Consider the following 70,884-nt stretch of genomic DNA (forward strand, 5'->3'; position numbering starts at 1 on the left):
GCTCTAGATGGCATAGTGGTCAGAGGAAGTAGCCCAGATGCTATAGGACTTTCTGTTACAACACTGTGTTTATAAATCTCTTTGTGACTCGATATAATTATTAATACAGTTCCTTGTCTGCCCAAAGCTTATCTGACCAGGACAGCTCCTGGCAGAGTGACCTAAGAGGAGCATGAGGTACAATTTGGAACACAGTTACCAACCATCACCAATACTTCTGAGTCCCTCCTCATTGAAGTGTTTGTCCAAAGGGACTGTGACATTGTGCTGTGTTGGGTATGTTGATGTGCCACCTGGAGGAGGTTCTGTGACACTGTCTGGAATGTGACTCTCCATTCCCACATCCCTCAAGTCTGGACCAGAGGGTACGGACTGATCTCTTGGAAGAGTTAGTTATGAGTCATGTGCTGTGCTATGAGTCAAGTCCTGTTGTGAGGAAATGCTAGAGGTCAGAGGTCATCTGTAAGACAGATCTGTGTTAGCCACTGTTCAGCCACGACATGAAGTGCCCTTGTGCCCCTTGGTTCAGATCAGTATTGAGAATTCCCCCAATGTCTGACTGTTCCCTTCCTCAGGCAGAGATACCCTAGGACTGAGGGTGCCTCCTCTAGGGAAGCATGGAGAAGTTGGAGTTAGTTCTGACTAATGCCTCGTCCCCTCTGGCCCTGACACACTCTTCCCAGGCCCATGACATTTTGACCTGGTTCAAATATGAAAACAATTACAAGTCCTAAACAAACCATTTGACCCTTTTGTTAAGCCTTGTGCTTCCTACAGTTAGATCTCACCTGCTGGTGCAAAGGGAGCCTTCAACCAATGACCTATCTGCTTTGAGCCTGCAGGGCGCTGCGCCATGATGAATTTTACAGGACCAAAACCCCTGAGAGTCTAACCATTTACCAGATGCCTGCAGGCATAGGCATGGTGTTTCTTGCTGGGTGCAGCCCTGGCATTAGTCTTCTTCCTCCTTGGTTCTTCTTGAGGCAGCAGAGGAGGAAGAGCATCAGTGGAGGGTAGGACTTTTTCGTATGAGATAAGGGGGTAAGACTTTGTCTTACAAGAGATGTGAGGTTGCTGTATAATAATAAGTTTCCTTATCTAAGTCTAAGTTACTATGTCACTGTAGTTGATTTACCTATCTATGTCTAAGTCACTGTGCTCTGCTAGTGTAACTGACCTGTCTTCTGTGTTCCTCTGAGGCCAGAAACTGCAGTCTCTGGCATTTAGCACCTCATTCTAAACCATCAGGAGATAAAGTAGAGGATTAATTCCTAGAGCCTTTTCCCTTTAGTCCCTATGCCTCTTGCTTGTCAGGCTAGGGGGAAATTTAGAGCAAGAAACTTCTATTGAACCAAGAGAAATGAATAACACTTGCAGAAGAAAAAACTTTTACATAGGCAAAAATGCATAAACTTATATAAGTTCATATACAGATTCACAAATGTACATTTATACATTTCCTCTCACATCAGTTGGGACCACCTCACAACATTCTCACAATTACATTCTTACACACACATGCATACATTCTCACAATTACATACTTACATACACATCCATAACTTACATATGCATATGGAGCAAAAGAAGAAGCACCGGTGCAGAAAGAATTCACTCATTCTGGATGAAACATGAGCTCCAATCTTTATTGCATAGAGAAAGAAATAGCTTCAACCCTTTTAAAGCTAAATGAATTAAACCCAAGTTTGTGAAGGAAAGGCTCGTTCCTGTTAATAAGATTAAGTCTGCCTTGCTGTTAAGAAACGACCTGTTCTGTCTCATGGTGAGGAGAAACCTGCCAGCTTCTTCTGCTCTCTCCAGCTTCTTTTTTCCTCTTTTCCTCCGCATTCTGCACATTGCTCTCTCATGTTACCTATAGTCTCTAAGTTATTCCACTCTGCATTTCTCCTCAGCCCAGATCCTCTTAGCTCAGTTTTCCTTAGCTCACTTCAGCTCAGTTCTCCTTCAGTCAGTCCTGACTCTTCAGCTCAGTCCTTGCTCTTCAGCTCAGTCCTGACTCTTCTCTTTGACCTCAGCACTTAAACATCTTTCAGAATACATGATCACATGTTACAAAGTTCATCACAAGTTCCTACAAAAAATCAAATCATAAGTTGAAATAGAAGTTTACAACAGAGAATGTTTGCATGCATAACCGTTAGGAGTAATTATCTGGCTAGCCTCCATCACCTGTCTCAGCTCCACAGGTTCACCGAAGGTTTAAAACCATAACTAAGTTATTGGTGAAGTTTTATATAGATAAATGCAGTCAATATTTTATCCTTTATCCTAGCACCTATAATAAATCATTAGTTCCCTTTTTATGACCCTTGGTTAATTATTTTACAATCTCTTGGAATGTGCTCTGAGTAGGAGAAAGTCTGGTTACTATCAAAGAGCAATTAACTAGTGACACTTGGAAGACTGGCAAAGTTCTCATTGCAGCTTTGACTATTAGAAAAAGACTTAATAGTAGCCCCGCTATAAAGAGATCAATAATCACTTATCATTTTAGGTATTCTTATAGGATCATCATTAAGACTTAAGAAGTCATCTACTTGTCCATATAGCATCACTATAAGACAGTACATCTTCATAGATCTGCAGAGATCTGCTCCAAAGGGGTGTGCTATTACTTAATGATTGTTATATGTGTTTAATAATAATAACAACAAAAGCATTTTAATAACAGGAATCTTTCCTGAAATGAATCCCTTACATCCTTGCATAATAAGTGCGAACCAGTCACAGATTGTATAATAATCCGAGGCTGGCCATCTCAGGATGAACACCTGTTAGGTATTAGCTTGTCCCCTTATGGCTTCCTACAGATTCTGAATCCCCCGCCCTCCTATGCTATTAGGACACAGTGAGAATTCATTGGATACTATGGTGGTTTCCTACAAACCAGCCCTTCAAAACACTTAAGGTACCATTTAGACTAAGAACTTATCATCCAAATAGTAACAGTAATGACAGGATTTGCTTTGACATTCTAAGATCAGAGTGGCCTCCTGCTTTAACTATTTCTAAAGTCTTTTTATCCATTTGTTCACTGCTATGTGATCCAAACCCAGAGGAACTCCTGGTGCCAGAGATTGCATGTGTCTATAAAACAGACAGAGAGAAGCACTGCAGAACATCTCAGGAATGGACTCAGAAGTGTGCCATGTGATGCTACCGTAAAGTCAGAATAATCTAAATTATAACTAGAATAAACTTTAAATTACTGCTTTGGAAAAAAGAATGACCCCAAACACCCCACCTTCCCCACCTCCCCAGCCCCACTCATATATCCAAATGCTTTGTTACCAGGAAGTGGAACTCTTTGACAGGGTTTGAAGGACTAGGGCTGTGGGCTTGTTGGAGGAAGTGCATTAGTGGTGGTGGGCTTAGACGTTTCACAAAGCTCACACCAGGCCCAGCATCACTTGTGAGCTCTCTCTCTCTCTCTCTCTCTCTCTCTCTCTCTCTCTCTCTCTCTCCCCTTCCCCCTCTCTCTCCTCTCTCATATCTACAATCTCCTCTCTCCTCTCTCATTCTCATCCATCCTCTTTGTCCTCTGTCTCTACCTTTCTCTCTCTACCTAAACATCATGAAATAGTACTCTGCTGTGTCTCAGGGAACACACATGACTTGCTTGCTTTCCGCCATGATAGAAATGGACTAAGCCTCTGAAATTGTAAGCCAGCCCTGGGTACATTCTTTCTGTAATACTAGCTGTTGTGGTCATGGTGTCTCTTCACAGGAAAAGAACAGTGTGACTATGACAGAATACCAAGCAGTGACCTTGAATTAGAGTCCTGAAGTGAATGCACAAAGTTCCTTTGCTCTTGTTGATCTGATATTCTGTAGAGCATAAAGAAAGAGTGGACACAGACAGAGTGCAGGCAGAAACCCTGAAGATAAATCAGTGAGAGGCAAGAAAATGATACAGTGGAAGAACATCTGCATTTTATGTTAATAGGAAAAACATCTGCATTCTGGGTTACTAGGAGAACTGCATTCTGTGTTAGTAGGGAGGCCATCTGCATTCTAGGTTGGTAGTGACTAGAAGTGAGTGGAATAACAGTGGATACCCAGAGTAGAGTCCCAAACTGAGGCAGTGTAAGTGTAAATGTCCCCTGCAAATGTCACCACAGCCTGCAGATATTTCTATAGATCAGAGGGGTGTGTCTCTATGGTCAGGCTGGTGAGTGGACTTCAGTACTCACTCTCATCCCTTCTTCCCCAACAAGAAAGAGAAGTTGACGGCCAGCACTGGGAAACTGAGGCATCAGAAAGTAGTATCTGAGGTCATTCTTACATTTTTTTTCACACAACACCTAAACTACATCATGTCCAGGTCTAGACATGGGGCCAGGAGACACAGAAAGACAGAGCTGTCATGCATAGTGACACCCATGTACTTCCAGTACTGAAGGGAAGGGAGATTTCTGTGAGTTCAAGGTTAGCTCGAGCTAAATAGTGCATTGCAGCCCAGCTGGGGTGGCAGTGTGAGACACTTTCACAAATCATCAGGGCCGCAGATGCATCTTAGTTGGCACAGTACTTGCCTGGCCTGAGCGAATCCCTGGGCTCCATCTCAAGCACACCATGACTGGGCTGTGGTGACAGACACCTAAAATCTCTGGACTCAGGATGTGAGGACGGGAAGATGAGTTCAAGGACAGCTTAGCTACACAGAGGCCAGCCTGGGCTAGAGATGCTGCCACAGACTAACTGCAAACCAAACAGAATAAGATGGAGGGGATGATGGGAGAGGAGATAGCTGTGGCTTACAGGTCTGTACACTGTGTGAGGACTCACATGCCCAGATAATCTCGGAGGGGTCGGGTCATAGCATGAGCTTGAGTAGCAGTGTGAACCCAGAAATAGTGCTAAAGACCCCATAGACTAAGAGCAACCTATAATCTGAATTTTGAGAGGAGGTGGTTCCTCTGTGATCACAGAGCTAGAGTGAAAAAGGGCAGCTTTCAAACCCAGTCAGGAAGTGTCTTGTCAGAGAGGGTGGGCCACCTGACCTAAAAAGAAAATGTTCCCCAGGCCTCTGGGATGGGAAGGAAAAGGCATCGGAGACAGATAGCATCCTCAATCCACAGCCACATGTGTCCCTACTTGCTGGGTGTGGTAGGAACCAGAGCCTCTGAGGCCTGGAACATCGATAGAGCCCTCCCTGCACCTTTTCATCTGGTGCCTCACATGGGAGCAAGGAACCAGGAAGCTAAAGACAGAAAGGAGAACTAGGCAGAAGGACATACTACTGTCTAGAAGGAGACTGCTCCTTTGTCCCTCTGGGCTCTGGCATGGATGCAGGTTACAACTGAGCTGAAGAATGATCCCCAGAGGAATAGGATTGTGGCTGCCTTCAGCTCTGCTCCTTTCTTGGGTGCCAGGTGAGGACGGGACTAGTGTGTCAGGTCCATTGTCAAAAATGGAAGCTCCTGCTGTAAGCCTGACAGGGCCAAAGGAGGTGAAAGGAACAGCCAGCCCAAGCAGACTGGTCTAGAGAAAAGGCAGGTGGGTGGGTTTAGGGGTTGGGTGGCAGTGGTCAGCATCTGCTTCAACAGGGCTGCCAGGATTCTGTGCACAATATGGTCATGTCTACCACATGTGAGACAGAATCAGGACCCCCTGAGAGGGTCACCTGTGACCGTCACTGCCATAAACAAGATCTCTATTTATTTTACAATGTCTCTATAACCTCAGTGCTGACTCCTGCTCTGACAAAGCCTCTCTCCTTTCTCACTCTTGCCTCAAGACCTGAGGGTTTTCTAAGACTGGACTCAAGAGAGGCCTTTCTTCTCATACAGCTATGAGGTATAGAATGGAGGTTTGTGTTTTCTAGGCTCTGTCCCTTTGCATGGCCCCTGCAGTGTGACAGTTACTGTGGGAGATTCCCTGAGCATGACTTGTCAGTATGAGGAGAGATTCAAGATGAACAAGAAACTCTGGTGTAGAGTTTCACCCTTTCTACTATGTGAAGAAATTGTCAAGACCGGAGGCTCAGAAGAAGCTAGGAATGGTCGAGTGTCCATCAGGGACGATCGAGACAACCTCACCTTCACAGTGACCTTGCAGAGCCTCACCCTGGAAGATGCAGACACCTACATGTGTGTTGTGGATATACCATTGATCGATCACTCCTTGGGGATTGATAAGTCCTTCAAGGTTGAGTTGTCTTTGCTCCCTGGTAAGCCTCCTTCATGGCAAGGCAACCTGAGTCCAGGCCTATCATTCCCTCATGGAAGAAGGAAGCCATGATCATTAGCGTGATGAACTGGGAGAGTGAGTGATCCAGGACAGGGAGTGTGTGTCCACACATGCTTCTGTTAGAACATGTGTTGGTACATGTGACGGTGTGTGTGTATACCAGTACACGTGTTTAAATGCACACAGGCACATTGGGGAACCTGTCTTCTTGGATACCATTTTTTATTTTATTTATTTGTTTCCTTGTTTGTATATTTATCTCTTTATTTGTTGTGTATACAAGCTGGCCCCTGCTCTGTGTGAGTTAATGGGGAACTTCTGGGTGTTAGTTTTTGCTTTCCACCTTATGGGTCAAACTCAAGGCATCAGATTTAGCAAACAAGGACCCACTGAGTCCTCTCATCAGCCTCTCTTGGGGATTCTCTCTGTGCACTGTTGGACAGTTTCAGGTGTGAAAATTTCTAGAGACAGGCTCTGAATCTATGGCTCTTTGTGACTTCCTGTCCTGATAAGACACAATTCCTCTCTCCCAGAACTCATATGATCCTGTCCCCAATCTCCATATGGAAACAGAACCTCTGCACATCAGCTCCCCTCTCTCAAAGACACCTCTGTTCTGGGACTGAGTGGATAGTTCCCTTCCATGGAGTTTCTTGGGGTACCAGCTTCATCACTGGTTCTGGGACTTCTGGGAGACAACCAGAGACAGACAGAGAGGCCTACAGAGTATATGGGGCATCTCAGCTCCCTGAAGAATCCCCTTAACCCCTCTATGCTCCCCTGTGTCCCCTTTCCCCGACAACAATATACTGCTGCAAGAAACTCAGAGGATTCCTCTAAGGTTCGCCTTGCAAGATGAAAAACAGGCTTTCAGCTACTTTGGTCCCCAATATACTTCATGTCTATAGCTCATTCTCAGATGATGGGGCCTCCCTTGTTCTTAGAACCTAATTCGAGCATCACTTTAAGGGCAGGGACGGTGACAGGGGCTGAAGGAAGGGTTCAATCCCCTCTGAAAATTCCAAGTTCTTTCTCCTTCTTCTCCTTCTTCTCCTTCTTCTTCTTCTTCTTCTTCTTCTTCTTCTTCTTCTTCTTCTTCTTCTTCTTCTTCTTCTTCTTCTTCTTCTTCTTCTTCTTCTTTGTCTCCTTTGTATTCTTCGTATTCTTCTTCATATTCTTTATATTCTTCATATTATTGTTCTTGTTCTTCTTGTTCTTCTTCTTCAACATCTTTCTCCTTTTTTTCCTTCTTCTCCTTCTCCATCTTCATCATCATCATAGTTATTTGAGAGAGGATCTCCAGTAGCCCAGGTAAACCACAAACTCACTGTGTTCTCAGGACTCATCTTGAATGCCTGCTCTTCCTGTCTCTGCCACTCCAGCGCTCAGATTGCAAGCATACATCACCACACCCAGCTCCTGGCTCTCGATTTTGATTTTCCCCTTATGTTTCCCTGCAACCTCCTCTGTGGATCCACACTGAAGTCTGGGAATGAAAATCCCACTGACATAACTGTCTCTCTGCAGTAGAAGCCACTCTCCCCAGGGCCCTGCAAGCATCTGCATTTCCAGAACTTTCCATCTGCTCATTCCTCAGAGAAGACTGCCCAGCGGTCTTTCTGACTGACCCTGGGAATGAGTGGGCCAGGCAGATAAGGAGTCCCACTACCCTGTTTGTCCCCAGAAGGATGACAGACAAGGAGGCAAGCAGTATGGTTGTGGTTGGTTGGGACCCGGCACTCACCAAGTATCTTGTCACTGACACTTACACTGGCTTCATGTTTACAAGTGCAGGCCAGACACTGTGCACCCTGAGATGGGCTGGGAAGAAAATCCCTGACCAGGCATTGGTGTGGCCATGAGACTGATAGGCTGTCAGACAGCTGTCCACATGCCCCAGGGAGCTATGTGAAGCAGAGTGACAGAGCTTCCTGTGGGTAGGAGACAGTGTGGAGGTCATGGGAATTGTCTTATGTCCCCATCCTTTGCTGCAATTACAGGTTCAAGCCTTTGGAGGAGTACAAATTTCCCGGAGCCCACCATATCCTCACGTGTTTACACTCAGCCCAGCGTGACCACAGAAGAGAGTTTCAGGATCACACATTTCCAACCAAGGGGTAGGAAGAATCTAAGCCTGACCTCTTTATCCCTCCATGTCCTGATAAAGGCCACATCCTCTCTGAAGGGGCCTGAGTCCTTCCGGGACCTCTTGCCATCCTCTTTGAGAGAAGAGGACGCAGAGCATCTGCTTCCTTCCGTGAAGGATTTCCTAGGCCGGGGACTGAGTGTTCACCTTCTGCCATGAAGGGTTGGGGTATTTTTGTTGTTGTTCTGTTCTCTTTTGTTCTTTCTGTTGTTCTGTTTTGTTTCATCCTTCTGTGCTTAAGGGGGCAAGGAGAACCTCCTGGGAGAACCCTCCTGGGGGCGCACATGTGCCATGAGACATGCTCATGGCACTGACACACAGAGGGAAGCCTCTCATGCCCCTCCTCACCTCTCATCTCATTTGAAACTGGGCCTCTCTTTTTCTCTACTGCAGACATCAGGCTAAATGTCTCAGGAGCTTCCCCAATTCCCCCATCTTTGCATCCTGTCTCACCTAGGAGGGCAGAGATGACAGAAGGTTGTGGCAGCATTCAGCTTTCTGTGACTTCTGCGGATCTGAACTCAAGTCATCACTTTGCAGTGCAAGCACCTTACGTACTAAGCCCTTTCCCCACCCCCATGGACCTCCCTGAGATGTCAACTCCCTGCAGGAGTCTTGGGGCTCTAGATGGCATACTTGGTCACAGGAAGTATCCCAGATGCTGTAGCACTTTCTGTTACAACGCTGTATTTATAAATCTCTTTATGACTCTATATAACTTTTAATGCAGTTCCTTGTCTTTCCAAAGCTTATCTGACCAGGCAGATCCTGGCAGAACGACCTAACATGAGCATGAGGTACAATGGGAGCACAGCTACTGACCATCACCAATACCTCTGAGTCCCTTGTCCTCACTGAAGTGTTCATCCAAAGGGACTGTAGCATTGTGCTGTGTTAGGTATGTTGATGTGGCACCTGGAGCAGGTTCTGTGACACTGTCTGGAATGTGAATCTCCATTCCCATGTCCCTCAAGTCTGGACCAGAGGGTACGGACTGATTTCTTGACTGAGTTATTTATGAGTCATGTGCTGTGCATGAGTCACTTCCTCTTCTGAGGAAATGCTAGAGGTCAGAGGTCATCTGTAGGACAGGTCTGTGTATGAACCCCACATTAGCTGATCTCCATTAGCCTCTGTTCAGCCATGAGAAGAAGTGCCCTTGTACCCCTTGGATCAGATCAGTATTGAGAATCCCCCAATGTCTTACTCATCCCTTCCTCAGGCAGAGATACCCTAGGACTGAGGGTGCCTCCTCTGGGGAAGCAAGGAGGACTTGGTGTTAGTTCTAACCAATGCCTCTTATACCTCTGGCCCTGACACACTTCCCAGGCCCATGACATTTTGACCTGGTTCAAATATGAAAACAATTACAAGTCCTAAACAAACCATTTTGCCCTTTTGTTAAGCCTTGTGCTTCCTACAGTTAGATCTCACCTGCTGGTGCAAAGGCGGCCTTCAACCCAATGACCATCTGCTTTGAGCCTGCAGGGCACCATGATGAATTTTCCAGGACCAGAACCTCTGAGAGTCTAACCATTTACCAGATGCCTGCAGGCATAGGCAAGGTGTTTCTTGCTGGGTGCAGCCCAGGCATTAGTCTTCTTTCTTGTTGGTTCTTTGTGAGGCTGCAGAGGGGGAAGAGCGTTGGCAGAGCGTAATGCTTTTTCTTATGATATAGGCGGGTAAGACTTTGTCTTACAAAAGATTTAGGTTTGTTGCATAATAATAAGTTTCCTTATCTAAGTCTAAGTTACTACGTTACTGTAGATGTTTTACTTATCTATGTCTAGGTCACTATGCTCTGGTACTGTAACTGCCCGGCCTTCTGTGTTCCTCTGAGGCCAGAAACTGCAGTCTCTGGCATTTAGCACCTCATTCTAAAACAGCAAGAGAAAAAGTAGAGGATTAATTTCTAGAGCCTTTTCTCTTTTGTCTCTATGCCTCTTGCTTGTCAGGCTAGGGGGAAGTTTGGAGCAAGAAGCTTCTATTGAACCAAGAGAAGTGAATAGCCCTTGCAGAAGGAAAAACTTTTATATAGGCAAAAATGCATAAACTTATATAAGTTCATATACAGATTCGTGAATACATATTAATACATTTTCTCTCAAACCACTTAGGCCCAGGTTACATGCACTCTCAAAATTACATTCTTACACACACACATGTATACATTCTCACAATTACATAGTTTCATTATTCTGAATGAAAGATGAAGAAATAGCTTCTACTCTTTTTATGCTAAATTAATTAAACACAAGTTTTAAGAAAAAAGGCTTGTTCCTTTCAATAAGACTAAGCCTACCTTAAGAAATGACCTGTTCTGTCCCATGTTGAGGAGAAACCTGCTTTCTCCTTCTGCTCTCTCCAGCTTCTTCATTTTTCCTCTTTCCCTCTGCATTTCTCACATTGCTCTCTTATGTTACCTATAGTCTCTAAGTTATTCCACTCTGCATTTCTCCTCAGCCCAGATCCTTTTAGCTCAGTTCTCCTTAGCTCAGTTCAGCTCAGTTCTCCTTCAGTCAGTCCTTGCTCTTCAGTTCAGTCCCCTCCAGCTCAGTCCTTGCTCTTCAGCTCAGTCCTTCACTCTTTTCCTTGACCTCAGCACTTAAACATCTTTCAGAATACATGATCACATGTACAAAGTTCATCACAAGTTCCTACAAAAAATCAAATCATAAGTTGAAATAGAAGTTCACAACAGGGAATGTTTGCATGCATAGCCATTAGGAGTAATTATCTGGCTAAACACCCATTACCTGTCTCAGCTCCACAGGTTCACTGAAGGTTTAAAACCACAACTAAGTTATTAGTGAAATTTTATATAGATAAACCCAGTCAATATTTTATCCTCTGTCCTAGCACCTATAATAAATCGTTAGTTTTCTTTTAATGACCTTTGGTTAATTGTTTTACAACCTCTTGGAATGTGCTCTGAGTAGGAGAATCTGGTTACTATCTAGGAGCAATTAACTATTAACACTTGGGAGACTGGCAGCGTTCTCACTGCAGTTTTGACTTTCAGAAAAGGACTTAATAGCAGTCCAACTGTAAAAGAGCTTAATAATCACTGATATAATTTTAGGAATTCTTGCAGGATCATCATTAGGACTAAGAAGTCATCTACTTGTCTATATAGCATCACTACGAGACAGTACATCTTTGTAGATCTGCAGAGATCTGCTCCAAGGGGGTGTGCTATTACTTAGTGATTGTCGTATGTGTTTAATAACAATAACAGGAAAAGGATTTTAATAGCAGGAATCTTTCCTAAAATGAATCCCTTGCAGCCTTGATTAATAAGGGTGAACTGGTCACAGATTATATAGATTTTCCGAGGTTGGCCATCTCAGGATGAACACCTGCTAGTTATTAGCTTGTCTCGTTATGGCTTCTGACAAATTCTGAGTCCCCTACCCTCCTATGCTATTAGGATGCAGTGAAAATTCATTGATACTGTGGTGGTTTCCTACAGATTACCCCTTCCAACCACCTAAGGTACCATTTAGACCAAGAACTTATCATTCAAATAGTAACAGTAATAGCAGGATTTGTCTTGATATTCTAAGATCAAAGGGGCCTTCTGCTTTTACTATTTCCAAAGTCCTTTTATCCATGTGTTCACTGCTATGTGATCCAAACCCAGAGGACCCCTCGTGCCAGAGATTGCATGGATCTGTAAAACAGACAGAGACAAGCACAGCAGAGTATCTCTGCGATAGACTAAGAAGTGTGCCATGTGATACCACCGTAACGTCAAAATAATCTGAATTATAGCTGGAATAAATTTTATATTACTGTTTAAAAAACAGAATGACCCCTGCCCCCCCAATTCCACATTCCTCTAGCCCCAATCCTATATCCAAATGCTTTGTTACCAGGGAGTGGAACTGTTTGACAGGTTTGAAGGACTAGGGCTGTGGGCTTGTTGGAGGAAGTGCATCAGTGTGGGTGGCTTAGAGCTCACACCAGGCACTGCGTCATTTGTGAGCTCTCTCTCTCTCTCTCTCTCTCTCTCTCTCTCTCTCTCTCTCTCTCTCTCTCTCTCCCTCACCCTCTCCTCTCAACTCTCTCCTCTCTCCTCTCTCATCACTCCTCTCTTGGTCCTCTCTCTCTCTACCTTTCTCTCTCTGCCTAAACATCATGAAGTAGCACTCCACTGTGTCTCAGGGAACACACATGACTTGCTTTCCACCACGCTTCCCCCCATAATAGAAATGGACTAAGCCTCTGAAACTGTAAGCCAGCCCTGGGTACATTCTTTCTCTGATACTAGCTGTTGTGGTCATGGTGTCTCCTCACAGCAAAAGCACTGTGTGACGATGAAAAATACCAAGCAGTGACCTTGCCTTAGAGTCCTGCAGTGAATACACAAAGTTCCTTTGCTCTTGTTGATCTGATATTCTGTAGAGCATAAAGAGAGCGTGGACACAGACAGAGTGCAGGCAGAAACCCTGAAGATAAACCAGTGAGAGGCAAGAAAATAATACAGTGGAAGAACATCTGCATTTTATGTTAATAGGAAGGACATCTGCATTCTGGGTTACTAGGAGAACTGCATTCTGTGTTAGTAGGGAGGCCATCTATATTCTGTTTTGGTAGGGATTAGAAGTGAGTGGAATAACAGTGAATACACAGAGTAGAGTCACAACCTAGGACACTCTAAATGTAAATGTCCCCCACAAATGTCACCACAGCCTGCAGATATTTCTGTAGATCAGAGGGGCATAAGTGCCTCTGTAGTCAGGTGGGTCAGCGGGGTTCAGTACTCACTCTCATCCCTTCTTCCCCAACAAGAAAGAGAAGTGGATGGCCAGAACTGGGAAACTGAGGCATCAGAAAGTAGTATCTGAGGCCATTCTTCCATTCTTCAACACAACACCTACCTGAAATCCTGTCCATGTCTAGACATGGGGCCAGGAGACACAAGAAAACAGAATAGTGGCTCCCATCTACTTCCAGCACTGAAGGGAAGGGAGATTTCTGTGAGTTCAAGGTTAGCTTGACCTAAATGGTGCATTGCAGCCCAGCTTGGGTGGCCGTGTGAGATAATTTCCCAAATGGTCAGGGCCGAGGATGCGTCTTAGTCGGCACATTGCTTGCCCGACATGCACAAAACCCTAGGTTCCATCAGGATCACACCATGATTGGGTTGTGTTGACACACATCTAAAATTTCTGGACTCAGGATGTGGGGTCAGGAAGATGAGTTCAAGGACCTTGTTAGCTAAATAGAGTCCAGCCTGGGCTAGAGATGCTGCCACAGACAAACAAGAAACGAAACAGAATCAGAAGGAAGAGATGATGGGAGGAGAGAAAGCTGTGACCTGCAGGTCCGTACACTTTGTGGGGAATCAGACACCCAGGTAAACTCTGAGGGATCAGGTCATAGCATGAACTTGACCAGCAGTGTGAACCCGGAAATAGGGCTAAAGACCTCATAAACTAAGAGCACCCTATAATCTGAATATTGAAAGGAGGTGGTTCCTCTGTGAAGTGGTTTGTCAGAGAGGGTGAGAAGGTGGACCACCTGACTGAAAAAGGAAATGTTCCCCAGGCCTCTTGGGCAGTAGGCAGAAGCCCTCGGGGACAGAGGACATCCTCAAACCACAGCCATGGGTGTCTCTACTTGCTGGGCGTGGTAGGAACCACAGACCTCTGAGGACTAGAGCCCTCCCTATACCTTTCATCTGTAGCCTCACATGGGAGCAAGGAACCAGGAAGCTGAGGACAGAAAGGAGAAAATGGTAAGAGGACATTCTACTGTGTAGAAGGTGACTGCTCCTTTGTCCCTCTTTGCACTGGTATGGGTGCAGGTGACAACTGACCAGAAGAAATGATACCCAGAGTAATATGGTTGTGGCTGCCTTCAGCTCTGCTCCTCTCTCAGGTCCCAGGTGAGCATGGGGGCAGGTCTGTCAGGTTCATCGTTGAAAATGGAAGCTCCATGTTTAAACCTTACAGGGCCATGGGAGGTGAAAGGAGCAGCCAGCACAAGCAGACTGGCCTAGAGAGAAGGCAGGAGGGTGGGGTTGGGATTTGAGTGAGATGCGGCCCAGGAGCGGTTAGCATCTTCTTCACCAGTGCTGCCAGGTGTCTGTGCACAATATGGTCATGTCTACCACATGTGAGACAGAATCAGGATCCACTGAGGGGTTACCTGTGACCATGACTTCTATAACTACATAATCTCTATTTATCTTACAATCTCTCTATAACCTCAGGGCTGACTTCTGATCTGACAAAGCTTCTCTCCTTTCTCATTGTTTCCTCAAGACCTGAGGGTTTTCTAAGACCTGACTCAAGGGAGACCTTTCTTCCCATCTAGGTATGAGGTGCAGAATGTAGGTTTGTCCTCTCTGGGCTGTGTCCCTCTTCATGGCCCCAGCAGTGTGACAGGTACTGTAGGGGAGTCCCTGAGCGTGACTTGTCAGTATGAGGAGGGATTCAAGATGAATAAGAAATACTGGTGCAGAGGGTCACTTGTTCTACTTTGGGAAGATATTGTCATGACCGGAGGCTCAGAAGAAGCTAGGAATGGCCGAGTGTCCATCAGGGATGATCCAGACAACCTCACCTTCACAGTGACCTTGCAGAGCCTCACCCTGGAGGATGCAGGCACCCACATATGTGCGATGGATATACCATTGATCAATCACTCCTTGGGGATTGATAAGTTCTTCAAGGTTGAATTGTCTGTGGTCCCCGGTAAGCCTCCTTCATGCCAGGGTAGACTGAGTCCAGGGCTGTCATTCCCTCATGGAAGAAGGAAGCCATGATCCTTAGCATGATGAACTGGGAGAGTGAGTGATCCAGGATAGGGAGAGTGTGTCCACACATGCTTCCATTAGAACATGTTTGGTACAAGTGACAGTGAGTGTGTATACCATTATATGTGTGTGCATGCACAGACAGAAACAATGGGGAACCTGTCTTCTTAAAAGACATTTTATTATTTTATTTATTTATTTGCTTTTTTATATATTTGTCTATTTGTCTGTGTATAGGAGCTGGTCCATGGTGTGTGTGAGTCAAAGGAGAACTTCTGGGTGTTAGTTCTCTATTTTCACCTTGTAGGTCAAACTCATTCATCAAGCTTGGCAAGCAAGGGCCTTTACCCAGTGAACCATCTCATTAGCTCCTGTTGCGGATTCTCTGTGTACACTGTGGGACAGTTTCAGGTGTAAATATTTCTAGAGACAGTCTCTAAATCGATGGCTCTCTGTGACTTCCAGTTCTTTTAAGAGAGGAATCCTCTCTCCCACATCTCATATGATCCTGTCCCCAATTTACATAAGGGAACAGTACCTCTGCACATCAGCTCCCCTCTCTCAAAGGCGGCTCTGTCCTGGGACTGAGTGTACACTTCCTTTCCATGGAGGTTCTTGGTGTACCAGCTTCAACACTGATTCTGGGACTTCTGAGAGACTTCTCAGCCTCCTGAGGAACCCCCCAATCCCCCAAGATCCCCTGAGTCCCGCCAGGAATTTATTGCTGGAAGAAACTCAGAGGATTCCTCCAAGGTTCCCCTTGCAGGACGGAAAACAGGCTTTCAGCTACTTTGGTGCCCAATATTCTCCGTGTCTAGAGTTCATTCTCAGATTATGTGGCCTCCCTTGTTCTTAGAACCCAATTCAAGCATCCCTTTAAGGGCAGGGGTGGTGACATGAGCTGAAGGAAGGGGTCAAATGCCTTTGATAATCCCAGTTTTAATCATCACATCTTCTTGTTCCTGTTGTTTCTTCTCTTTCTCCTTCCTCCTCCTCCTTCCTCCTTCCTCTCCTCCCCCTCCTTCTCCTCCTCCTCCCCCCTTCTTCTTCTTCTTCTTCTTCTTCTTCTCTCTGTTCTTGTTGTTCTTCTTCTTTCTCCTTTTTTTTCTACCTCTTCTTGTCCATCTTCATCATCATCATAGCTATTTGAGAGAGGAACTTGAGTAGCCCAGGTAAACCACAAACCCACTGTGCTCTTAGAACTCAACTTGAATGCCTGCTCTTCCTGTCTCTGCCTCTCCAGCGCTCAGATTGCAAGCATACATCAGCCCATGGTTCTCAATTTTGATTTCACCCTTATGTTTCCCTGCAATTTCCTCTGTGGATTCATGCTGAAGCCTGGGAATGAAAATCCCACTGAATTGCTATCTCTCTGCAGTAGAAGCCACTCTCCCCAGGGCCCTGCAAGCACCTGGCTCTCTAGAACTTTCCATCTGCTCATTCCTCAGAGAAGACTGCCCAGTGGCCTTTCTGAATTACACTGGGAATGAGTGGGCCAGGCAGACAAGGAGTCCCACTACCCTGTTTATCCCCACAAGGATGGCAGACATGGAGGCAAATGGTTTGGTTGAAGTTGAATGGGACATGGCACTCACCAAGTATCTTGTCACTGACACTTACGCTCTCCTCTATAAGAAGACTGTCTCCATGTTTACAAGTGCAGACCAGACACTGCACCCTGAGATGGGCTGGGAAGGGAATCCCTGACCAGGCATTGGTGTGGCCATGGGGCAGATAGGCTGTCAGACAGCTGTCCACATGCCCCAGGGAGCTGGGTAAAGCAGAGTGACAGAGCTTCCTATGGGTAGGAGCCAGTGTGGAGTTCGTGGGAATTGTCTTATGTTCCCATCCTTTGCTCCAATCACAGGTTTGAGCCCTTGGTGCTGTACAACAATTCCAGAGCCCACCACATCCTCACCAGTTGACACTCAGCCCAGCGTGACCACAATTGACACAATTCCTGCTCCCAGCCCACAGCCTCGGTGAGGAAACAATATCCCTGAGGCCTTTGGATTGGGGAGGAGGGGTCATACTGAGAGAGCAGAGGAGAAGGGTTTGGATCTCCCTCTTGTAGGCCTCTCCTGCATTCCCAACCTCAGGCTAACATGGAGGGTCTTGTGAGTACCAGTTGCTCATCTGAAAATAAGGACACAGAAGTGACACTCAGATACAGACCCACTTGTTGGTCGTAAATATTTAAAAACTTGCTAAACCTTTTATCTCCCAGTAGCCCCAGCACCTGTAGGGCCAAATGGAGCTAACCATAATTTACCTCTTGTTAGTTTCTCTCCTGGCAGTTGTGAATTTTCTGGCAAAACCTGGGCTCTAGAATTCCAAAATGTGCTGGCCTCTCATGGCTACCTGCTGTGGACTCTGCCCACACTCACAACAACCTAGAGAAATCATGCCAAACACACCCAGAGCCTGTAGAAATGGCTCTGGGGAGATGGGTCTGCCCCTCTGAGTACATCTGAGTTTGAGCCATATCACCTACAGGGAAAGTCAGCCATGGCGGCTCATACCTGAAGGACCAGAGTTGTCCAGGTAGAGACAGAAGGATGCCTGAGACTCACTGGCTACACAGCCTCCTTGGCGAGCTTCAGGCTAGTGAGAGATCCTGTCAGAAAACAAGACAGATGGGCCTGGGCTCCCACCTTTAATCCCAGCCTTGGAAGGCAGAGGCAGGTCAAGCTCTATGACTTTAGGACCAGCCTGGACTACACAGTGAATTCCATTCTAGCCTGGACTACATAGTGAGACCTGTCTCAGGACCAACACAGAGTAGTGGCTCTTGAGGAATGACCGAGGTTGTCCTCTGACCTCTACATTGATGCACACGCATGTGCACCTCCATACATTCACATGTGAACACACACACACACACACACACACACACACACAATTATCTATGTAAAATAAATAAGCAGCAGGTGTGGAAGCACAAGACACTCAGTACTTGGGAGGAGAAGACAGGTGGATGCCTGTGAGTGGAAGGCCAGCGTGGCTCAACTAGGACTACATAGTATGAATGAATGAATGAATGAATGAATGAATGAATGAATGAATGAATGGCACCCAGGAGAAAGTGGGAGAAGTCCAGTTAGAAGAGATTTGGTGTGGGTTGGGGAGGAGGTGCCTGCATGGGTAGAGGCCCTGAGGTTAGAGGCCCATGGGTTTGGTCTGGAGAGAGCAGACCAGGCCCCAGTTCACGGCTACTTCTTGGGCTATGGATTAATCACACTGGCCTTTCAGGCAGTCCTGTCCTTGTCCCTGCATAGATCTCTGTGTACACAGACCTGGGGAGGACACAGGCACATAGCACAGGGCAGTAGTTTCGCCTTTTGGGAAGGGCGCTCATTGTGACTATGTCCCTTCCAGGTCTCTTCTGAGCAGCCCCTACTTCTGCATCCTGCTGTTTCTGGAGTTGCCCCTGTTCCTGTGCATGCTCAGTGCTGTCCTGTGGGTGAACAGGCCTCAGACGTGGTCTGGGAGACAAGGCATTTGGCCCTGTCATGAGAGCCAATGAAGTCTGTTGACATGGAGGCCCTGTCCCTGGATGCATCACTCTGGTGGCCAAGGACAACCAGTAAACCTGTGTTCTTGAGAATGCTCTTACACTCTTAGAAGGTTCTCTGCACCTGTCAAACACATAAAGAATTTGCCCTACATATACTGGCTGGAGAGATGGCTCCAAGGTTAAGAGCACCAGCTGCTCTTCCAGAGGTTCTGAGTTCAAATCCCAGTAACAACATGGTGGCTCACACCCACCTGCAGTAGGAACTGATGTCCTCTTCTGGTGCGCAGGTGCACATGCAGACAGCACACTCATATTAAATAAATTAATTAAAATTAAATAAATGGAATTATAACACAGCACCTTTACTTGTTCTTTGGTAAGTTCACACTTGTGTACAACATGACTCTATCCTGTCCACCTGCGTCCCCAGCCTCCCACTCCCTCAGGCCTGTGTTCCCTCCTCCCCTCCATGTCCCCTCCCACTTCTCCCATTTCTCTTTTTCATTTTGTATCTCACCGAGAACAGTTAGTGCCTCCTGACCCAATGCTACCTCATCTAACTAACTTGGTCTTGGGCATGTGACCATGGCTGTAGTGACCTCGGGATCAGGACACAATGCCACATTCAGAACTCAGCATTTCAGGGCACTCTCCTCCCCTACCTCTGCCTGTGGAACTCTTTCCTCTCCCTCTCTGCCTTGGGGTGGGATGGCGGTGTCATATAGGGCTGAGCACTTGATGGTCACTTACACCACAGCAGAAGGAAGAATCACCAACCAAGGCCAAGGTGGCACTCATTAAAGGGTAGAAACATAGATTTAGAGGACAATTTGACAGCAAGTCCAATAAATACAAACACCTTCCATGAGAAATACTCAATGCACTGTGTCCTCCATATACTGTATTAGAATGCGGTCTATACAGATGATCCCCCTGTCTGAAGTCACATCCCCGCTTCCCAGCCACCCTGGTGACATCCTGAATCTAACACATATCTGCTTGACTTAAGGCTTTGCCACATACATGCTCATGCGCTTGCCAAAGGTGTATTTTTTTAGCTTCTCTGGTTCTGATTGTTATATAAACAAAGTTATACTTTTGTTGTTTTACATAGAATCTCACTATGGATGTCTGGTTCAGAATTCACTATATAGACCCAATTGGCCTTGAACCCAGAAATTCACCATCACTGTCATACCAGGACCTATGTTAGATTTTCCCCCAGTGTTCAGGATTAAACCCAAAGCCTGATTCATAGAACAAGCACTTTGCCACAGAGATGCACCTCACACTCCCCGCCTGTCTGTCTGTCTGTCTGTCTCTCGTTTTCTCTGTCCTTTCTTCTTCCTTCTTTGTCATTAACAGGGTCTCACTATACAGCCCAGGCTAGTTTGCAACCCCCAATCCTGCTCCTCCTGCCTCTGTAAGGTTCTGGGATTACAGCCATGTGCTACCATGCCCAGTCACCTGCTTCATTTCTAAGTCTTGTGACTTTACCAGTTAACATGGTGTCTTTGAGGTTCACACAACTGATATGTTGGTGCCCTAACATGCACCCTGCCTGTGCTGCCCTCTGGTTGGCTATGTAAGCACCCAAGACATCATGTTTCCCTTCTGTGGTTAAACACTTAAAGCCTCTTTTCCTTTTCTCTTCTCTCTCCTTCCTTCCTCTTCCTCATCTTCTTCCTCCCTGCCCCTTCCTGCTGTTGTTATGAAATACAACACAAGCACACATCACCAAGACCTGCTTTTTTATGTTAGTTCTGCTGATCCTCCATATGTATACTGATATATAGAGATAGACATATGCACAGAGATATAGAGAAGGAGATATATCTTTTGATGAATTGCTTTTAATAGCAGTGTAGCAAATTGGTCAATATTTCTTTCTGGCTTAGGCCTTTGGCTCTGACTTAAGAAATTTTCATACAAGCACATGCTTGCAATCCCAGCACACTTGATGTAGAGGCAGGAGAATCTGGAGTTTCACCCTCAGCTACATAGTAAATTCTAGGTCATCTTAGACGACATACGACGGTGGAGAGATGGTTTGGCAGTTACAAGCACTGGCTTCTCCTCCATGTTTGCACCCCATAGAAGCTCACAGTGGCCTCTAACTCCATTTCTAGGGGATTCAACTTCCTCTCTGGCCCTGTCTGAGCACTGCCAGGTACAGTAACATGCACGGGGCACAAACCCTCATGCAAATAAAAAGAAAAATAATATTTTCAATAAAATAAACAACCTAAGAAGATGAAGAGGAGGGGGAGACTAGTCATAACAGGAAGAAGAGAAGGTGACACCCTAAAATTTAAATTGTTTTCCTGAATTGTAAACGTGTTTATGTTTAACTCCTTACATTCTATATTTTATGATTACTGAGTGCATATTGTGTGTGCATGTACATGCCACAGTCAGGGCAGACCTCGTGGAATCAATTCCCTCCTTCCACAGTCACTTGAGGTACAAACACTTAATTCAGGTCACCAAGCTTGTGGAGCATCGTCACCCACTGAGCCAGCGTGGGTCACACTGGTACACAGTGGTCTTCTAGTAGGAGCTGTAGTCTTAAGTCTTGGTGTTTCGGCTCTCTTCTTACATATCTGTAAGTCTTCATCAACAATGGTCAAATCCTTTGCTGTTCCCATCTTGGGACAAGGCAATCGAGTTCCTAAAAGGAAAATCAAATTTGGGCTGGAGAGATGGCTCCACTGAGAGCAGCGGCGCGGCTGCTCTGTCAGAGACGCTGAGTTCACTTCTTAGCACCCAGCCTGGGTGTCTCACAGCCCAGCTCAAGGGATTAATGCCTCCTTCTAGTCTCTGTAAGACCTGTCTTATAAGGTGCAGAGACAGAAAGACGGACAGACAGACATGAAAAACAGCACAACGTTTTATAAAAGGAAAGGTTTTCTGAAAAGCCTGTGTTGGGACTTTGAGTGTGAGCCCATGTCTCAGGCAGGGATTCTGTTGCCGTGAAGAAACACCAACCACAACCAAAAGCAACTGGGGGAAGAAAAGGTTTATTCTGTTGTCTCTTCCATATCTCAGTCCAGCATCAAAAGCAGTCAAAACAGAAGACAGACAGGGCAGGACCCCTGAGACAGGAGCTGATGCAGAGGCCATGGAGGGCGGCCACTTACTGTTCTCCTCTTCATGGCTTGCTCAGCCTGCTTTCTTATAGAACCCAGTGCCACCAGCCCAGAGCTGAAACAGGAAGTCTGTCTCTGTATGTAGTCATGGTGCCTTGCTGTCCTGGAACTCACAGAGATCCCCCTGCCTCTGCCTCCCCACTGTGGGCATCAAATGTCTGTACCACTCTGCCTGCATGGAGCTGTTTCTCAGCTGAGGTTTCCTTCCCTCAGGTGACTCTAGCTCAGGCCAATTGGACATTAAACCCAGGCAGCACAGAGCCTCCAATGCACCGTTAGGATCACCTCCTTATCTATGAGCATGGACTGTAAGCACAATGACTTGGGAACTTTGAAAATATCTTCTAAGGGTCGGTGGGTTGGATCAGCCCTGCGGTGAAATCCAGGTCACCTGAGGTCAGTGCCCAGGACTTAGGGTGGAAGGAGAGAACCAACTCCCATAAGTTGTCCTCTGACTCCCATGTGCAGGCTGCATGCACCCCCCACACTCACAAACACATCCCACACCACACACCCTATAAGTAATATTTAAAGCAATACTAAAATGTTCTTCAATTAATGATTTCCTCTTTGAAACTTGTTCCTGAGTTTTTTATTTGATATTGAATACATTACATATATTATTTTAAATTTCTAAAAGATTTGTTTTATTTTAATTGTGTGTGTGTGTGTGTGTGAGAGAGAGAGAGAGAGAGAGAGAGAGAGAGAGAGAGAGAGAGAGAGAGAGAGATACATACACATGCAGGTGTGAGTGCAGGGCCCCTGGGTAACAGAATGAGGTGACAGATCTAGCAGAGCTGAAGTCACAGGTGATGCTGAGCTGTCTCCTGTGGTTATTTGGAGCCAACCTGGGGTCCTCTGAAAGAGCAGAAAGCACTCAGTCACTGGGATATCTCGCCAGGCACTGTCTTTTATTTTTAATTATTAAGTGTGTGTGTGTGTGTGTGTGTGTGTGTGTGTGTGTGTGTGTGTGTGACTGTGTGTGGGTATGTGCATGTGAATGCAGTTATTCATGAAGGTCAGAGGTGACTCTTACTCATAAGCCACCTCTCTACCTCCTTATATTTATTTAACTACATATTTATTGCTTAAGCCTCCATTTTATTTTTATCTTTCAATGGTTTGTCTGTGTGAGATCAGAGCTTCAGAAACCCCTAGATCTACAGGTGATTTCTGTGCTACCTCGTGTGTGTGCTGGGACTAGAACTTGGGTCTTCTGGAAGAAGAAGCAAATGCTCTTAACCACTGAACCATCCCTCCAGCCCCTTATTTTACTTCAAATGGCGTCCTTAGACTGGAGTTGTGGCTCAATGACAGCAGGCCTGTCTACCATGCACAGAACCCTGGGTTTGATGCCAGTACCACACAAAAAGTAAAAAGATTATCAGTAAATGGTATTTTGTGTGGTGGGAATGTGTGTGTGTGAGGATACGGGGTTTGTGTGTGTGTGTGTGTGTGTGTGTGTGTGTGTGTCTGTCTGTCTGTCTGTCTGTCTGTCTGTGTGTTTCTAAACTTCCTCCCATGAAAACCTTGATACCAGAGGTAGAGTGTACTTATATCTATCCACACTTGCAATTGTACCTCTGGATTTAAGCCAACTCCAGATTGCCACAAGTTGGGAGGCTGACAAGGAAAGGAGAGAGCTTGAAGCCAGATTGGGTTGCACAGCAAAACTCTGCCTTCCAGGAAAAGAAAAGGGGTTTGTGGATTCAAATCAGTGGGTAGAGGACTTGCCTAGCATTCTTGAAACCATGCATTCACTCTCCAGATGCTCATAAAACTGACCATGCTGGGGAATGCCTTTAACCACAGCATTTGCTGTTGGAAAAACGAATATCAGAAGTTCAAGGCCAGCTTGAACCACATGAAACCTGGCCAATGCCTGTGGCCCTAGTAGCCATCGTGACAGATTTCCCTGGCCAGAGAAATCTCTCCTCTGAGGTCTATAGCAGTGCTGCCCCAGGCTGAGCCTTAGCAACAACCTTTGCCATCCTGGGCTTAGCCTAGGCTACTGCCATAGGCTTAGCCTGAGGTACATTGTGCTCTCTTCTTACAACAGCCACCCTGTCTTTGGTTGCTGTCCTCTCCCATAATCCCCTGCAACCCAGTTACCTCCTGGGTGAGGGGTTTGCTGGATTCCATATTTTCTGTCTCTCTGCATCTCTCCTTGTGAATCCCACCTGCCTTTCACGTTGAGGTCCATCATTGCATCCATTCAGTAGAACAGGTGCACCCTGTTCACCTGGCTGGACCTCCCATGCCATGACTTGGTCTTCTCAAAGACTGACATCATCTTTCTTCCTGTGTGCAAAATTGAGAAGTTCTGTCAAGGAAGTTAATGAGTGAAGTGGACAAGAGAGACCTAAAGGAAACTCAAGCTGAGCTTCAAGTCCTTGCAGGGTGCTGGCATCTGTCACCTCCAAGGACAGGAGAGGGGACCACACCATGTGGCAGATCTCTGCTCTGCTCTTCCTCTTCCTCCCAGGTAAGGAGCAGGGGCTATAGAAGCTCCCATGTCTGTGGTGTGGGTGACACAGATGTTGTGCCTGGGTTAGGGTTAGGTGATTCACTTACCTGCTTCAAACTCCCAGGGATTCTGTGGGTATTGCAGAAAAAACAAAACGAAAACCAGAATCAAATAAAAAAACAAAACCAAAGACTACACCTTCCAGAAAAGCTGACGAATGAGGGGATGAACTAATTCTTTTTAAAATGTATTTTTAGTTTTATGTATGGCACACGCAGCCTAGGATGACCCTGAACTTGTGACCTTCAAGGTTCTACCCTCTGACTGTTGGGATTTCTAGGCTGCAGCTCCATCTCCAGTTACATTTTGATTTTTTTTTTTTTTTGGTTCTTTTTTTCAGAGCTGGGGACCGAACCTAGGGCCGTGAGCTTCCTAGGCAAGCGCTGTACCACTGAGCTAAATCCCCAACCCCACATTTTGATTTTTAATTGACGTAGTAATCAATACACAGGGGCTGGCTGTGGTGCTGAATGATTTTAGTGCCACCAGTCAGAAAGCAGAAGTAGGCGGACCACAGTTTGAGGGAAAAACCTGATGGGGTGCAATGTGGCATCTGCACATTGCTACAGGAGGTAAGGAGAGCAGGGGCTGGGCTTTCATCATAGCCATTTGTCACTTCTGTGAAATCTTCTCTAGGAGGTATTTTGAAATAATCTACTGTCAACCATAGTTTTTATCTGTCTCATAGAACTCTAGAAGTTGTCATTCTCGTCAAATGGCAGACACCTCTGTCCCAACACCTCTCCCTCTATGCAGTCAGCCCTCTCCCTTCTTCCCTAACAACCTGCCCAGGCTGATAACCCCTGTTCTGTTCTCTGCTTCTTTGAGGTTAACTTTTGTTTCTTTGAGGAAAAAAAATGTGTCTGTGTGGTGTATGTATGTGTAAATGTTTGTTTGTGTGTCCTTCGGCATGTGCATACATGTGCTTTCAGGTGCACACATGGGTGCACACACACATGTGGAGGCCACAGATTGGCACTTAGCATCTTCATCACTCTCCACCTTGTTTGTTTAGACTTGGTCTCCCAGTGTGCATGGACCTCACAGATTCAGTCTGTCTGGCCAGTGATCTGCACAACCCTCCTGTCTTTAGGGTTACAGACACCCCCCATCACCTCACCTGGCTATCCAACTGTCAGACCCATTGTCTGACAAGATTTTCTCCCACACTGCAGGCTGGGTCTCCATGCTGTTGGTGGAGTCCTTTTGGTTTAACATAAGAACATTCAGCAATTTTTGTTACCTGTGGTACTATGGACATACTTTGTTCTTGATGGTGTTGGTGTTCAAGTCAATAACCTGAAGTACTTCATTTAGTTTTTCTTTCATATATATATATATACATACATACATATAGGGATATATATACATATATGTATATACATGCATACATACATACACAAAATAGAAGAGGTTATCAGATGCCATTTGATTGAAGCCACCATGTGGGTGCTGGGAATTGAACACATGACCTCTGGAAGAGCAGACAGTGTCTTTACCACTGAGGCATCTCTCCAGAGACTCCTGTAGCATTTTGTTTTACAGCGGGTATTTGATAGATGCTGCTTGTGCACGCTGTGTCAGCACCGCACCAATGGTGCTGCATCCTCAGTCCTTACCAGGAGCTCTGGACTCAGATTCCATGGATCTGAAGGACAGCAGAGGGTCTGTGTGCTGTGGACTCTGCACCATAGGGAAATGTGAATGCTTGGTGTCATTTTGGTCAGGCTCCAAGGCATTCATCCCAGAGACTGCCAAGACTAACAAAAGTGGTTTCTGTATGGCCATGGGATGTGGCTTCTTCAGATGAATCTCCTGAGGGTAATGGGTACCTAACGGAAGACAGAATCATGTCCAGTTGACATGGCCTTCTGAAACTTCCTCCACTCCAGCCATGATTGGTCATTGTCACCATTTTATCTTCTCAGAGCTATATTTGGGGTCTTATTTTCCTTTCTCTTTCTTTTCTTTTCTCTTTTTCTTTCTTTCTCTTTCTTTCTTTCTTTCTTTCCTTCCTTCTTTCTTTTCTTTTTTATTTTGAGGCTTCAGCCAGTAGGAAAACTATGGTGATCTGTGGTGGGGAAAGGGAAGCCCTTCACGGGTTATTACTCAGTTCATGAACTCTACTTGGCAGAGTAGAGTTCCACGGAAGGACCCTAGGGGCTTTCGCTAGCCTTACACCCACAGGCCTCAGGTCAAGGCCAGGCCAATTTCCTTTCTCCACCCACAATTCTTGGAATGTACTGGCTGATGCTCACCTAATGCTGTATAAAGTTACAGATAGATTTAAATGCATGTCATGATCTACTCATGCTTGCTAGCCAAGAGATTTAAAGATCAATATACTTAGCCAATAAGTTTGAACTTTAACCGTGCTGATGTAACCTAAACCCCTAAAAGCATAAAAACTGCTGCTTGTTATAGCCATTGGGGTTCACCTTTTAGTCACTTGCCTTGAAGGACTAATTGAGGGTGGATCCCAATGCATCAGAAAATAAACCTCTTGCTTTGGCATCAATTTGCATCTCAGTGTCCTACTCAGGGGCATCTCGAAACTGACTGAGGGTCAGGGGGTCTTATCCCACCCTTGGAGTAGATCAGTGATCTCTGATTTTGTGTTTTCCAGGCTACTCCACTGCTCAGGATTTACTCATAGGACCAGAGAAAGTGAGTGGTCAGGAGCAGGGCTCCCTGACCGTGCGGTGCCAATATACCTCACACTGGAAGGATTACAGCAAGTACTGGTGCCAAGGACCTAATTGGCATTTCTGTGGGATCCTCGTTGAAACTGATGCATCAGAGCGGTTGGTGAAGAAGAACCGTGTGTCCATCAGGGACAACCAGACACACTTCATCTTCACAGTGACCATGGAGGACCTGAGGATGAGCGATGCTGACATTTACTGGTGTGGAATTACAAAAGCTGGATATGATCTTATGTCTAAAATTCATTTGAGCATTGACCCAGGTAAGAGAAAAATTCCAGAAAATCCTGTTGAAGGATCAGGGAGCCTTGTGAAAATAACTGTTACTAGAAAAAAATAAGCCGAGTCAGCTCTATGTGTCCTGCTATCTACTGAGATAGAGACAGAGCTGGGGAAGCCTTGTCTCCTTGTATGTGCGCCTCAGATATTCCAACTCCTGCAGATCTGAGAATTGAATTCAGAAACTCATGTGTGCCAGCCAAGTACTTGATCACGGAGCTAAAGGCTCATCCTGAGTCCTCCCCCTGTTAAAATAAAATAAAGGAAGCTGCAGAATCTTTAATTCTGGGCAAAATTCAGTAATAGGTCTCAGGTCTATGTCCTGCTTTAAACAACACAAAAATGGAAATAGACAAAATTGGAGCTGCAGAGATGGTTCAGTGGTTAAGAGCACTGGCTGCTCTTCCAGAGGACAGCATTTTGTTCCTAGCATCTACATGGTAGCTCACAACCATTTGCCATTCCAGTTCCAGGGGATCTGAGGCCCTGTGTGGGCCTCAATGGGCACTGCAAGTACATGGTGTGCATAGCCTCAATAGACCACCCATACAGATATACATAAACGCCTTTTAAAAATTGAACTAGACAAAATATGCAAAACCAAAGTTTTTCAGCATACTGCACACCAGGCAGTAATGAGTACACTCTGAAAGAAACAAGTTTTAAAGGGGAGCTGTTTCTCTTCTCCCCACATCATCTTTCCTTAGAAAAGAATTAATGTGTTAGGCATGGTGGTGCACATGTTTAATCCCAGCATAGGGAGGCAGAGGTAGGCAGATCCTTGAGTTTGAGGCCATGCTGGTCTACAGATTGAGTCCCAAATGATCCTGTCTCAAGGAAGGGATGCCCAGGAAGGGAATCTCATTGGCTAAATGCTCTGGGCCTATGTAGATACCTCGTTATCATGGTGACCTCCAGGTTTTTATCCTACCTGACTGCCTGTTGTGGTCCTCTTGGTGGGGTGTCATGGTCACATGATCCAGGACAGGAAACTGATCGGGTCTAGTTGGAACCCCCACTGTTCTCAATTATGAGATTAATTGCAGTTCTGAACTTGCTACAGCCTTACCAGTTCTTTCCGTTGACACCATCCACTGCCCCACACTCTGTCTCGAAAAAAACTAAAGCCAAAATTAAATTAAAAATTAATTTTAAATAGAGCATGTAATGAGAAGTTGGTGCTTGCATTTTTAAGGCAAAACACAGTGAGCAGCAAAGAGGATATGGGAAAGGGGAACTGAGATACAGGCTGAGGTTGGGTCATGAGGTCAAGCGTCTGGGTGGGTCACAAATAGTGATAAGCCAATCTGTGTTTGAGTCTAGGGTGAGATAAGCTGGTCTCTCTGTCTGTCTGTCTGTCTGTCTGTCTGGTCCATTCACCTATCTGTCTGTCCTAGTCTGTATTTTTGTTGCCATGATAAAACCCTGACCAAAGCCAACATGCTGGGAGGAGAGGTTTTATTTGGCTGATGCTTCTATGGCACAGTTCATTTTGAAGGAAGTGCTCAGGAACTCAGCAGGAACCTGGAGGCAGGAACTGAAGCAGAGGCCATGGAAGGGCGCTGCTCACTGGCTTGCTCTCCCTGGTTTGTTCAGCCTGCTTTCTTGTAGAAGCCAGGACCACCTGTCCAGGGATGGCATCACACTCTTCCATCAATTAACAATCAAGAAATGGTTCTTACGAACGTGCCCACCATGTCAACCTAAGAGAAGAAAATGCTCAATAAAGGTTCTTTCTTCCCAAGTTTGTTACAAGTTGACAAACCTTACAGGTGCACTATAACCTATGAAATCACTGACAGCCTGTGAGTCTGTTTATTATTTTTTTCTCTCTTTTTTTATTTTTTGGTTTGTTTTGGTGGATTTTTGTTGTTATGGTTATTGTTGTTTATTTTGCTTTATTTTTTTCAATATAGGGTATCTTTGTGTATTCTTGGCCATCTTGAAACTTACTTTGTAGATCAGGTTGGCCTCAAACCCGCAGAGATCCCCCTGCCTCTGCCTCTCCCAGCATTGGGATTAAAGGCCCACACCAGCAATGCCAGAGTTCCTTCCACTTTCCAGAGACCGTATGCCCGTTCTTTTTTCTCATTAGTCTGATTAATAACAAGACAAAGACCGCTTAAGGAGAGACAGGTTTATTTTGGCTCATGGTTTGAAGGGATTCAGTCCACTGTGGTAGAAAGACCGGGTGGTGGCTGTGAGGTGTCTGCTCACATTGCCTCCACGGTAGAAAGCAGAGAGGGATGAGGGATGGTGTTCCCTTCCTTCCTCCCTTCTGTTCATCCAGTCCTCCATTCAGCCCAGAGTAGGCATCTGCTCCTGGCACTCCCTCCTCTCCCTAAGAGGGACCTTCCTCCATCCTGCTCCTTAGAGAGGCCCTGATCACAACAGAAGGCCCTGAGAGACACAAGGAGGTGTCCCATGTCCAGAAAAGCCCTACTAGGCACCTCCCAGATGCATCTGTCCCTGTGTAGTTGCAGTGATCAGCACTGGATGTGTCTACAAACTTCCTCTTCTGGTAGCTGAATGTTGTTCCTCTTTTTGGGATTTCTTGCTTCTCATCTCAGGGCAGAACTTGGCAAGAGACTCCAGAAGACCATTGTCTTCTGAGTTTCCTCTGTTCCCATAGCAACTGCCTGGGTTTCTGTGGCTCTGTTTGTTTCTGTGCCCTGACATGGGTCTGTGAATTTGAATCGGCCCCACACCTGGGGAGACCTCTTGCCGTCCACTTCCTACCCCTCTCTCTCACTCTTGCAGTAATGACTACCTTAGATGTGCAGACGAAGTCAGCTCTTGGGAGTGCACAGAACAGGAAAACAGCAGAAGCCTGGACCTATGACTTTGTGGAGTATATACCTCTGCAGACTTTTGGTGACACAGTAATAAGTTACTAGTTTTTCCAGTCTGTGAAGCATGCTTTGAAATGTATAGTTTCATTTATCATGGCTATCGTGAACAAGGCACTAAGAACACACAAAATGTGAGCCCTGCTTTTAAGAGAATCATGGATTAGTTGACACACACACACACACACACACACACACACACACACACACACACACAGCTTCCATCTTTGTTCTGCTGATCACTCTGGGAAGAGGGGAACAGTTGTACCAAGCTCCTTCTCAGGGCATCAGGATAAACACCTGCTTCACCCAGTTCCCAATCCTGAATTCCTGTGTCTCCTCCAAGGCATCCTTAATCTCAGCCTGGAGATGGATAGCTTTCATCATATTCCAAACTGAGCGGCAGCCAGAAGGCCAGGGTCATTTTACACTGTTAGCCTGGGCTTGACCCTCATGGCCTCCTTCTTTGTCTTCTTTCCTCCCAGACATTCTGTCCTCGTTAACACTCTCCTTCTCAAACTGAAGCATGCAGACAAGCTCTTGTCCACAAATGTGATTATTTGCTACTTTCTCAAAGTTAAATTCCATGGTTCTGTTGTTATACAAAAGATTTCTCCTTGGATCTATACTTTCCACTCAATATTAATCAAAGACACTTCATGGGAAAATGATGCAGTGGCAATGAAGAAAGGGTTCTAGGGAGCAGATAATTCTGTGTGTATGCAAATGTGTGTATATATGTGAGTGTTTGTGTGTGTGAGTGTGTGAGAGTATGTGGGAGTGTGTGTGTGTAAGTATGTGAATATGTGTGTGAGTATGTATGAGTGTATATATGTGTGTGTGTGTATGCGTGGGTGTGTATATGTGTGTGAGTGTGGGTATGTGTATGTGTGAGTGTGTGTGAGTGTGTTTATGTGTGTGTGATTGTGTATATGTGTGAGTATCAGGGTATGTGTATGTGTGAGTGTGTGTACATGTATTTGTATGTGTATGGGTGTGCACATGTGTGAGTGTGTGAGCACATGCTTATGTGTGAGTGTGTGAGTCTATGTGAGTGTGTGTATGTGTTTCAATGCATGTGTGTGTGAGAGAATGTATGTGGGTGTGTGTATGTGTGTGAGTGTGGGTATGTGTATGTGTGAGTGTGTGTGAGTGTGTTTATGTGTTTGTGATTGTGTATATGTGTGTGTGTCAGGGTAGGTGTATGTGTTTGTGTGTACATGTATTTGTATGTGTATGTGCATGCACATGTGTGAGTGTGTGAGCACATGCTTATGTGTGAGTGTGTGAGTGTGCATGAGTGTGTGTATATGTTTGAGTGTGTGAGTGTGAGCGATTGAGTGTGTGTGTGTGTGTGAGTGTGAGAGATTGTGTGAGTGTCCATATGGTTGTGGAGAACATACACACGTGGGGATGTACATGCATGTGGCAGTGAGCACCCGAGCACATTTTCATATATCTATAGCACTTGATCAAGCCTTAGAAATCAACCTGCCATACAGAGAGACTGTATCGAATATTTAATTAATTCAATTTAAAACTAACAAATCAAATACATGTGACAAAGAAAAATCCATGTTATTTCTTTGGAAAGACGTCAGGTAGTGTAAAGAAATAAGAGAAATGTCTATGATGTCAGTGACTGGAACTGAATTAACTCCGACAGTGTTCCATCAACCACACATAGAATCTGCCCCCCCTTCACCCACTGTCCCTCCTACTCCTGTGGGCCAAAGCTCCAGGATCTGTCCAGGAACCAGTTAGATGGGCTGCTGCTTGCCAACCAAAGCCAAAGGCCTGAGCAATTTTCATCAACACACCTGAGTTCAGTCTAACCTTCCTGCTGTTAGTTGAGTCCCCAAGGTCATGCTCAGGTCCACCAGATCCCCAGAGCTGTGCTTTGCTGCAGAGAATGATGCTATTTCCACACACACACGCCCCACCCTCATGATGATGGGGGTTTATGTGACACATGCCCCCCTGCCTCTCCTGCTGAGACTGTTAGCGCCATCATGTGACTTCCTGCTACCTACAGTGGACAGGAGACATCTTAACCCTGGGCAAGGGGTTGGGGGCATGCTGACTCATTTTCCCTAGAGAGCAAGAAGCAAACTTGTGTGGTTGTGGCAGTCTGGAGTTGAGGTTTTCCTATGCCAGCAACTGTTCTTAAATGCTATGAGTCCGAGCCTGTGTCTGCAGGAAGTTAGGGATGGGGGTGCAGGTGCATTTCTGGGAGCATCAGCACCTGTGCCTCCCCTCCTTCCCTTTCCTCTGCCTTTGAAGAGAGGCGTATGGAGCAACTCATGGTCCAGTCCTACCCCCTATCAAGAGAGAGAGGCTCCCAGAGCCAGGGCCACCCCTGGAGCCCACCCTCCCAGAACTCACTTGAAGCAGGCTGGCCTACACTGGCTTATAGCTACACAGAAAAGGCATGGCTGCCCAAGGCACATATATCATTACAATTGTAACCTTCCAAGATCAAGGGGAGTCATTGGCATGTGGGTGTACTACCATAGACATGCAAACATTTCTCACACGTGCCAAAGATGACACACACATGTATGTACCACCCACAGCCTACATATAACACATGCATGTGTTGCATAGTACACACATCACACATGATACATACTACGCACCTCATATGTATGTATACCATACCTCATGCACTTATGCACAGGACATGTGCCACACATGCTACAGACATGATGCATATAAACTGCACACATCAGATGTAATTATAAACTCAACAGTTTACATAGCAATACATACCACATGCATACATCGTCATTTGAGTCAGGATACACTCATAGGGGTGATTGTGGCAGTAGTGGCTGTAACAGTACAATACAGATTTTGTGTCTTGGTTACACACCCACAGACACACACACCGAGAGAGAGAGAGAGAGAGAGAGAGAGAGAGAGAGAGAAACACACACATGTACACACCTCACTGAACAACACACATACAAGAAAATACACACAATCACATAATATATGGCACTTAGTCACTGTGGCCCAGTTCCCCTGTTTCCATGGATACCTCTCCCTGTTCCCTTACTTACCCCTCAGTCTCAAGTCCTAGGTCTGACAAAGGCAGTGTCCCTGCTCAGGCTCCTGTAACACAGAGATCTCTTTAGTTCCTGACTCCAGGGATCCTCTTCAAGCCTGGCCCTCCTGTGAGGGTAGAACTGGGGACTCCTGGTCTGCAGGTCCGTACTTCTTCTCTGTCATGGCCCTGTACAAGGCCCCATGAGGGAATTACTGAGCACATAATGTCAGTATGAAGAGGAAAACATGAAATGACCATTGCTAAGTTTGCCATCTTGCTTAGCCCCTGGAGGATTAGCATGCACCAAGGTGGGAAGAGGACCTTGGCCAAGCATCGGTCAGGATTGTCCCATGAACCTCCCATTCACAGGAAACTCAGGCAGGTTTCACTCCAGATGACACAGGCACAAGTGCTGTGGGATTCATTAACATGAACTTAGAAGGGACCACAAGGACCTGCGTACAATCCCAACTTCCCGATTGTCCTGTCTTTCCCATCACAAGGCTGTGATTCCAACAGAAAAAGAACTGAAAAAACATGGGACTGGCCTTCACAGCCCTGGGCAAAGACATGAAATAAACCACCCTAGCCAAAATACTAGGTCAGCACATGGCAATGACCAGTGTGTGTTGTGCAGTGTGTGTCTGAATGTGAAGGTGTGTGCAAATGAACAGAGACAACTCTGTCCTTCAGTGGCTGTGTGTCTTACCCTGACAGTGCCAGGACCACACATTTCCAGCCAAGGGGTGGGAAGAATCCAGGCCTGAGCTCTATATACCTCCATGTCCTGATGAAGGCTATGTCCTATCTGAAGGGACCTGTGTCTCCCTGGGACCTCTTGCCATCCTCTTTGAGAGAAGAGGACGCAGAGCATCTGCTTCCTTCTGTGAAAAACATCGCAGACTTGGGCCTGAGTGCACACCTTCTTGCCATGAAGAGTTGGGGGATTTCTGTTGTTATCCTTTTATCTTCTTTTTTTTTTTTTTTGGTTCTTTTTTTTTCCGGAGCTGGGGACTGAACCCAGGGCTTTGCGCTTCCTAGGCAAGCGCTCTACCACTGAGCTAAATCCCAACTATCTTCTTTCTATAGTTTTATTTTGTTGCATTTTTCTGTGTTTGAGGGGACAAGGAGAACCCTCCTGGGGGCACACATGTGCCAGGAGACATGCACATGCCACGGACACACAGAGGGAACCCTCTCATGCCCCTCCTCACCTCTAACCTTATTTGAAACTGTGCCTCTCCTGTTCTCTAGCACAGACATCATGCTAAATGTCTCAAAAGCTTCCTTGATTCCCCCATCTCTGCATCCCAGCTCACCCAGGAAGGCAGAGATTACAGATGCGTGTGGCAGCCTCCAGCTTTACATGGCATCTGGGGATCTGAACTCAAGTCATTACTTTGCACTGCAAGGACCTTACCTACTGAGTCATCTCCCCACACCCATGGAACTCCCAGGAATGCCAACTCCCTGCAGGGGTCTTGGGGCTCTAGATGGCATAGTGGGTCAGAGAAAGTAGCCCAGATGCTATAGGACTTTCTGTTACAACGCTGTGTTTATAAATCTCTTTGTGACAGGATATAACTATTAATACAGTTCCTTGTCTGCCCAAAGCTTATCTGACCAGGAGAGCTCCTGGCAGAGTGACCTAAGAGGAGCATGAGGTACAATTTGGAACACACTTACCAACCATCACCAATACTTCTGAGTCCCTTGTCCTCACTGAAGTGTTTGTCGAAAGGGACTGTGACATTGTGTTGTGTCAGTCATGTTGATGTAGCACCTGGAGGAGGTTCTGTGACACTGTCTGGAATGTGACTCTCCATTCCCACATCCCTCAAGTCTGGACCAGAGGGTACGGACTGATCTCTTGGAAGAGTTAGTTATGAGTCATATGCTGTGCTATGAGTCAAGTCCTGTTGTGAGGAAATGCTAGAGGTCAGAGGTCATCTGTAAGACAGATCTGTATTAGCCACTGTTCAGCCAGGACATGAAGTGCCCTTGTGCCCCTTGGTTCAGATCAGTATTGAGAATTCCCCCAATGTCTGACTGTTCCCTTCCTCAGGCAGAGATACCCTAGGACTGTGGGTGCCTCCTCTAGGGAAGCATGGAGAAGTTGGGGTTAGTTCTGACTAATGCCTCTTCCCCTCTGGCCCTGACACACTCTTCCCAGGCCCATGACATTTTGACCTGGTTCAAATATGAAAACAATTACAAGTCCTAAACAAACCATTTGACCCTTTTGTTAAGCCTTGTGCTTCCTACAGTTAGATCTCACCTGCTGGTGCAAAGGGGGCCTTCAACCCAATGTCTATCTGCTTTGAGCCTGCAGGGCGCTGTGCCATGATGAATTTTACAGGACCAAAACCCCTGAGAGTCTAACCATTTACCAGATGCCTGCAGGCATAGGCATGGTGTTTCTTGCTGGGTGCAGCCCTGGCACTAGTCTTCTTCCTCCTTGGTTCTTCTTGAGGCAGCAGAGGAGGAAGAGCATCAGTGGAGGGTAGGACTTTTTCGTATGAGATAAGGGGGTAAGACTTTGTCTTACAAGAGATGTGAGGTTGCTGTATAATAATAAGTTTCCTTATCTAAGTCTAAGTTACTATGTCACTGTAGGTGATTTACCTATCTATGTCTAAGTCACTGTGCTCTGCTACTGTAACCGACCCGCCTTCTGTGTTCCTCTGAGGCCAGAAACTGCAGTCTCTGGCATTTAGCACCTCATTCTAAAACAGCAGGATATAAAGTAGAGGATTAATTGCTAGAGCCTTTTCCCTTTAGTCCCTATGCCTCTTGCTTGTCAGGCTAGGGGGAAATTTAGAGCAAGAAACTTCTATTGAGCCAAGAGAAGTGAATAACACTTGCAGAAGAAAAAACTTTTACATAGGCAAAAATGCATAAACTTATATAAGTTCATATACAGATTCACAAATGTGCATTTATACATTTCCTCTCCGATCAGTTGGGACCACCTCACATGCATTCTCACAATTACATTCTTACACACACACATGCATACATTCTCACAATTACATACTTACATACACATCCATAACTTACATATGCATATGGAGCAAAAGAAGAAGCACCGGTACAGAAAGAATTCACTCATTCTGGATGAAAGATGAGCTCCAATCTTTATTGCATAGAGAAAGAAATAGCTTCTACCCTTTTAAAGCTAAATGAATTAAACCCAAGTTTGTAAAGGAAAGGCTTGTTCCTGTTAATAAGATTAAGTCTGCCTTGCTGTGAAGAAATGACCTTTCTGTCTCATGGTGAGGAAAACCTGCCAGTTCCTTCTGCTCTCTCCAGCTTCTTTTTTTCCTCTTTTCCTCCGCATTCTGCACATTGCTCTCTCATGTTACCTATAGTCTCTAAGTTATTCCACTCTGCATTTCTCCTCAGCCCAGATCCTCTTCGCTCAGTTCTCCTTAGCTCACTTCAGCTCAGTTCTCCTTCAGTCAGTCCTGACTCTTCAGCTCAGTCCTTGCTCTTCAGCTCAGTCCTGACTCTTCTCTTTGACCTCAGCACCTAAATATCTTTCAGAATACATGATCACATGTTACAAAGTTCATCACAAGTTCCTACAAAAAATCAAATCATAAGTTGAAATAGAAGTTTACAACAGAGAATGTTTGCATGCATAGCCATTAGGAGTAATTATCTGGCTAAACACCCATCACCTGTCTCAGCTCCACAGGTTCACCGAAGGTTTAAAACCATAACTAAGTTATTGGTGAAGTTTTATATAGATAAATGCAGTCAATATTTTATCCTTTGTCCTAGCACTTATAATAAATCATTAGTTCCCTTTTTATGACCCTTGGTTAATTATTTTACAATCTCTTGGAATGTGCTCTGAGTAGGAGAAAGTCTGGTTACTATCAAAGAGCAATTAACTAGTGACACTTGGAAGACTGGCAAAGTTCTCATTGCAGCTTTGACTATTAGAAAAAGACTTAATAGTAGCCCCGCTATAAAGAGATCAATAATCACTTATCATTTTAGGTATTCTTATAGGATCATCATTAAGACTTAAGAAGTCATCTACTTGTCTATATAGCATCACTACGAGACAGTACATCTTCATAGATCTGCAGAGATCTGCTCCAAAGGGGTGTGCTATTACTTAATGATTGTTATATGTGTTTAATAATAATAACAACAAAAGCATTTTAATAACAGGAATCTTTCCTGAAATGAATCCCTTACATTCTTGTGTAATGAGGGTGAACCAGTCACAGATTGTATAATAATCCGAGGCTGGCCATCTCAGGATGAACACCTGTTAGTTATTAGCTTGTCTTGTTATGGCTTCTGACAGATTCTGAATCCCCTGCCCTCCTATGCTATTAGGACACAGTGAGAATTCATTGGATACTATGGTGGTTTCCTACAAACCAGCCCTTCAAAACACTTAAGGTACCATTTAGACTAAGAACTTATCATCCAAATAGTAACAATAATGACAGGATTTGCTTTGACATTCTAAGATCAGAGTGGCCTCCTGCTTTAACTATTTCTAAAGTCTTTTTATCCATTTGTTCACTGCTATGTGATCCAAACCCAGAGGAACTCCTGGTGCCAGAGATTGCATGTGTCTATAAAACAGACAGAGAGAAGCACTGCAGAACATCTCGGGAATGGACTCAGAAGTGTGCCATGTGATGCTACCGTAAAGTCAGAATAATCTAAATTATAACTAGAATAAACTTTAAATTACTGCTTTGGAAAAAAGAATGACCCCAAACACCTCCACCTTCCCCACCTCCCCAGCCCCACTCATATATCCAAATGCTTTGTTACCAGGAAGTGGAACTCTTTGACAGGGTTTGAAGGACTAGGGCTGTGGGCTTGTTGGAGGAAGTGCATTAGTGGTGGTGGGCTTAGACGTTTCACAAAGCTCACACCAGGCCCAGCATCACTTGTGAGCGAGCTCTCTCTCTCTCTCTCTCTCTCTCTCTCTCTCTCTCTCTCTCTCTCTCCCCTTTCCCCTCTCTCTCCTCTCTCATATCTACAATCTCCTCTCTCCTCTCTCATTCTCATCCATCCTCTTTGTCCTCTGTCTCTACCTTTCTCTCTCTACCTAAACATCATGAAATAGCACTCTGCTGTGTCTCCAAGACCACACATGACTTGCTTGCCACATGCTTCCCACCATGACAGAAATGGACTAAACCTCTGAAACTGTAAGCCAGCCCTGGGTACCTTCTTTCTCTGATACTAGCTGTTGTGGTCATGGTGTCTCTTCACAGGAAAAGAACAGTGTGATTATGACAGATACCAAGCAGTGACCTTGAATTAGAGTCCTGAAATGAATGCACAAAGTTCCTTTGCTCTTGTTGATCTGATATTCTGTAGAGCATAAAGAAACAGTGGACATAGACAGAGTGCAGGCAGAAACCCTGAAGATAAATCAGTGAGAGGCAAGAAAATAATACAGTGGAAGAACATCTGCATTCTGGGTTACTGGGAAAACCGCATTCTGTGTTAGTAGGGAGGCCATCTGCATTCTGTGTTGGTAGGGAGGCCATCTGCATTCTGTGTTGGTAGGGAGGCCATCTGCATTCTGTGTTGGTAGGGACGAGAAGTGAGTGGAATAACAGTGGATACCCAGTATAGGGTCCCAACCTAGGGTAATGTAAGTGTAAATGTCCCCTGCAAATATCACCACAGCCTGCAGATATTTCTATAGATCAGAGGGGTGTGTCTCTATGGTCAGGTGCATGAGTGGGCTTCAGTACTCACTTCTTCCTCAACAAGAAATAGAAGTGGATGGCCAGCACTGGGAAACTGAGTCATCAGAAAGTAGTATCTGAGGTCATTCTTACATTTTTCCACACAACACCTAAACCAAATCATGTCCAGATCTAGACATGGGGCCAGGAGACACAGGAAGACAGAGCTGTCATGCACAGTGGCTCCCATCTACTTCTGGCACTGAAGGGAAGGGAGATTTCTGTGAGTTCAAGGTTAGCTCGAGCTAAATAGTGCATTGCAGCCCAGCTTGGGTGGCAGTGTGAGATAATTTCACAAATCATCGGGGCCACAGATGCGTCTTAGTTGGCACAGTGCTTGCCTGGCCTGAGCGGAGCCCTGGGCTCCATCTCGAGCACGCCATGACTGGGCTGTGGTGACAGACACCTAAAATCTCTGGACTCAGGATGTGAGGACAGGAAGATGAGTTCAAGGACATCTTAGCTACACAGAGGCCAGCCTGGGCTAGAGATGCTGCCACAGACAAACTGCAAACCAAACAGAATAAGATGGAGGGGATGATGGGAGAGGGAGAAGCTGTGGCTTACAGGTCTGTACACTTTGTGAGGACTCACATGCCCAGATAATCTCCGAGGGATGGGGGGGATCATAGCATGAGCTTGAGTAGCAGTGTGAACCCAGAAATAGTGCTAAAGACCCCATAGACTAAGAGCAACCTATAATCTGAATTTTGAGAGGAGGTGGTTCCTCTGTGATCACAGAGCTAGAGTGAAAAAGGGCAGCTTTCAAACCCAGTCAGGAAGTGGCTTGTCAGAGAGGGTGGGCCACCTGACCAAAAAAGAAAATGTTCCCCAGGCCTCTCAGGCAGGAGGTAGAAGGCATTGGAGACGGAGGGCATCCTCAATCCACAGCCATGCGTGTCCCTACTTGCTGGGTGTGGTAGGAATCAGAGCCTCTGAGGCCTGGAACATCGATAGAGCCCTCCCTGTACCCTTTTCATCTGGTGCCTCCCATGGGAGCAAGGAACCAGGAAGCTAAAGACAGAAAGGAGAACTAGGCAAGAGGACATTCTACTGTCTAGAAGGAGACTGCTCCTTTGTCCCTCTGGGCTCTGGCATGGATGCAGGTGACAACTGAGCTGAAGAATGATCCCCAGAGGAATAGGATTGTGGCTGCCTTCAGCTCTGCTCCTCTCTTGGGTGCCAGGTGAGCACGGGACTAGTGTGTCAGGTCCATCGTTGAAAATGGAAGCTCCTGCTGTAAGCCTGACAGGGCCAAAGGAGGTGAAAGGAGCAGCCACCACAAGCAGACTGGCCTAGAGAAAAGGCGGGAGGGTGGGTTTAGGGGTTGGGTGGCAGCGGTCAGCATCTGCTTCAACAGTGCTGCCAGGATTCTGTGCACAATAAGGTCTACCACATGTGAGACAGAATCAGGACCCCCTAGGAGGGTCACCTGTGACCGTCACTGCCATAAACAAGATCTCTATTTATCTTACAATGTCTCTATAACCTCAGTGCTGACTCCTGCTCTGACAAAGCCTCTCTCCTTTCTCACTGTTGCCTCAAGACCTGAGGGTTTTCTAAGACTGGACTCAAGGGAGGCCTTTCTTCTCATACAGCTATGAGGTATAGAATGGAGGTTTGTGTTTTCTAGGCTCTGTCCCTTTGTGTGGCCACAGCAGTGTGACAGGTACTGTGGGGGAGTCCCTGAGCGTGACTTGTCAGTATGAGGAAAGACTCAAGATGAATAAGAAATACTGGTGCAGAGGGTCATTTATTCTATTTTGCAAAGATATTGCCTAGACTGGAGGCTCAGAAGAAGCTAGAAATGGCCGAGTGTCCATCAGGGACCATCCAGACAACCTCACCTTCACAGTGACCTTGCAGAGCCTCACCCTGGAGGATGCAGGTACCTACATATGTGCGGTGGATATACCATTGATTGATCTCTCCTTAGTTATTGATAAGTCCTTCAAGGTTGAATTGTCTGTGGTCCCAGGTAAGCCTCCTTCATGCCAGGGCAGCCTGAGTCCAGGGCTGTCATTCCCTCATGGAAGAAGGAAGCCATGATCCTTAGCGTGATGAACTCGGAGCATGAGTGATCCAGGATAGGGAGTGTGTGTCCACACATGCTTCTATGAGAACATGTGCAGTAGGTATGACAGTGTATGTATATACCAGTACAAGTGTTTAAATGCACACAAGCACAGTGGAGAACCTGTGTTCTTGGATATCATTTTTTACTTTATTCATTTGTTTGCTTGATTGTATATTTATCTGTTTATTTGTGTATAGGGACTGGCCCATGCTGTGTGTGAGTTAACGGAGAACTTCTGGGTGTTAGTTTTTGATTTCCACCTTATGGGTCAAACTCAAGGCATCAGGTTTGGCAAACAAGGACCCACTGAGTCCTCTCATCAGCCTCTGTCGGGGATTCTCTCTGTGCACTGTGGGACAGTTTCAGGTGTGAACATTTCTGGAGACAGGCTCTGAATCTCTGGCTCTTTGTGACTTCCTGTCCTGATAAGACACAATTCCCCTCTCTAAGGACTCAAATAATCCTGTCCCTAATCTCCATATGGGAACAGAACCCCTGCACATCAGCTCCCCTCTCTCAAAGACACCTCTGTCCTGGGACTGAGTGGGCAGTTCCCTTCCATGGAGGTTCTTGGGGTACCAGCTTCATCACTGGTTCTGGGACTTCTGGGAGACTACCAGAGACAGAAGGAGGGGCCTACAAAGTATATGGGGCATCTCCACTCCCTGAGAAATACTCTCAAATTCTACATACTCACCTGTGTCCCCCTTTCCCAGCAACAATTTACTGCCGGAAGAAACTCAGAGGATTCCTCAAAACTTCTCCTTCTAGGATGGAAAGGAGGCTTTCAGCTACTTTGATCCCTAATATACTCCATGTCTATAGCTCATTCTCACATTATGGGGCCTCCCTTCTTCTTAGAACCTAGTTCGAGCATGTCTTTAAGGGCAGCGGCGGTGAAGGGGCTGAAGGAAGGGGTCAATCCCCTCTGTAAATTCCAAGTTTTATCATCTTCTTCCTGTTCTTGTTGTTGTTCTTCTTCTTAAATTTCTTTTTCCTTCTTGTTCTCATTCTCCATCTTCATCATCATCATAATTATTAGAGAGGATCTCGTGTAGCCAAGGGAAACTACAAACTCACTGAGTTCTCAGGACTCATCTTGAATGCCTGCTCTTCCTGTCTCTGCTCCAGCGCTGGGATTGCAAACATACATCACCACACCCAGCTCCTGTCTCTCAATTATGAATTACCCTTTCTGTGTCCCTGCAACCTCCTCTGTGGATCCACACTGAAGCCTGGGAATGAAAATCCCACTGAATTGCTAGCTCTCTGCAGGAGAGGCCACTCTCCAGGGCCCTGCAAGCACCTGCCTTTCTAGAACTTTCCATCTGCTCATTCCTCAGAGAACCCTGCCCAGTGGCCTTTCTGGATTACACTGGGAAAGAGTGGGCCAGGCAGACAAGGAGTCCCACTACCCTGTTTGTCCCCAGAAGGATGGCAGACAAGGAGGCAAACAGTGTGGTTGAGGTTGGATGGGCCCTGGCATTCACCAAGTATCTTGTCACTGACACTTACACTCTCCTCTATAAGAAGACTGTCTCCATGTTTACAAGTGCAGGTCAGACACTGTGCACCCTGATCTGGGCTGGAAAGGGAATCCATGACCAGGCTTTGGTGTGGACATGGGGGTGATAGGCTGTCAGACAGCTGTCCACGTGCCCCAGGGAGCTGTGTGAAGCAGAGTGACAGAGCTTCCTATGGGTAGGAGACAGTATGGAGTTCGTGGGAATTGTCTTATGTTGCCATCCTTTGCCGGAATCACAGGTTGGAGCCCTGGGAGCAGTAAAAAAATTCTGGAGCCCACCAGATCCTCACCGGTTGACACTCAGCCCGGCGTGACCACAAATGACACAATTCCTGCTCCCAGCCCACGGTGAGGAAACAATATCCCTGAGGCCTTTGGATTGGGGAGGAGGGGTCATACTGAGAGAGCAGAGAAGGGTTTGTATCTCCCTCTTGTATGCCTCTCCTGCATTCCCAACCTCAGGCTAACATGGAGGGTCTTGTGAGTACCAGTTACTCATCTGAAAATAAGGACACAAAATGACACTCAGATAAAGACCCACTTGTTGGCAGTAAATATTAAAAACCTTGCTAAACCTTTTATCCTGCAGTAGCCCCGACACTTGTGGGGCCAAATGGAGCTAACCATAATTTACCTCTTGTTAGTTTCTCTCCTGGCAGTTGTGAATTTTCTGGTAAAACCTGGGCTCTAGAATTCCAAAATGTGCTGGCCTCTCATGGCTACCTGCTGTGGACTCTGCCCACACTCACAACAACCTAGAGAAATCATGCCAAACACACCCAGAGCCTGTAGAAATGGCTGTGCGGAGATGGCTCTGCCCCTCTGAGTACATCTGAGTTTGAGCCATATCACCTACAGGGAAAGTCAGCCATGGCGGCTCATACCTGAAGGACCAGAGTTGTCCAGGTAGAGGCAGAAGGATGCCTGAGACTCACTGGCTACACAGCCTACTTGGCGAGCTTCAGGCTAGTGAGAGATCCTGTCAGAAAACAGGACAGATGGGCCAGGTGTGGTGGCTCCCACCTTTAATCCCAGCACATGGGAGGCAGAGGCAGGTCAAGCTCTGTGACTTTAGGACCAGCCTGGACTACACAGTGAATTCCATTCTAGCCTGGACTACATAGTGACACCTGTCTCAGGACAAATGCAGAGTAGTGGCTCTTGAGGAATGACCAAGGTTGTCCTCTGACCTCTACATTGATGCACACGCATGTGCACCTCCATACATTCACATGAGCAAACACACACACACACACACACACACACACACACACACACACAATTATCTATGTAAAATAAATAAGCAGCAGGTGTGGAAGCACAAGACACTCAGTACCTGGGAGGAGAAGACAGGTGGATGCCTGTGAGTTGATTCACAGCCAGAGTGGTTCAGCTAGGACTACATAGTATGAATGAATGAATGAATGAATGAATGAATGAATGAATGACACCCAGGAGAATGTGGGAGAAATCGAGTTAGAAGAGATTTGGGTGTGGGTTGGGGAGGAGGTGCCTGCCTGGTTAGAGGCCCTGAGCTTAGAGGCCCATGGGTTTGGTCTGGAGCGAGCAGGCCAGGCCCCAGTTCATGGCTAATTCTTGGGTTATGGATTAATCACACTGGCCTTTCAGGCAGTCCTGTCCATGTCCCTGCATAGATCTCTGTGTACACAGACCAGGGGTGGACACAGGCACATAACACAGGGCAGCAGCGTCACCTTCTGCAAAGGGAGCTCATTGTGACTTTGTCTCTTCCAGGTACATTCTGGGCAGCCTCTACTTACACATCCTGGTGTTTCTGGAGTTGCCCCTGTTCCTGTGCATGCTCAGTGCCGTCCTGTGGGTGAACAGGCCTCAGAGGTGGTCTGGGAGACAAGGCATTCAGCCCTATTATGAGAACCAGTGAAGTCTGTTGACATGGAGGCCCTGTCCCTGGATGCATCACTCTGGTGGCCAAGGACAACCAGTAAACCTGTGTTCTTGAGAATGCTCTGACACTCTTAGAAGATTCTCTGCACGTGTCAAACACATAAAGAATGTGCCCTACGTATACTGCCTGGAGAGATGGCTCTGAGGTTAAGAGCACCGGCTGCTCTTCCAGAGGTTCTGAGTTCAAATCCCAGTAACAACATGGTGGCTCACACCCACCTGCAATAGGAACTGATGCCCTCTTCTGGTGCGCAGGTGCACATGCAGATAGTACACTCATATAGTAAATAAATTAATTATAATTAAATAAATAGACTTATAGTACAGTACCTTTACTTATTCTTTGGTAAGTTCACACTTGTGTACAACATGACTCTATCATGCCCACCTGCATCCCCACCCTCCCACTCCCTCAGGCCTGTGTCCCCTGCTTCCCTTCATCTTCCATTTCTCTTTTTCATTTTGTATCTCACCGAGAACAGTTAGCGCCTCCTGACTGGATGCTAGCTGACCTTGCTGACTTGGACTTGGGCATGTGACCATGGCTGCAGTGACCTCAGGATCAGGAGACAAAGCCACATTCAGAATACAGCATTTCAGGGCACTCTCCTCCTCTACTGTGCCTGTGGAACTCTTTCCTCTCCCTCATGCCTTGGGGTGGGATGGCGGTGTCCTACAGGGCTGAGCACTCGATGGTCACCTACACCACAGCAGAAGGAAGCATCACCAACCAAGGCCAGGGCAGCGCTCATTAAAGGGTAGAGACGTAGATTAGAGGACAATTTGACAGCTTCCCAAAAAAATGTATACTTTCCATGAGAAATACTCAATGCACTGTGTCCTCCATATACTGTATTAGAATGCGGTCTATACTGATGATCCCCCTGTCTGATGTCACATCCCTGCTTCCCAGCCACCCCAGTGACATCCTGAATCTAACACTTATATCTGCTTGGCTTAAGTCTGTCTGTCTGTCTGTCTGTCTGTCTCATTTTTTCCATCTTTTCTTCTTCCTTTTTTGTCATTAATAGGGTCTCCCTACATAGCCCAGGCTAGTTTGCAACCCCCAATCCTGATCCTCCTGCCTCTGCCTTCCTGGTTCTGGGATTACAGCCATGTGCTACCATGCTCAGTTACCTGCTTCATTTCTAAGTCTTGTGGCTTTTCCAGTTTATATTGTGTCTTCGAGGTTCCCACAACTGATATGTGGATGCTCTAACATGCACCCTGTCCGTGCTACACTCTTGGTGGCTATGTAAGCACCCTAGGACATCATTTTTGCCTTCTGTTGTTAAACACTTATAGCCTCTATTCCTTTTCCCTTCTCTCTCCTTCCCTCCTCATCCTCATCTTTTTCCTCCCTCCCCCTTCCTGCTGTTGTTATGAAATAAAGCAAAAGCACACATCACCAAGACTTGATTTTTATGTTAGTTTTGCTGATCCTCCTCTCTCTCTCTCTCTCCCTCTCCCTCCCTCCCTCTCTCTCTCTCTCTCTCTCTATATATATATATACATATATATATGTATGTATATATATATATGTATGTATATTGACATATATAGATAGTCATACACAGATATAGAGAATGAGATACACATTTTGATGAATAGTTTTTAATTGCAATGTAGCAAATTAGTCAATATTCCTTTGTGGCTTTGGCCTTTGACTCTGACTTATGAAATTTTCATACAAGCACATGCTTGCAATCCCAGCACACATGACATAGAGGCAGGAGAATCTGCAGTTTCATCCTCAGCTACATAGTAAATTCTAGATCATCTTAGGCTACATACAATAGTGGAGAGATGGTTTGACAGTTACAAACACTGGCTTCTCCTCCAGGTTTGCACCCCATAGAAGCTCACAGTGGCCTCTAACTCCATTTCTACGGGATCCAACTTCCTCTCTGGCCCTGTCTGAGCACTGCCAGGTACAGTAACATACATGGTAGCACAAACCCTCATGCAAATAAAAAGAAACAAAAATATTTTCAACAAAATAAACAACCTAAGAAGATGAAGAGGAGGGGAGACTAGGAACAACAGGAAGAAGAGAAGGTGATGCCCTAAAATTTAAATTGTTTTCCTGAATTGTAAACGTGTTTATGTTTAACTCCTTACATTCTATATTTTATGATTACTGAGTGCATATTGTGTGTGCATGTACATGCCACAGTCAGGGCAGACCTTCGTGGTATCAATTCCCTCCTTCCACAGTCATTTGAGGTTTGAACACTGAGTCCAGGTCACCAGGCTTGTGGAGCATCATCACCCACTGAGCCAGTGCGGTTCACACCGGTACTCGGTGGTCTTGTAGCTGGACTGGTAGTCTTAAGTCTTGGTGTTTTGGCTCTCTTCTTACATATCTGTTTGTCTTCCTCCACACTGGACAAGTCCTCTGCTGCTCCCATCTTGGGAAAGACAATCCTAAAAGGAAAATCAAATTTGGGCTAGAGAGATGGCTCCACTGAGAGCAGCGGCTGCTCTGTCAGAGACGCTGAGTTCACTTCTTAGCACCCAGCCTGGGTGTCTCACAACACAGCTCAAGGGATTAATGCTTCCTTCTGGCCGCTGTAAGTCCTGATCTTATAAGGTGCACAGACAGACAGACAAATAGACACACACACACACACACACACACACACACACACACACACACACACGCACACACACAAAACCACACAAAGTTTTATAAAAGGAAAGGTTTTCTGAAAAGCCCGTGTTGGGACTTTGAGTGGGAGCCCATGTCTCAGGCAGGGATTCTGTTGCCGTGAAGAAACACCAACCACAACCAAAAGCAACTTGGGGAAGAAAAGGTTTATTCTGTTGTCTCTTCCATATCTCAGTCCAGCATCAAAGCAGTCAAAACAGAAGACACACAGGGGAGGAACTGCGGGACAGGAGCTGATGCAGAGGCCATGGAGGGTGGCCACTTACTGTTCTGCACCTCATGGCCTGCTCAGCCCGCTTTCTTATAGAACCCAGTGCCACCAGCCCAGACCTGAAACAGGAAGTCTGTCTCTATATGTAGTCCTGGTGACTTGCTGTCCTGGAACTCACAGAGATCCCCCTGCCTCTGCCTCCCCACTGTGGGCATCAAATGTCTGTACCACTCTGCCTGCATGGAGCTGTTTCTCAGCTGAGGTTTCCTTCCCTCAGGTGACTCTAGCTCGGGCCAATTGGACATTAAACCCAGGCAGCACAGAGCCTCCAATGCACCGTTAGGATAACTTCCTTATCTATGAGCATGGACTGTAAGCACAATGACTTGGGAACTTTGAAAATATCTTCTAAGGGTCGGTGGGATGGATCAGCCTTGCAGTGAAAGCCTGGTCGCCTGAGGTCAGTGCCCAGGACTTAGGGTGGAAGGAGAGAACCAACTCCCATGAGTTGTCCTCTGACTCCCATGTGCAGGCTGCACTGCACCCCCACACTCACAAACACATCCCACATCAGACGCACAATAAATAATATTTAAAGCCAATAATAAAATGTTCTTCAATAAATGATTTCCTCTTTGAAACTTGTTCATGTGTTTGTTAAAGTTGATTTTGAATAAATTATACATTTATTTTTACTTTTTAAAAACATTTGTTTTACTTTATTTGTGTATGTCTCAGTGCGTACGCAAGTGTGTGTGTGTCACACATACACATGCAGGGGTGAGTTCAGTGCCCATGGCTAACTGAATAAAGTGACAGATCTCCCATAGCTAAAGTCACAGGGGATGCTAAGCCATTTCCTGTGGTTATTTGGAGGCAAACTGGGGTCCTCTGAGTTGTCTCTCCAGTCCCTGTCTTTTATTTTTAATTTCTATATGTGTGTGTGACTGTGTGTGTGTGACTGTGTGTGTGTGACTGTGTGTGTGTGACTGTGTGTGTGTGACTGTGTGTGTGTGACTGTGTGTGTGACTGTGTGTGGGTATGTACATGTGAATGCATTTCTTCATGAAGGTCAGAGGTGACTCTTACCCATAAGCCACGTCTCTACCTCCTTATATTTATTTAACTACATATTTATAGCTTAAACCTCCATTTTATTTTTTTCTTTCAATGGTTTGTCTGTGTGAAATCAGAGCTTCTGAAACCCCTAGATCTACAGGTGATTTCTGTGCTACCTCGTGTGTGTGCTGGGACTAGAACTTGGGTCTTCTGGAAGAAGAAGCAAATGCTCTTAACCACTGAACCATCCCTCCAGCCCCTTATTTTTACTTTAAATGGCGTCCTTAGACTGGAGCTGTGGCTCAATGGCAGCATGCCTGTCTACCATGCACAGAACACTGGATTTGATTCCAGCAACACACAAAAAGTAAAAGTATCATTAAATGGTATTTTGGGGATGGAGGGGTGTGTGTGTGTGTGTGTGTCTGTCTGTCTGTCTGTCTGTGTGTGTGTGTGTGTGTATGTGAGAGAGAGAGAGAGAGAGAGAGAGAGAGAGAGAGTTTGGTCATGTGCTATGTGTGTGTTTATGTGTGTGTGAGGTGGGTTTTGTGTGTGCATGTATGTGGTGTGTATGTGTATGGTGTGTGTTACATGTGTGGTATGTGTGGTGTGTGTATGTGTGTGGTATGTATGTATGTGTGTGTACATTTGTTTGCAGATGCACAGCCATTCCACACATTCAGAAGCCAGAGGAGGATGCCAGACTCAGCTTGACTGACAGAAGGATGGAGGATGTAGGCCCACATGTATCCACCTCCTTGTGTCTGTGGAGTGGGTTATGTGTGTGTGTGTGTGTGTGTGTGTGTGTGTGTGTGTATGTGTATATGTGGGTAGATGTGAGTGTATGTGTGCATGTGTGTGTATGTGTGTGCATGTGTGTATGTGCATGCATGTGTGCATGTGCATGCATGTGTGTGTATGTATGCATGTATGTGTGTACATGTATATATGTATATTTATGTGTGTGCATGTGTGTGTGCATGTGCATGCGTGTATTTGTACATGTGTGTGCATGTGCATGTGTGTGCATGTGCATGTGTGTGCATGTGCACATGTGCATGTATTTAACAACTTTTCTAAAATCTTAAATTTTTCATTTTTATATGTAAACATTTCAATCATAATAAAATTTGGTTTCTTTCCAATTCTTTCTTTATGTGGCATATTAGTGTTCTATGCTGTGAAAAAACACCATCCCAACAGAAAACAAAGATGGCTGGGGCCGCTGGAACTCCGAGGAGCCTGGGAGACCCATGAAGCAGCTGCAAAAACAGAGACTGCAGTACCCGCAATAGCTCTGGAATGACTAAGGGGAAAATAAAGGCAGGTCTTATGGGAAAGCGCCTTTTAAAAATCGGGTTGCGATATTGTGGAGAAAGATTGCGAGCTGAGCAGAGAAAGACGAACCTGTACCCTTCGCTGCCATGTCTCAGAGAGTAGGCGCAGGCGCATGTGCAGGCACAAAGGCCATGCCCTCTGGGGAAGCTGGCGCTGCGGACAGGAAAAAGAAATCTGAAGCACCTTTGATTCTTTCTATTTACCTTTAATCAGTTTCTTATCACTATTTACATTTTTTAAGTCCTCTACTACTTTCTTAGACCCTCAAACACTTTCTTAGACCCTCACAACTTAAGTTTCTGTATCCTCAGACTTTACATAAACATCACACTTTTTCCCATCCAATTATTCACCAGGAGACACAGGTGATTGGTTACTGGGAGCAATCACTGTAAAGTGAGTTCCTTTAGACAAAGGAAATAGTAGAAAGTGGATTGTTTCATTAATCTTGTCTTCAAACCCATCAGGGACCTGAGAAGAATAATCTAAACAGCCTATGTATTAATTAGAATGGCAGGTACCTACCCATTACCTAGACAACCAACCCATTAGACTCATGTGATGTTGGTGGCTTAGTTGAGGAAACAGGCCCCAGGGAAGCATCAGTTTTCAGAATAAGCTTTTCTGTGAATCAGGAACCTGAGAAGCTTATCCTATCTTTGTCTAGGCAAAGTAAGGCATCAGTTTTCCAGTGTCCTGAATGTCCATAGTTTGTGCAGAGTCCTGACAGTCAGTGAGGCATTAGGGGCAGTTATTCCCAGTGGTTAGCATTTCCACAATACAGGTGAAGTCATTGCTGCCCCATCTATCTTCTGTGGGGACCTTGGGAGAGTCACTGTTAGGATTTGGAAATCTCTGTCAAGGTAAGTTTAAGCACATTAAATGATATATTCAGCAGGTCTCTGAAGTCCCACCAGTGCCATATGTCTATGTACAGTACAGTTGAATAGATAAACTTGGCTTGTTTCTAGTTATTCATCCAAGCTTGACCTTGAAGACACATACAAGAAGTTAAATAAAGCCATCCTGTTAGGTTTGAGCCTTAAAACACAATTTTTCCATTGAAGCTCTTCTAATGTTAAAATAAAAATTTTAATCATAGGTGCAGTTCACAGAGAGACTGGTAATTTTGCTGATCCTGCAATATTTCACCATTATATAGACCATTGTAGTTTTCTTTATGACTTGGTTTATCCCAATGGCTAAAGCTTAACAGACAGAGAAGTTAGATTTAACTGTCAGTGAGGTACTGAGTGCATTTGGCAACCCTTGTTTAATACAGTGGTGAAGCTATGACTTTCTCAAAACAAAGATGGCTCCCAGTCATGTGGCTGCCCTTAATCAAGATGGTGGTGAAATTATGACTCCACCTTATTTCTCCATTAGTCAAGATGGTAACCAGCCATGTGTTGTATATATTGTCTCTCCCCCACCTCCTGTTGGCCCAGGTGTAGTTAAGTGGGTGCAACAAATGATTTAAAGGACCAAGGCTGTTCTGCCATTGCCACCATTACTGTCACCACTGCATAGACAGGGATGGAGATGGTGGGGATAGGTGACACCTGGAACCACTATGTGCCCAGTCACTCTTGAAGTGGGTGCAAAAGACTGGTTTCTTAAAAAAAGAAAAGAAAGAAAAAAAACTAAACACACGGAGTTCAGACTGAAGTCTATGCAAGATCTGAGACAAACACAATTTGGATAAAACCTGATGGTGTCTGGCAATCAAGGTTATTTAGACCCAACGATGTCCAGCCTTTCTTGGAACCCGAAGGCTCAACTGTGCAGCATTCTGCACATAAGCTGCACATAAGCCTGGAGTCATACAGTGTGTGTGTGTGTGTGTGTGTGTGTGTGTGTGTGTGTGTGTGTGTGTGTGTGTGTAGTGGGGTGAGGAAGCCTCAGGTTAAACATTTTTTAATCTGAAGACTGCCCATGAAACAAAGACTTTTTGCTCTGGAACAGACAGGCTTGCCCTGGACAGCTGGCTCTTGGCAGGGGATCCCAGGGGACTGCAGACCTGGAAGGAGCACACAGTGCTGCAAGGATGCTGGGAGGTGGTTACCCATGAGAACCAGGTGTAGGCCTGCAAGATTTAAGAAGAAACACACATTTGGGTCATTCATCTTAAGAGAATGCCGTCCGGGCTTTACTGAGATCTCCTTATATACCAGAGGCAAAAGCCGTGGAAAAATAATAAAGCAGGTGAAAATCCCCAACCAGGAAAACAGGAAAAATATGCATCATGGAAAGTCCCAGACTCAAAACAGGGCGTAAGCAACTTCTTTCCATAGTGGGCTGAAAGGCTCAGCAAGGGGGGAAGGGAAACATCCCAAGGTAGGGCCCAACAATTCCCCCTCTTTTATTTTTTTTTAAGTAGTACCTGTCTTAGAAACAATCTGGGGTTCCAGCACTCTTACCTGTCTCTGAATACCCTGCCAGTCCTCAGGGCTTCTGTCTTAGATGAGTATGGTCCCAGAAGGTTGCCTGTCTTTGGCTAACTACTTGTCCTACAACCTGAGCCTAATTTGGGCCGATGGATTATTCCTGGCCAATGAAAACCAAACCTGTTTGGTTTCAGCCTGAGACTGGACCTGTTGGTATTTGAAACGGCACAGCAAAATAGCCCAAGGGCAGCTGCTAAAAGCAAGCAATCCCAGAACGATGGATTCTGACCATTCTTTAACGAGATATCCAGCATATTTAAGAGCTTCGAAGAGACTATCCCCAGGAAGAGGTGTTACTCGGGTTTCATTAATCTTTTGAATAGCAACTATCAACTAATTAGTACAATTTACAAAGTTATAATTCCATGGTCCCAAAGTAAATCTAATTGTTCATGTAGGAGACCAATTTGTTGGTTGAGATTAAGAATGTCCAACTGGGCTGGGGATTTAGCTCAGTGGTAGAGTGCTTGCCTAGGAAGCGCAGGGCCCTGGGTTCGGTCCCCAGCTCCGAGAAAAAAAAAAAGAGAGAGAGAGAGAGACTTTAGTTTGGGCTGGAGAGATGGCTCAGCAGTTAAGAGCACCCAACTATTCTTCCAGAGGTCCTGAGTTCAATTCCCAGCAACCACATGGTGGCTCACAACCATCTGTAAAAAAGAGATCCGATGCCCTCTTCTGGTGTATCTGAAGACAGCTACAGTGTACTTATATGTAATAAATAAATAAATCTTTAAAAAAAAAAAAAAAAGAATGTCCAACTGGGGGCTGGAGAGATGGCTCAGTGGTTAAGAGCACTGACTGCTCTTCCAGAGGTCCTGAGTTCAAACCCCAGCAACCACATGGTGGTTCACAACCATCTGTAATGCTCTTATTTTAAAAAATAAATAAATAAGAATGTCCAACTGAATCTGAGTATTAACACTATTCTGCACAGTCCAATGCTGTGGCGACCTCTCCAAGACAACGTATCCGCAGTTCCAATGACAGCTGCCAATTGAGATATGGCCACACCTGCCACTGCAGCAGCAGTGGCTGAAATGACAATGGCAGCAAATGACTGCTGCAGTAATGCCAAAGTCTCTTTTATGCCTGTAGAGTACCAGTGGGAATCATCCTTCATCCTCCAGAGGCATGGAGATCACACCAGGAACCCGAACAAACAATGCAAAATCTTCCTGTTCTCCCCAACTGATCAGTAGAGAGGACCTGGAAGAACAATTGAGAATCTCCTCTCTTGACACTGCCTCAGTCCCATTCCAAACTAAAAAACAAAAGAGGTGCCAACATGCATGGCACAGGCAGACTTCAGAAAAATTTTACTCTCCTTAATTGGGGTAAATTGGGCTCTCCTATGTGCTGGTCTAGGAGGCAGATAACTATCATTTCTAACAAGACTAATGGGATACAAAATATCTCTCAATCCTATAACACTAGCATTGGTAACATTAATACTAAAATCAGCTATGGAAACATTACTAAAAAGTAAACATGAATGAAAGAAGGAGGAGCCGTTTAATGAGGCTTTATTAAAAATCTTAACAAAACATAGACTATCCTTTAAGATGAAAAGTAAGGTTAAGAATTATTCGTTCTACCTTTATGCGAGCTGCCGTTTTACCTGTTGTGCAGTTTGTTGTAATAACAGCAGTCCATGCTGTGCTATGTATTCCTACTGGCATCAGGATCGGGGGATTCTTCACGAAGCTTAAAGAATGAGATTGTCTAATTGTTCCTACACAAGACCCAAAACCTGCCTGGTATATAAATCTATTGTGACTTTGCCCTCACTAAGGGGTCCAGGCAATCCAGTCTGAATTCTTAAATGGCTTATAAAGGAACAGTACACTTCTCTTAAATCAGTTGTATTAGCATAAATAGTTGTAAAATTCAAGGGTTAACAGTATCTAAAAAAGGAAAAATTTTAATTAATTGCAAACCATAAGCTATACATTGGCTATCAGTATATGGATTGAAAGCTTGATTTTTTTAGCATTTTAAAAACAGCGGCCACAGCATGTAATTCAATAATCTGTGCTGAAGCAGGGGGAAAGTCAAGAGAATAAACATATGATCCAATTACATGTGTTGCCTTCTCATTAGATAACCAATTTAATTGCTGTTTGGAATAAGGTATGTTTCATCAGGTGTAGGGCGCCCTCCAGTGGTGAACAACGGTACTGCGCATGTGCAGTTTTTGCACCTGGTGTCAGTTGGCCGGTAATATGCTAATGAGGGGGCGGTACTATGCTAGTGAGGTGATTCATTCTCCGTCAATCCCTGGAGGACAAGTAGCAGGGGTGATAGTGGGGTGATTCGTGCTTCACCAATCCCTGAAAGACAATTAGCATAGCCCCAGCCTGTTTGTGTATATAAGGCGAGCACTTTTGCCGCTCGAGGTCCCCGTATCAGCAAATGAGGGGTCCTGCAATAAAGGCTGTTAAGAAGGATCCGACGGTGTTGCATCTTCCTTGCTGGACAAGGCGGGCGCGACAACTGGTGGCCTTGTACGGAGACCCGAGGATATTCTCGTGGATCCAGAACTTTTCAGTTTCAGGACGGCGACATCGGTAAAGTTCCCAGATAAGGGACGATAAGATTCTCTGGAGGTAAGCAGAGATGATGAAAGCCTTGGTATAGAGGCAGAAAGGTTTGTAAACTACAGCAATGTTGTTTCCAATGGATCCTTTGTGGGTAAGGCTTGTAATTTTGTTTATTTTTTTTCTTTGTGTGGGAAGCTGTTAGAGCCGTTAGGACAGGTCAGAGGGTCCTTGCAGAGCAACAAGAAAGTATGTCCGAGGGAGAAAAGGTCTTGAAAGAAAAAAAGAAAAGAAAAGGAGACAAAAGGAACACAGTATTTTGGGAGAAAGATTTTGTCTTTGTGCTTTTAAAAAGTGTGATTAGGCTCTGGAAACCTCACAGAGTCATACTGATCAGATTTGATAGAGGTAGACTGCCTGAAAATTTTATTCAGGAGAACATGGAGAGTGCCTTTGATCCTAAAAGCCCCACCAATCTGGCTAAGGTTATATTTTGCTTTCCGATAAAGATTGTGGCACTTTAAAAGCGGCCTATGAAAAAGTGGTTAAGGTGCTTGAAAACAATCAATTGTTCATAGCACCTGAAAAGGTTCAAATGGGCCAAATAGGGGAATATTTAGGAACTAAAATCACTCCTCATAGTATTTCCTCTCAGAAAATAGAATTACGGAAGGATCATTTAAAAACATTAAATGACTTTCAAAAATCACTAGGAAGCATAAATTGGCGCAACAATCAGGTTCTTTTTCTAAAATACTTCCATGACTCAATCTTTTTTTTTTTTTTTATTAACTTGAGTATTTCTTATATACATTTGAGTGTTATTCCTTTCCCGGTTTCGGGCAAACATCCTTCCCCCCTCCCTTCTTTATGGGTGTTCCTCCCATCCTCCCCCATTGCCGCCCTCCCCCAGCAATCTAGTTCACGGGGGTTCAGTCTTAGCAGGACCCAGGGCTTCCCCTTCCACTGGTGCTCTTACTAGGATATTCATTGCTACCTATGAGGTCAGAGTCCAGGGTCAGTCCATGTATAGTCTTTAGGTAGTGGCTTAGTCCCTGGAAGCTCTGGTTACTTGGCATTGTTGTACATATGGGGTCCCAAGCCCCTTCAAGCTCTTCCAGTTCTTTCTCTGATTCCTTCAACGGGGGTCCTATTCTCAGTTCAGTGGTTTGCTGCTGGCATTCGCCTCTGTGTTTGCTGTATTCTGGCTGTGTCTCTCAGGGAGATTTACATCCGGCTCCTGTCGGCCTGCACTTCTTTGCTTCATCCATCTTGTCTAATTGGATGGCTGTATGTATGGGCCACATGTGGGGCAGGCTCTGAATGGGTGTTCCTTCTGTGTCTGTTTTAATCTTTGCCTCTCTATTCCCTGCCAAAGGGTATTCTTGTTCCCCTTTTAAAGAAGGGTGAAGCATTCACATTTTGATCATCTGTCTTGAGTTTCATTTGTTCTAGGCACCTAGGGTAGTTCAAGCATTTGGGCTAATAGCCACTTATCAATGAGTGCATACCATGTGTGTTTTTCTGTGATTGGGTTACCTCACTCAGGATGATATTTTCAAGTTCCAACCATTTGTCTACGAATTTCATAAAGTCATTGTTTTTGATAGCTGAGTAATATTCCATTGTGTAGATGTACCACATTTTCTGTATCCATTCCTCTGTTGAAGGGCATCTGGGTTCTTTCCAGCTTCTGGCTATTATAAATAAGGCTGCGATGAACATAGTGGAGCATGTGTCTTTTTTATATGTTGGGGCATCTTTTGGGTATATGCCCAAGAGAGGTATAGCTGGATCCTCAGGCAGTTCAATGTCCAGTTTTCTGAGGAACCTCCAGACTGATTTCCAGAATGGTTGTACCAGTCTGCAATCCCACCAACAATGGAGGAGTGTTCCTCTTTCTCCACATCCTCCCCAGCATCTGCTGTCACCTGAGTTTTTGATCTTAGCCATTCTCACTGGTGTGAGGTGAAATCTCAGGGTTGTTTTGATTTGCATTTCCCTTATGACTAAAGATGTTGAACATTTCTTTAGGTGTTTCTCAGCCATTCGGCATTCCTCAGCTGTGAATTCTTTGTTTAGCTCTGAACCCCATTTTTTAATATGGTTATTTGTCTCCCTCTTGGTCTAACTTCTTGAGTTCTTTGTATATTTTGGATATAAGGCCTCTATCTGTTGTAGGATTGGTAAAGATCTTTTCCCAATCTGTTGGTTGCCGTTTTGTCCTAACAACAGTGTCCTTTGCCTTACAGAAGCTTTGTAGTTTTATGAGATCCCATTTGTCGATTCTTGATCTTAGAGCATAAGCCATTGGTGTTTTGTTCAGGAAATTTTTTCCAGTGTCCATGTGTTCCAGATGCTTCCCTAGTTTTTCTTCTATTAGTTTGAGTGTATCTGGTTTGATGTGGAGGTCCTTGATCCACTTGGACTTAAGCTTTGTACAGGGTGATAAGCATGGATCGATCTGCATTCTTCTACATGTTGACCTCCAGTTGAACCAGCACCATTTGCTGAAAATGCTATCTTTTTCCATTGGATGGCTTTGGCTCCTTTGTCAAAAATCAAGTGCCCAGGTGTGTGGGTTCATTTCTGGGTCTTCAATTCTATTCCATTGGTCTATCTGTCTGTCTCTGTACCAATACCATGCAGTTTTTATCACTATTGCTCTGTAATACTGCTTGAGTTCAGGGATAGTGATTCCCCTGAAGTCCTTTTATTGTTGAGGATAGTTTTAGCTATCCTGGGTTTTTTTTATTCAGATGAATTTGCAAATTGTTCTGTCTAACTCTTTGAAGAATTGGATTGGTATTTTGATGGGGATTGCATTGAATCTGTAGATCGCTTTTGGTAAAATGCACATTTTTACTATATTAATCCTGCCAATCCATGAGCATGGGAGATCTTTCCATCTTCTGAGGTCTTCTTCAATTTCTTTCTTCAGAGTCTTGAAGTTCTTATTGTACAAATCTTTTACTTGCTTGGTTAAAGTCACACTGGTACTTTATATTATTTGGGTCTATTATGAAGGGTTTCGTTTCCCTAATTTCTTTCTCGACTTGTTTCTCTTTTGTGTAGAGGAAGGCTACTGATTTATTTGAGTTAATTTTATACCCAGCCACTTTGCTGAAGTTGTTTATCAGCTTTAGTAGTTCTCTGGTGGAACTTTTAGAATCACTTAAATATACTATCATATCATCTGCAAATAGTGATATTTTGACTTCTTCTTTTCCGATCTGTATCCCCTTGACCTCCTTTTTGTTGTCTGATTGCTCTGGCTAGAACTTCAAGAACTATATTGAATAAGTAGGAGAGAGTGGGCAGCCTTGTCTAGTCCCTGATTTTAGTGGGATTGCTTCAAGTTTCTCTCCATTTAGTTTAATGTTAGCAACTGGTTTGCTGTATATGGCTTTTACTATGTTTAGGTATGGGCCTTGAATTCCTATTCTTTCCAGGACTTTTATCATGAAGGGGTGTTGAATTTTGTCAAATGCTTTCTCAGCATCTAATGAAATGATTATGTGGTTTTGATCTTTCAGTTTGTTTATATAATGGATCACGTTGATGGTTTTCCATATATTAAACCATCCCTGCATGCCTGGGATGAAGCCTAATTGATCATGGTGGATGATTGTTTTGATGTGCTCTTGGATTCGGTTTGCCAGAATTTTATTGAGTATTTTTGCGTCAATATTCATAAGGGAAATTGGTCTGAAGTTCTCTTTCTTTGTCAGGTCTTTGTGTGGTTTAGGTATAAGAGTAATTGTGGCTTCATAGAAGGAATTCGGTAGTGCTCCATCTGTTTCAATTTTGTGGAATAGTTTGGATAATATTGGTATGAGGTCTTCTATGAAGGTCTGATAGAATTCTGCACTAAACCTGTCTGGACCTGGGCTCTTTTTGGGTGGGAGACCTTTAATGACTGCTTCTATTTCCTTAGGAGTTATGGGGTTGCTTAACTGGTGTATCTGTTCCTGATTTAACTTCGGTACCTGGTATCTGTCTAGGAAGTTGTCCATTTCCTGCAGATTTTCAAGTTTTGTTGAATATAGGCTTTCATAGTAAGATCTGATGATTTTTTTAATTTCCTCTGAATCTGTAGTTATGTCTCCCTTTTCATTTCTGATTTTGTTAATTTGGACACACTCTCTGTGTCCTCTCGTTAGTCTGGCTAAGGGTTTATCTATCTTGTTGATTTTCTCAAAGAAACAAATTTTGGTTCTGTTGATTCTTTCTATGGTCCTTTTTGTTTCTACTTGGTTGATTTCAGCTCTGAGTTTGATTATTTCCTGCCTTCTACTCCTCCTGGGTGTATTTGCTTCTTTTTGTTCTAGAGCTTTTAGGTGTGCTGTCAAGCTGCTGACATATGCTCTCTCCTGTTTGTTTCTGCAGGCACTCAGCGCTATGAGTTTTCCTCTTAGCACAGCTTTCATTGTGTCCCATAAGTTTGGGTATGTTGTACCTTCATCTTCATTAAATTCTAAAAAGTCTTTAATTTCTTTCTTTATTTCTTCCTTGACCAGGTTATCATTGAGTAGAGCATTGTTCAATTTCCACGTATATGTGGGCATTCTTCCCTTATTTTTATTGAAGACCAGCTTTAGGCTGTGGTGGTCCGATAGCACGCATGGGATTATTTCTACCTTTCTGTACCTGTTGAGGCCCGTTTTTTGACCATTTATATGGTCAATTTTGGAGAAAGTACCATGAGGAGCTGAGAAGAAGGTATATCCTTTTGCTTTAGGATAGAATGTTCTATAAATATCTGTTAAGTCCATTTGGCTCATGACTTCTCTTAGTCTGTCTATGTCTCTGTTTAATTTCTGTTTCCATGATCTGTCCATTGATGAGAGTGGGGTGTTGAAATCTCCTACTATTATTGTGTGAGGTGCAATGTGTGTTTTGAGCTTTAGTAAGGTTTCTTTTATGTATGTAGGTGCCCTTGTATTTGGGGCATAGATATTTAGGAGTGAGAGTTCATCTTGGTGGATTTTTCCTTTGATGAATATGAAGTGTCCTTCCTTATCTTTTTTGATGAATTTTAGTTGAAAATTGATTTTATTTGATATTAGAATGGCTACTCCAGCTTGCTTCATCCGACCATTTGCTTGGAAAGTTATTTTCCAGCCTTTCACTCTGAGGTAGTGTCTGTCTTTGTCTCTGAGGTGTGTTTCCTGTAGGCAGCAGAATGCAGGGTCCTCGTTGCGTATCCAGTTTGTTAATCTATGTCTTTTTATTGGGGAGTTGAGGCCATTGATGTTGAGAGATATTAAGGAATAGTGATTATTGCTTCCTGTTATATTCATATTTGGATATGAGGTTATGTTTGTGTGCTTTTCTTCTCTTTGTTTTGTTGCCAAGATGATTAGTTTCTTGCTTCTTCTAGGGTATAGCTTGCCTCCTTATGTTGGGCTTTACCATTTATTATCCTTTGTAGTGCTGGATTTGTAGAAAGATATTGTGTAAATTTGGTTTTGTCATGGAATATCTTGGTTTCTCCATCTATGTTAATTGAGAGTTTTGCAGGATACAGTAACCTGGGCTGGCATTTGTGTTCTCTTAGGGTCTGTATGACATCTGTCTAGGATCTTCTGGCTTTCATACTTTCTGGCGAAAAATCTGGTGTGATTCTGATAGGTCTGCCTTTATATGTTACTTGACCTTTTTCCCTTACTGCTTTTAATATTCTTTCTTTATTTTGTGCATTTGGTGTTTTGACTATTATGTGACGGGAGGTGTTTCTTTTCTGGTCCAATCTATTTGGAGTTCTGTAGGCTTCTTGTATGCCTATGGGTATCTCTTTTTTTAGGTTAGGGAAGTTTTCTTCTATGATTTTGTTGAAGATATTTACTGGTCCTTTGAGCTGGGAGTCTTCACTCTCTTCTATACCTATTATCCTTAGGTTTGATCTTCTCATTGAGTCCTGGATTTCCTGTATGTTTTGGACCAGTAGCTTTTTTCCGCTTTATATTATCTTTGACAGTTGAGTCAATGATTTCTATGGAATCTTCTGCTCCTGAGATTCTCTCTTCCATCTCTTGTATTCTGTTGGTGAAGCTTGTATCTACAGCTCCTTGTCTCTTCTTTTGGTTTTCTATATCCAGGGTTGTTTCCATGTGTTCTTTCTTGATTGCTTCTATTTCCATTTTTAATTCCTTCAACTGTTTGATTGTGTTTTCCTGGAATTCTTTCAGGGATTTTTGCGATTCTTCTCTGTAGGCTTCTACTTGTTCTCTAAGGGAGTTCTTCACATCTTTCTTGAAGTCCTCCAGCATCATGATCAAATATGATTTTGAAACTAGATCTTGCTTTTCTGTTGTGTTTGGATATTCCGTGTTTGCTTTGGTGGGAGAATTGGGCTCCGATGATGCCATGTAGTCTTGGTTTCTGTTGCTTGGGTTCCTGCGCTTGCCTCTCGACATCAGATTATCTCTAGTGTTACTTTGTTCTGCTATTTCTGACAGTGGCTAGACTGTCCTATAAGCCTGTGTGTCAGGAGTGCTGTAGACCTGTTTTCCTGTTTTCTTTCAGCCAGTTATGGGGACAGAGTGTTCTGCTCTCGGACGTGTAGTTTTTCCTATCTACAGGTCTTCAGCTGTTCCTGTGGGCCTGTGTCTGGAGTTCACCAGAGCTGCTGCAGGCCGGGATCCGCGGGTTTGGGACTCCCGGTAAACCGCAGAAGTGCCCGGTCCTAGAGGAATTTTGCCTCTGTGTGTCCTGAGTTCACCAGGCTGGTCTCTTGCAGCAGAAAAGTTGGTCTTACCTGTGGTCCCGAGGCTCAAGTTTGCTCGTGGGGTGCTGCCTACGAGCTCTCCGCGGCGTCAGCAACCAGGAAGATCTCCATGACTCAATCTTACAATTCTATACATCTATCTCTCTTTACTTTCTGTAAAGCTATTCAGTCACTCCTCAGTTAACGGTCTAGGGGAATAGAATTTGCATCTCTCTTGGGGATATCAAAAAAAAAAAGGCTTAAGTCCTCCTGTGGCAAACTTGAGGTGAGGTCTTAGCCAATTAACATATCTTAGAAGCTTTTAAAAATAATTTAAAGTAAACAGTCTTGAATTTTCTGTGCCACAGTTTGTTTAGGATATAACCAATGTCTCAAATATTGAAAAGGAATATTGAATCTTTTCTGGAGCAGCAGCTACTCCCCAAAGTTTAAAGCATATTGTAAAAGTAAAGGCTTGTAGTGAAATTAAAATGTCTACATAATGAATAATATACATTGAAAGATTCAAAGTCGGGTTGGGGGTTTAGCTCAGTGGTAGAGCGCTTGCCTAGCAAGCACAAGGCCCTGGGTTCGGTCCCCAGTTCTGAAAAAAAAAAAGAAAAAGAAAGATTCAAAGTCTTAACTTCTTGTACTGAAGCAGTGACAAAAAAATTTTTACATAATGTAGGGCCATAAGTGATTCCTTGAGGCAAAACTTTCCAATGGTATCACTTCATGGGCTGTCCAAAATTATAAGAAAGCTCACTAAATGAAAATCTTTCACAATCACCAGGATGTAAAAAAAAAAGCATAAAAACAATCTTTTAAATCTATAATAATTCTATATGTATTTCTTGAAATAGCAGTTGGAGTGAGCAAACAGGCTGTAATGCTCTTATAAGTTCCATAGCCTCATCAACCCTTCATAAATCCTGTAACAATCTCTACCTGTTTGATTTTTTTCTTAATTATAAATATGTGTGAGTTAGAATCTTGAGCCTGAGTGTGACCGAACTGTAAAGTGTAGCCAATGTAACACTGGCAATCATTAACCACAATCTTTAAGTTTCCCTTGTAACACCAGAGCATAACCATAACTTTGGAAAGCAAAACTCAACCTCCAACAAACTATCTATTCTCCAAAATCCAGTCTCTCCAAAACACCAAGTCCACTCCTCATGCTTTAAAGTTTGACTGTCAATTCTTGCATATGAACTAACAATGGTGCAGGCTCTAATACCTCAACAAAGAGACATTGCCCTAAATTCTTTTATAAGTCTAGTTTCTGTGATAAGAATTATATTAAAATATCCCAATTTAGACCTGTTTCCCTGGGTTGGCTCATGTCATATATTGTCTAGAATGACTCCATCTGAATTATCAGTTTTAAGCCAACTGTATGTTACAAATGTTACAAATTTTTTCAGTGATTAATTAATAGGAGATTTATTGATTCAAGAACAGAGGTATCCTTGCCGAACTTAGTAGGAGATGCTAAATTTCCTGTCCAGTTTTCCTTCCTAGATAAGTCTTTCCTTTTTGTCCCTGTCTGTTTTGATAACATAATACCAGAAGATGAGAGGCCCTAAACCTGCCACCGCTCCTAAAGTGAGTTCTTGGGAGTGGGTCTGAAATTAGGATAAACATTTGCTGATCTTGCATAGGTCCAAAGAATCAAGGCAGGATCCTCGATGTGCGTTTGGCATTTGGGGTCATTGTACTGAAGCAGATACACCATTTAAGCTGGGCCCTTATGCTCATGAGCTTGACCTGTGCCTTTCGGGTCTCCGGAGACACGTCATACTCAGCAGGGTCGAGGGTACTGGGGAGAGTGGCCAGGGGCGCAGACTTATACTTGGAAAACGACATCTTTGCTCCCCACAATTTTTAACCATACCCAATAACTTAAAAGCCAGTAACCTATAACCAAGACATGTATAGCATATTATATATTTAAAACCAATCAGAAACAAAAAATGAAATGGCTAAACATATCTTTAATATTTAGATCAATCACCACTTTTACTTTTCCTAGCTGTAATTTTAAGAGAAGCACCTTGTTACCTGTTGAATCCAATAATCATAGTTGGAGATTTTTCTAAGAGAAACAGCCATCAGCTCCATTACCATAGAAGCTGTCAAGCTCCTGGTACCTTTAGAATCAGCTAGTGTAAACATTTAGCCAGCCCCCTGGGGAGCTTCTCCAGGGGACCTAGGCTCCTAGCTATAGGTGCAGGGCTCCAAAAGCCAATTGAAACTGCTTTTTATTTATTTGTTCCTTTCCTTTAAGGAGTTAAAACTAAATCAAGGGATGAATCAACCAGCATTTAAAGTTTTAACCATTTTTTCTTTTAAACATGAAATCCAAAATATTCAAGCAATGAGAAGCAAAACCCAGACATAAATTGACATACATGAACAGCTTGGTGCACCAAGGACAGACAACAGACATAGAGGGAAAGAACTAGATGGCGCCCCACCAAAGGGACCCAGATATCCTACCTAAAGGACCCAGAACCAGAATGAGAACTTCTCCAATAGGAGCCAACAAGGAGGCAAGACGTCTCCCACCCTCCTTCTGTCCCTAGGAGAGCTCTTAAAAAGCTTAAACTCATTTTCCTTCTTTTGCCAAAGCATCTGTGGAGAGTCCAGGAGGACGGTTTTTCTCAAACCCATTCTCTCTCTTGTCTAGGGTGTAAACTATCTCTAGTCAGGGTCCAAAGGCTAAAAGCATCTATGAAAATTGACTTTGCTTCTCTAGATTTTAGCATAACTCTAAAAGAACACATACACAAAAACATTTTATCATTATTACCTTGTTCCTTTTTACAAGGTTTACTCACCATTAGTCCAAATCTTTATTTTTCTTTGCACATGGTTTCAATTCCCGTGGTCCTTCTATATCCTGTTTACTGGGGCCTTTCCTGGCCCATTTTCCCCAATGTGTCCCTCCTTCTTCACCAGCCGGCTTCCTGGGACAATCTCGTCAGGTTGTCCTTTCTTTCCCAATCAATGGTACCTCCATTTGATGATGCCTGTGTTGTCAGGACACTGAGAACCAGGTGTAGGCCTACAAGATTTAAGAAGAAACACACACGCGGGTCATTCATCTTAAGAGAATGCCGTCCAGGCTTTACTGAGATCTCCTTATATACAAGAGGCAAAAGCCATGGAAAAATAATAAAGCAAGTGAAAATCCCCAACCAGGAAAACAGGAAAAATCTGCAACATGGAAAGTCCCAGCACCAAAACAGGGGCATAAACAACTTCTTAACAACAAGCTGAAAGGCTCAGCAAGGGGGAAGAGAAATACCCCAAGGTAGGGCCCAACAGAATCCAGAACTGATCTTATCAGGTGGAGAGAAAGATGAAGGAAAGGATCAACTCCACATTCGCAGTTGGGACTGGGGGCTCAACTTCTTGCCACCAGACGATGTTATTCTCTGCCGATGAAATGAGCCAAATTAAAGTATGAAGGCAGGTTTATTGGGTACAACTCTCAGGGGGGTTCACTAGTCCCAAGGAATGAGGCGAAGGAAGTCACCATGGGGAGGGAGACAGAGGAGCAGAGAAAGAGAAAGAGTGTGCATGCAGGGAGAGAGGAAATGCCAAGAGAGAGGGAGAGCAAGGAGAGAGACCAAAATGTCTAGATTATATAGGGAAGGGCTTCTGGGGAGGGGAAGTCCAGCCCTTGGGATAGAAGGTTCACATAGAAGGTGGGGTATGTTGGCCATGCCGTGTAACAGATAGAGACTGGGGGGTGCTAAAAGAACTTGGAGCCCAGTTCCACTTTGGTATATTAACTGTGTACCTCAGCTGTTCGTCCCAGGTCTGAAACACAAAAGTGTCCATGGGCCTGCCACTGCTAAAGACCATGACTAGGTCCATGATCCTGCTGAAGTCTGTGTTGATATAGGTGGTCTATGATCTGTGCTGTTACCTGAGGCCATGTTGATGTCCATGGGCCATGCTAACACCTGCAGCCATGTTGATGTCCTTGACCTGTGCAACTGACAGGGCTGTAATGGTGTTCATACCCCGTGCTGTGGCAGAGGGTCGTGTTGATGTCTGTAGTCCGTACTGCCACTGGAAACCATGCACATGTCTATGGTCCATGCTGTTGCCAGAAGCCATGTGGAAGTCCCTGATCCATGCTCCCACTGACTGTGAAGGGCAAGGAAGCTATTCTTTCAGGGGTTATCAATGGCTGCAGACTCACAGCTGAGAAAGGGTGGCATAGAAAGGTTCTGTGGGGGGCTGGAGAGATGGCTCAGTGGTTAAAAGCACCGACTGCTCTTCCAGAGGTCCTGAGTTCAATTCCCAACAACCACATAGTGGCTCACAACCATCTGTAATGATATCCGATGCCCTCCTCTGGTGCGTCTGAAGACAGTGACAGTGTACTCATATACATTAAATAGATAAAAAATAAAAAAAAAAGAAAGGTTCTGTGACAACTCCTACCTCCCAACCTCCCAAAAAAGTAACAGCCTAGACAGGAAAAGAACTCTTAAAAATTGTGATGAGGATGCTGACATGTAGCTCTCCACAACTGATGGCTTCTGTATGGGGTGCAGACAGGGAAGGACTCAATTTTCTTTAAGGGGCTAGCCACTGGGAGTTTGACCGTGCTCCAGTGAGCATGAGAATGACACAAATTGGACTTGTTTCCTTCTTTCCTTCCTTCTTTCCTTCCTTCCTTCCTTCTTTCCTTCCTGTCTTTCTTCTCCTCCTCCCCTCTTTCTCTTCCTCTTCCTCCCCCTCTTCCTTCTCTCCCCTGTAGAGGGCCGCAATAACATTCGCCACCACAAGACGGCACTGGCTTCCACTGCGCCCCACGTGGAAGGCCGAGATAGTTTCGCCATTACAAGATGGCGCTGGCCTCCGCCGCGCCAGCTGACTTCCTTTCAGGAAGTTAACTGTGTACACATGTGCAAGAGTGCCTTCGTGCCAGGTCTTTGCCCACTCTGGGGCGTGCCTAATGAGATCATGGGTAAGCGACCAATCACGTGTGGATGCGCTGCGCTAGGGTGTATATAAGCCGCGCCATGCTGGCACCCCGCCGCCGCCCTCTATTATTAATAAATAATAAGCATTTTGGCTACAGAAGGATTCGTGTGTTCCCGCGTATTCTTGCTGGCGAGAGGTCGCGTGGGACATTTGGTGCCGAGAACCCGGGACGCCACACCATCGCCAGGCGCCAAGAGGGGGTCTTCCGCCTGCGGAAGGAATCCAGAACTGTAGTGTTTAAAAGGTAAAGCCCTGAGAGACATGCGTCTTGATTTGTTCCACTTCACTCCCCTGCTAGATGCGGCGGAAGTTTTTATTATCGTTTTGGCAGCCCTCGATCTTTCTCTATTGGCCTTTGAGTTTCTAGCTACCGCCAGACAGCATCAGAGGTCGCATGGGAGCCGCCCAGCTGTAATAGCAAAACGGAGAGCGCTGGGGGAGGGGCAAGGCGGCATGTCAGAAACAGGGTTGGGTAAAAAATTAAAGAGCTCAAGGAAAAAAGACAATAAGCAGACAGTCCCCTCCAACGACTTCAGATCTGCGGAGCGAGAGATTGGGGAAAAACGCCCCGGGAGAGAAAAAGGGAGGAGATAAAAGGAACACAGTATTTTGGGAGAAAAATTTTGTCTTTGTGCTTGTAAAAGGTGTGATTAGGCTCTGGAAGCTTCACAGAGTCATACTGATCAGACTTGATAGAGGTAGACCGCCTGAAAATTTATTCAGGAGAATCAAACAAAAGGACATCTCAATGCCCATGCACAGCTTGATGGAGTTAATGTAATTGGGTTGTGAGTAAAAATATTCAGGACTGTGTTTCACTTCCATACCATTTGTGAATGTCAGTCATGCTGCTCAGATATCCCGTAATATATCTCAGTATCTTACAGGAATTTGGTTTCAACACATTGATGGACTAGTCCAGAAATTGAGACAATCCATCGTCCATATCAACTCCATTCGAGTAGATAGTCACCATGGAAGTGGTGGGAAAGGGAAAATCCTACCTCTCTGCTGACACCATCTGGTTTTTTCCCTCTTTGTCTATTGTCTGTCCTTGGTGCACCAAGCTGTCCCTGTATGTCAGTTTATGTCTGTGGGTTTTTTTTCTTGTTACTTAAATGTTTTATGTTTCATGTTCAAAAGAAAAAATGGTAAAAACTTTATCTGCCGGTCGTTCACATCTTGATTTGGTTTTAACTCGTTTCAAAAAAGGAACAAATGAATAAAAACCAGCTCCAATCAGTCCTTGGAGCCCTACACCTGTAGCCCGGAGTCTAGGTCAGCTGGAGAAGCTGCCCAGGGGCTAAGCGTCTACACGAGCTGATCTTAAAGGCGCCAGCAGCTCCTCAGCTTCTTTGGTACAAGAGCTGATAGCTGTTTCTCTTAGAAAAATCCCTGACTTATTATTTGACTCAACAGGTGACAAGGTGCTTCTCTTAAAATCATAGCTAAAAAGGTAAAAATGGTGTTTGGTCTAAATATTAAAGATATGTGTAGCCACTTCAATTTTGTTTCTCATTGGTTTTAAATGTATAAATATGCTCTACTTGCCTTGGTCATGGATTGTTGGCTTTTAAGTTATTGGATATGGTTAAAAAGGTATAATATTGGTAACAGAAAGTTGACATAAAGCTGGTAATTTGGATGGAGTCATTCTAGACAACATGTGGCATGAGCCAACCTAGGGGAACAGGTCTAAATTGAGATAATATTTTTATGGAACTCTTATTCTAGAAACCAGGCTTCTAAACGAATTTAGGACAATGTCTCTTTGTTGAGGTATTAGAGACCGCACCATCGTGCGTTCATATGTAGGAATTGGCAGTCAAACTTTGTAACATGAAGGATAGACTGGAGACTGGATTTTAGAGACTAGATCGTTTGTTGGAGGTTGAGTTTTGCTTTCCAAAGTTGTGGTTTGCCCTGAAGTTATCTATATTTTGATGCTAATTCCACTGCCCCAAGAACAGCTGCCTAGTCAGTACTCAGAACTCTGGTGACTTTCCAAAATTGTGGTTGTGCTCTGGTGTTACAAGGAGAACTGAAAGATTGTGATTAAGGATTGCCAGTGTTACATTGACTAACTCAAACTTATTTGTAATTAAGAAAAATCAAACAGGTAGAGATTGTTACAGGATTTACAAAGGATTGATGAGGTTTTAGAACTTGTGAGAGCATTACAGCCAGTTTGTTTACGCCAACTGCCATTTCAAGATAGATTTAGAGGATTGATTTTGAGTTTTCTTTTCGTGAGCTTGCTTATAATTTTAGAGAGCCCATAAAGTGATATCATTAAGAATGGCTAATAGCCTTATATTATGTAATTTTGTTGCTTCTTCAATGTAAGAAGTTAGAACTTTAAATCTTTCAGTGTATATAGAAATTTTTACTACAAACTTCTGCTCTCAAAATGAGCTTTAATATTTGGGGAGTAGCTGTTGCACTACTCCAGAAAAGAATATTTAAAACTAATTTTAAGCTTCTAAAGATATGTTAATTGGCTAAGTACCTCACCTTGCCAGAGGACTTAGGTCTTTGTTATCCACATTGGAGATAAAGCTTCAGTTGTGTTAATACAGAATTGTAGGCTAGAGTCATAGAAGTATTTAAAAAAAAAAAAAACCTGGTAAAACATACCTTATTCCAAACAGCAATCAAATTGGTTATTACAAAATACTGATATTTAGCCTATTACATATACAAATTTTTGAGGCAAAATTGATAATTTTACTCTTTACATGCTTTTGTACTTCCTGTATATTTGTGCATACAACCCATAGGAAATGCGCTTACTGTATTTATAGGTGGTTCATCTAATGAAAAGGCTACATGTATGATTGGATCACTTGTTTATTCTCTTGAGTTTCTATTGCTTCAACACAGATTATTAAATTCCGTGGTTTAGCCACTGTTTTTAAATCAAGCTTTCAATTCACATACTGATAGCCAATGTGTGGCTTGTGGTTTACAATTGATTTCAATTACTTAATGCTTTATTAGAGACAGGTTTTCTACTTAAAATCAATGAGTGATTTCAGTGTGAATTGTCTGACAACTCACTGTCCTTTCAGTGCTCTGGCTCAGACAACTAAACAAAACCATAGACCCAGCTCTTTGAAAATGGTAATGGAGTTGATATGAAAAGAGGAAGACTCCATTTGCTTACTTTCAATTCCCAGCCTCACCCTGCCAGCTCAGGGATTTCTAGTACGACTGAATCTAGACAATATTTACAGGTTTTGACATTTCTAATTAATGCTTATGTTTAGGTAAATAAAGTTTGTGAGGTGCTAGAGAAATGGCTTAGTGGTTAAGAGCACTAAGTACTGTTCCTTAATAGACCATTTAAGAACTCAAACTGGATTGCCTAGACTCCTTAACAAGGGAGGACAATGAAACCAGACAGATTATAGGCCTTACATAGGAACAATTAGTCAAAAAATCTCATTCTTTATATATCCAAAACAATAATGCTAGAGACAATATTTTGGTATACAAGTCAATTTATAAATACAAGTGCTCAGTATCCTCAATTTAATCCTTGAGGACTTACCTTAATAAATAATATCTTTACTATATCTTAATAAATAAAAAGGGGGAGTTACCCCTGTATGCTAAATAATGCTCCTTTTATTTCAATTTTAAAATTTGGATGCCAAAGTTTATGGCACCCTACAACTAGGCATACTTCTGCCTAGGTGAAATAGAAAGATTCACATATTGACATGATCCTGTCCAGATATTTTATATGGGGAAGAGGGAATGTTTGTGTTTGTGTTTTTTCTACAGGATGCTACAAGAGTGTGCCAGCTGCCTGAGTGGCTGGTGAGACTTGCTGATCCTGGTTGCATAAAGATTCAGCTCTCCTGGTTCAGGTCCCTGGAGTCATTCCTCTGCCCTGAGAGGAAGATGGAAGATTCCCCCTCATCATTTGTCATCACAGAGATTTTGGCGTTGCTGCAGTCAGTGTTACCGCTGCTTGTGTCCCGTCCCACTGTGGCCTGCTCTCTGACCCTCTATCACTGCTGCTTGCTGGAGAAGACTGGACTCCAGCCGTTGCTGCCCCCCTCATTCCCCTGGTGACTCTTGCTGCCTTAACTGGTGTTGTCATTTTGCAGACTATAGCTTCACAGGAATGCCACCTGCGTGAATCTGCTGTGGACTGGGGAACTCTATCCTGGTTGTACAGATCTCAGACATGGTTCCCTTGCCTGCTGGTCCAGAAAAGAATGACTGATCCTGAACTGTCCTGGGAAAGACCTTGTTACTTTCGCTGCTATTGTAGCAGCCATTTACTGCTATAGCCATTGTGTCTACAGTGTCTGGAGTTACCCTCCCCCAATCTATTGTTGGACAAGCACAGTGGGCGAACTTTCTGGAGTAGTTGCTAACAATTAGGAATTCTAAATTCTATTATAGGAGCGGCTTGACTACAG

General features: G+C 44.5%; 4 protein-coding genes and 1 pseudogene across 4 annotated transcripts; 4 read left to right on the forward strand and 1 right to left on the reverse strand.

Annotated features, from left to right (window-relative positions):
- Window positions 1-5,335: 5,335 nt before the first annotated feature.
- LOC116910353 (CMRF-35-like molecule 4) lies at window positions 5,336-9,199 on the forward strand. The gene is made up of 4 exons (XM_032914208.1): window positions 5,336-5,396; window positions 5,849-6,193; window positions 8,214-8,330; window positions 9,108-9,199. The coding sequence occupies exons 1-4, from the start codon at window positions 5,336-5,338 to the stop codon at window positions 9,197-9,199; spliced, it is 615 nt and encodes a 204-aa protein (XP_032770099.1).
- Window positions 9,200-14,191: 4,992 nt separating this feature from the next.
- Window positions 14,192-18,651, forward strand: LOC116910073 (CMRF-35-like molecule 4). Its single transcript, XM_032913888.1, has 4 exons — window positions 14,192-14,252; window positions 14,704-15,106; window positions 17,018-17,107; window positions 18,504-18,651. The coding sequence occupies exons 1-4, from the start codon at window positions 14,192-14,194 to the stop codon at window positions 18,649-18,651; spliced, it is 702 nt and encodes a 233-aa protein (XP_032769779.1).
- Window positions 18,652-24,236: 5,585 nt separating this feature from the next.
- Window positions 24,237-30,199, forward strand: LOC116910354 (CMRF35-like molecule 3). The gene is made up of 3 exons (XM_032914209.1): window positions 24,237-24,276; window positions 26,945-27,286; window positions 30,063-30,199. Exons 1-3 carry the CDS (start codon window positions 24,237-24,239, stop codon window positions 30,197-30,199), a joined length of 519 nt encoding a protein of 172 aa, XP_032770100.1.
- A 9,867-nt stretch (window positions 30,200-40,066) lies between these two features.
- On the forward strand, window positions 40,067-44,524 carry LOC116910007 (CMRF-35-like molecule 4). The gene is given in 4 exon segments (XM_032913793.1): window positions 40,067-40,127; window positions 40,575-40,919; window positions 42,783-42,891; window positions 44,299-44,524. Coding segments are annotated over 4 exon segments (663 nt in total). The 3' UTR covers window positions 44,447-44,524.
- An 18,395-nt stretch (window positions 44,525-62,919) lies between these two features.
- Window positions 62,920-63,307, reverse strand: LOC116910508 (annotated as a pseudogene).
- Window positions 63,308-70,884: the final 7,577 nt, after the last annotated feature.

Source organism: Rattus rattus, chromosome 9 (genome assembly GCF_011064425.1).
Source record: "Rattus rattus isolate New Zealand chromosome 9, Rrattus_CSIRO_v1, whole genome shotgun sequence".
NCBI classification, from domain to species: Eukaryota; Metazoa; Chordata; class Mammalia; order Rodentia; family Muridae; genus Rattus; species Rattus rattus.

What these genes read in the sequence shown, in the direction of transcription:
- LOC116910354 (XM_032914209.1), top strand. Translation starts at nt 24,237, where the DNA reads ATGTGGCAGATCTCTGCTCTGCTCTTCCTCTTCCTCCCAG. An exon ending in GCTCTTCCTCTTCCTCCCAG is followed by an intron (nt 24,277 to 26,944) that starts GTAAGGAGCAGG and finishes TGTGTTTTCCAG; the next exon opens with GCTACTCCACTGCTCAGGAT. An exon ending in TCATTTGAGCATTGACCCAG is followed by an intron (nt 27,287 to 30,062) that starts GTAAGAGAAAAA and finishes TCACTCTTGCAG; the next exon opens with TAATGACTACCTTAGATGTG.
- LOC116910353 (XM_032914208.1), top strand. Translation starts at nt 5,336, where the DNA reads ATGATCCCCAGAGGAATAGGATTGTGGCTGCCTTCAGCTCTGCTCCTT. An exon ending in GCTCCTTTCTTGGGTGCCAG is followed by an intron (nt 5,397 to 5,848) that starts GTGAGGACGGGA and finishes TGTGTTTTCTAG; the next exon opens with GCTCTGTCCCTTTGCATGGC. An exon ending in TGAGTTGTCTTTGCTCCCTG is followed by an intron (nt 6,194 to 8,213) that starts GTAAGCCTCCTT and finishes CTGCAATTACAG; the next exon opens with GTTCAAGCCTTTGGAGGAGT.
- LOC116910073 (XM_032913888.1), top strand. Translation starts at nt 14,192, where the DNA reads ATGATACCCAGAGTAATATGGTTGTGGCTGCCTTCAGCTCTGCTCCTC. An exon ending in GCTCCTCTCTCAGGTCCCAG is followed by an intron (nt 14,253 to 14,703) that starts GTGAGCATGGGG and finishes TGCAGAATGTAG; the next exon opens with GTTTGTCCTCTCTGGGCTGT. An exon ending in GCTCCCAGCCCACAGCCTCG is followed by an intron (nt 17,108 to 18,503) that starts GTGAGGAAACAA and finishes TGTCCCTTCCAG; the next exon opens with GTCTCTTCTGAGCAGCCCCT.